At 43.1% G+C, this 72089-nt stretch overlaps 1 protein-coding gene across 2 annotated transcripts; it reads left to right on the forward strand.

Annotated features, from left to right (window-relative positions):
* Positions 1-3569: 3569 nt before the first annotated feature.
* On the forward strand, positions 3570-45609 carry syt13 (synaptotagmin XIII). 2 transcript variants are annotated; one of them, XM_059975444.1, is made up of 6 exons: positions 3570-3975; positions 23353-23575; positions 25667-25801; positions 27901-28211; positions 33814-33931; positions 41145-45609. In XM_059975444.1, the coding sequence occupies exons 1-6, from the start codon at positions 3796-3798 to the stop codon at positions 41447-41449; spliced, it is 1272 nt and encodes a 423-aa protein (XP_059831427.1). In that variant the 5' UTR covers positions 3570-3795; the 3' UTR covers positions 41450-45609. The 2 variants fall into 2 exon arrangements, with proteins under 2 accessions (XP_059831427.1, XP_059831428.1); XM_059975445.1 differs by lacking the exon at positions 3570-3975 and adding an exon at positions 22636-22641.
* The last annotated feature ends 26480 nt before the right edge of the window (positions 45610-72089 follow it).

The following is a 72089-nucleotide window of genomic DNA, read 5'->3' on the forward strand; positions in this document are numbered from 1 at the left end:
TGATTATTTTGGTTGCTTTACTGCGGGAACAAGAAGTGTAAACAGAGTCATTCCATGGAGGGAAGGCCTGTTCCTATGATGTGCTGAGCTGTGTCCAGAACTCTCTGCAGTTTCTTTCACCATTACAAGCTGTGATGCATCTAGATATGATGTTTTTGATATGTAACCCTCGTGTTCGACCAGCATGCGTCTGTCTAGGGGAAGATGGCCTCTGGCCCAGCCAAACTGAGAAATCTTGTATGTGTGGATGCTGCGTGATGTGTTGCTGGGTTACAAATCCAAACCTCAAAATATCAGACAGTACACTGTATGCAATTAAACTATTAAACTTTATACATCTTAATCTGACTGTAGGGTTAGTAAAGAAAATAAAAAGAAAAAGGGCCCATTTTAATGAAACTGTCTAATGTGCACATTGGAGCTCATGGTTCCATCCATTCATTCCCCATCGAACTCCTCCAAGCGTCACTGACCCTCAGACCCTCAGACCCTCATTCCGAGTTCACTCCGTCCAGCAGTCCACCAACTCTCTACACTCGCGTCTTCCCTCTTCATCTCTCACCGACAAAAGACCATGAAATCCCTGCTCCCAGACCCACAAGAATGAACAACATGCCTCTCATTGGATGGTGCACATTCCAAAGCCCCCGTTATCTCCAGTCATAACTCAAACACTTCTGCTACAGAGAAACCATTACATTAACAGTGAAACATTACAGAGAGGCCATTACATTAGCAGTGAACATTACAGAGAGGCCATTACATTAGCAGTAAAACATTACAGAGAGGCCATTACATTAGCAGTGAAACTTTACAGTGTGTTACAGTGTTACTTTACAGTGTGTTCACTGATTAAAAACTGGTGAGGGTCAAAGGAACAAATCAAATGTTTTCAGCCTCCTCTTTCTAGGACAAGAGAGCACGACTTCAGGATTGAAGGACATCCATTTAGAACTGAGAAGTAGAGAAATTACTTTAGTCAAAGGGTGGTAAATCTGTGGAATTTATTGCCACGAGCAGAAGTGGAGGCCAAGTCATTGGGTGTATTTAAAGCTGAGATAGATAGGTCCTTGATTAGCCAGGGCATCAAAGGGTATGGGGTGAAGACAGGGGAGTGGGGATGACTGGAAGAATTGGATCAGCCCATGATCGAATAGCAGAACAGACTCGATGGGCCAAATAGCCTACTTCTGCTGCTATATCTTACAGTCTTATGGTCTCCTAACGAAGTAGAGATACTAACACACTTTCTTGTCCTTGGTATTTACATGGTTGATCTGGGACAAGGTCAAGAGTCCCTCTTATCATACTAGGGCGGGGGTTAGCAACCCGCGGCTCCGGAGCCACATGCGACTCTTTCATCTCTGTGCTGCGGCTCCCTGTGGCTTTGGAAAATAAATGGTCAGTATTTAATTAAAATGTATTTTATGTTAGTTTGTTAGTTTTTGAAATGTAATTCTAAATTTGAAGATTATGGTGATCTTGTACAATCTAAATAAGACGTTGTGGCAACCCATTTCCTGGCACATTGGAACCGGCTCACAATTAGCCAGCGTTCAGGCTAAGGGAGATAGCCTACGGGGGTTTGTGAGTAAGTGTCTTTTGCAGCATCCGCGCCCATGGGGGGCGGGTTGAGGGAGGCTTGAAAGCAAGGCTGTTTAGTTCGAATAAAGCTATCTTTGACTGCAGTTTACTGACTGCGTGTAGCACACCGCTACAACGTGTTTTTATCGCTGGCTGTCCAGAGGGGAGGTGCTGAAACGCTTTGTCGCGTGTCTGGAAGAAGTGAAAACTTTTCTGGGCAGCAAAGGGCCCACCTTTCCTGAGCTGGAACAGCCAGAGTGGCTGGAAAAGCTACACTTCATGGTAGACATGACAGCGCACCTGAACACGCTGAACACAGCTCTTCAGGGGAAAGGACGTACAGCCCTGCACATGTTGGAGGATGTTTTGGCATTCGAGCGCAAGTTGACAGTGCTTGCCAGAGATTTACAGAAAGGCACATTGTCTCACTTCCCCAATTTGAGAGAGTTCAAACAAGCTCACGACATGATAAATTCGGAGTATTTACATTCTGCAATCATCGCAATGCAAGCATCGTTTGGGAAACACTTCTGTGAGTTCAGAGAGGAAAAAAACACATTATCCTTCCCGGTCACTCCCCTAAGCATTGATCTATCCCTACTGAATACAACTGCATTGGCAGGTGTGAGTCAACCTGACCAAGTATGATAAATATTTTAATTGCCTATTGTTTTACATATATTCATATTTTTTCATTGTTCAGTGAAATAGTCCTTTTATTTTTCAGGTTGACAGCTGGCTGACGTTATTTTTGGTTTACTGCTGGCGGCAAATTTAAGTTTGGCGTTTTTCATAAATACAAGAAGGACTCAAATAGACATTGAGTATTTTACTTAAAAGTAACCTTCAACCCAACGTCTTTTTTTCGGAGTTCAAAATGTTTTTGTTGCATGCAGAAATGTAATTTCGTTTTCTCTGCAGGAGTTCATCAATTTCATAAATGCAACGCTTTATAGTTTGTTTATACATAGCATAAAGGCAAAAAAATGTTGTATGCAGAGTTATTTCATTTTAAATGTCAAACGGGTTTTGCGGCTCCCAGTGTTTTCTTTTCTGTGGGAAACGGGTCCAAATGGCTCTTTCAGTGGTAAAGGTTGCCGACCCCTGAGGGGACCATTCAATAGATGATCAGTGTAGGAGAGGTTGGTAGGGAGAAGTGAGGAGAAGGATCGGTGGATGGATTGGATGAGGGATTTTGGGGCAGCTGATGGAATGGTCTGAATGTGAGTCAATGGGGGAGAGGTCTAGTTCAGGTTGGGGAGTATATTTGCACCATAGGACTCGTATGCAGCACATCATTTGGCACAACTGTGGTCAAGATGTGTAAATGAGCACTCTGTTCAGTGCCACCCCTCCCCCCCCCCAGTTTATTTGCAGAATCCACATAAGAATCCAGAAGTGTGCTGCTGGTGCTTAAACGACTGGGTTGCATTTACTAGTGAGTGTTTTGATAAAACTCCATCAAGCAGGTGCTGTAGCTTTGAATTTCTAGCTCAGGATCTGCTTACTTTGCTGCGTGTGTTGCTGGGACTAAACCAAACATGTTACTTAATAGTCATTTTCCTTCCCATTCCCTTCCAACATACTGGAGAAGTTAGGAAATAAATTTACAACCTTGCGAATCTTCCTTTACTTCTACCACTGGGGCATAGGAGTTTACCAAATTATTCAGCATTGGAATAAAAAAGATTCAGCTGCCCAGGAAGGAGTTAATAAACAATACTCATCATCTGCACTTTTGTAGTTTGTTCTTTTCTGCTAGTTTTCTCTTCCCACCTAAATTAATAGATCAACAAACATATTCTTTATATCTTACAATTTATTGAAAATGTGAAAATTACTTGCCATTTAGTAGTGCTTCTTTTTGTCAGTAAATTCATTGTTCTCTGCCTAGCCCTAGCCGGTCTCCCCAGTTAACTTTTTAATATTACTTCACAGGCTCCACCTCCCCGCTGACATCAATGCTCTTCCTGTTCCGACTGAAATCAGCCTTAGATCTACACTAAGTGCTGCTGCCTCCATCTCTATTCTACTGCTACTAAAAACTCCAGACTGGCTGTCCCCTAGGGCTCTTCCATCATGTGTTAACTATCTGCTTGAGGACGTAACTTCCAGTATAAGTTCTGCGTTTGAAGTGTTTGCAGAAGCCAAAGAATTTTGTCTTGAAAGGTCGATGTTCACTACAGCTGTTCCTGGTCCACCTTGGTGATAATGCTTCTATTGATAGTTCTTGGGGCCACTCTTGGGGTAACTGGCGGTGTTGTTGCTACCTGTGCAATGGCATTCCTATGGTGCCGTTTTAAAAAGCAGAGAGGGTCCTACAAAAATCTGGAGAACAAGTGTCTGGAAAGCACAGCAAAGGAGAGAAGTATCCTGCACACGACACAACAGGTAAGCAAGAGAGTTTACTGCCCGTGGCCTTTTGCTGTGCATTCAGCAGTTTGCAGGGAATCTGAAGAAAGTAGAAACTGGAGGATTAATAGGTTTGCCCAGAGAATTGAGTAATTTTTGAAAATATTTGTGCTAGTCTCTTAAGGCTATCTGTGCAACGAACAAAAGATACACATTAATCAGGGGTGTTTGACAGACAGAATGCTGCATATAGTTTCTCACTCCTGCTCAGTAACTCTAAGCACCCCTGGGAGAAGGTAATGTAGAGGTTTAAAGTGATGGCTGGATTTTTGATAGAGTCCTGGACGTGCCAGCTCAATAAGTTAAAGACATATAGTTTCTTTGTTAAAGTGTCACAAGCAACATTAAAGTCAAAGAACTAAAGAGGAGTTGCAGAATGTGCAACTCATACCTCGCTATGACTTCCAAACCTACCAGACTCTCAGTCATGCCTTAACCCTTAACAGTGCCCAGACCCTGAACATTCCTATAACCTTCAGTGAATTCATGTCTGACCAGCAAAGATAAGAGTATCCGTTGGAGATTGGTGGTACTATATTCAAAAGTGTTTATTAGTAAAATAAGCAAAACAATACCAATAATGCAAATATACATATAACACAGGTTAGCAATAATAAACCTAAAAGTGTAGGAATAATAATCAATAATAAACGAGCTCTATCAATGTCTAGGGGTAAATGAATTGTCATAGAAGAGTATAAAGTTCAGTTCAGTTCATGCGTGCTGAGGTAATTATGGTTGTTATGTGGTAATTGTTGGAGAGAAAGAGAGAGCGAGCAAGATTAGGCAGCTGCAGCAGGCAAACCTTCTATGGCTTTCTTAATCCATCGTGTCGTTGTGGTGGTCATTCAGCTATGACCCCTCCATCCTTCAGCCAGACCATTCTTCTGTGGTGGACTCATCACTCTGGCATGAGTGGATACACACACAAGTCCCCACCGGCCCTGCCATTACACTGAGAGCTTTACTGACCGATCTCCTGATTCGTCCTCTGAAGCCCCCACCTTCCCAACACTCAGTCAGTGTCCACTGATGTGTCTAAAGGGTGTCCCTGTAGTGAAAGGTAAACAATCCAGGAAGAGCCAAAATACAATAAATCAACAGTCCCTCTCTCTTATCTGTAGCAAATGTTCTTGCCTGTGTTTTGTCTCTCTCTCTCATGAGCAGCATAGCAACAGCAATAGTTCATGGTTCTCGGGGGGGGGGATGGTTAACTCTGCACCCCATTGTCCATCAGGTCTGTTCATCACTCATAACACCCCCATCCTTACAGAAAGGTGAAAATTAACTAATAAAGCATATTACAGAGTTTAACAAAATACGGAAGTGGTCTTAACTACAAGAATAATACAGATACACATTCAAATTAACATCTGGATAAACAATCAGCAATTACATTCTCACTCCCCTTTACATGTTGTATTTTAATATCGAATTCCTGTAACAACAGACTCCAACTTAATAACCACCTATTTTTATTCTTCATATTAGCCAAAAATACTAATGGGTTGCATTCTTAGCTTAGATGTATATTACAAAGTGTGAACCAATACATGTGTGATTTTAATGTAGTACATTACAGAAGTTTGTGCAAATACTAATCTCCATTTTACTTTTAAACTTAACATTTAAACAGTCAATCTTCCATGCTGTTTTTATTTTTCACATGCTTTGTTAAAAAAAAAGTCCAATTTCAGCGAACCCAGATCCTGTTATTCAAAGTGGCATTTGGTCAACCTTTGCCTCTTTTCCACTTAACCCTCACGTGGTTAGCTTGCTCACCAGCTTGGAATAGGCCTTCACAGACTCCTTTCTTATCACCAATGTTTACCAAATTAAGCCCATTTTCTGAACTTCCACACCACTCATTAATTTTAAGCAAGTCATTAATTTTATCTTCAGGATCTTTAATTCTGTTAATTTCCAGTTTACCATCTGCAGGTGATCCCTCTTGCTCAAAAGAACACTTCAAGATTTGCCTCTCCAAATCACATACTTAAACAACATCATCGAGTTGTTTATCCTTAAATTCCAAAACAAACTGTAATTGACTAGCAGGCACCTTGTTAACAAACCATTGTTCCTTCAGCATGGCCAATGCTTCGAAAACCAAACCAGACTTTAAATTTTCCTTATTCAAAAGTTTAGGAGCAATACTTTTTCCTTTTCCTTCAATAATATTCACATCACCAGCTTTCATCTCCTCACTAACTTTTAACACACCTAACACAAACAACTGAGAATTCTTGCTTTCCACTGGTGCCAAGGTTAACCCTTTCTTCACTGAACCAAGTCTATCTGACCCAAAAGGATTGCATTCCTTTTCAACTAAATCAGATACCTCAGACTTTTCCTGAGCTTCAACACTAGGCTCAGTACCCTGCACATCCACATCCTTCACAACCTGAACACAAGCAAACAGGACATCTGCCTCTCCTAGGCTTTCAATACCAGTCCCTTTTTCAAATTCAAAGTTCCCCTGATCCTCCCAGTTACTCTCTGGGCAACTCACATCCGGAGTAAACTCAACCTTGTGGGTTAAAGCAACCTCGTCTGCTAACCCAGCAGACTCCCTCAAGGTAGTGACATCCTTTTCATCTAGGACAGCACTTACATCGTTGGGAACACATTTAAATTCTTCAACTGCAAACAGCTCTGTCAAGCCAGACAGATCATCCGTGTCCAACGCTGGATCTTCTAACTGCCTCATCTGTTTCTCATCTTTACTCTGTGCCTCTATAATCTCCTTCCTCACTCCTAAATGTCCACCTACGGGTATCTTACGGGCAAGGTTCAAAATTCCGTTCCTTGACAACACTAAATCCACTTCATCTCCCTTACTGTCCTTAGCTCCACTATCCTCCATTTTACCACCCTCTAACCCCTCTTGGTACAGGGTCGGAAAAAACGTCTCCGCTAAATCAACACTGGACTCATTTAAACTTGTTCCTGTCTCAGCCGCCTTTCTAGACATGCTGCAAGTTATTGCGTATACGGGATAAATCTTGGAATCTATGGGCGGGTCCTCAGCACTCACAGGCTTGCTTGTCAGCTTCACTGCTGAATACACATCCCCAGTATCTCTCCAGATCCGCACTGGAACTGGGGTTTCCCCCTCCTTCACAGACCGTCCGTTCCGACATAAACTTCTCACACCCCTCTTGGGCTCTGTCTAACTTTGCCTTCCTCATCGATCTGTCGACCGGCTCAATGCAACCAGTCGGGATTGCTGTTTTCCCTTTTCCTGTCTCCTTCTTCGGAGCCATGCTCTTAGAAGCGATATGACCAGCTTTCCCACAGTTATAACACGTAAAGCTGGGAACCTTCCTGCTAGCCTGCTTTTCCTCCTCTTGACCTTTTCCACTAGTTCCCAGCTTATTCTCTGCCTTAGCCGGTGGGCTTTCTCTGCTGTCCCTACTGCCTCTCTGGTAACTCTTATTTGGGGGAAACTTTGTCTTGTGGGTTAAGGCATACTCATCTGCTAACTTGGCAGTCGCAGACAGAGTCACGGTCTCCTTCTCATCCAGTACGCCTTCATACTTTCAGGGACACAACTTTTAAATTGCTCTATCAGCATTAACTGTAGCAGTTTGTCATCATCTCCAACGACCCCTTTTGAGGCACACCAATGTTTACAATACATTTGCATCTCACGGGCAAACTCTAAGTACGTGCGGTTCCAGGGCTTTCTCAAGTTCCAGAACTTCTGCTGGTATGCCTCTGGCACCAACTCGTAACTCATCAAGACAGCCCTTTCTACTTCCTCATAATTCCTAGATTCTTCTATGGACAATGCCGAATACACTTGCTGAGCCTTCCCCCTAAGTACGCTCTGTACCAGAACAGCCCATTTTCTCTTAGGCCAGTTCTGATTCACAGCCACTTTCTCAAAATGGAGGAAGAACTTATCGACATCCATCTCCTCGAATGGAGGTACCAACTGGATCTCCTGACCAATCTTGAACCCCTCATTTGGGTCTGCTGCCCAGTCTCTTCCCTGCGATGCCTTTAACCTCTCCATTTCCTGCTCATGCTGCCTCTCTTTCTCTCTTTCCTCCCTCTGTTTATCAGCTTCTGCTCTCTGCCTTTCAGCTTCTTCCTTCTCCCTTTCAGCCTCCTCTCTCCGCCTTGCAGCCACCTCCCTCTCTCTCTGTGCCTCTAGCTGCCTTATCCAGAGTTCATGCTCCCTCTTCTTTTCCTCCTCAGCCAACCTTAATTGTTCTATCTGTAACTGAACCTCATCCTCGGCTGGTTTCCTCTCAGGGAACAGGTCCAATGCCTCCAATGGAAACACACCTTGGGATACATAATACTCAGCTATTGCTCTCTGTATTTCCAACTTTCTCATTGCCGGTTTCACCACTGAGAGATTCAATCGTCTCGCAACACTCACCAATTCCAACTTTCTGGCATCCTCTAATGCCCTTGTAGATGGTTCTTCTAAAAATTTGTCAATTTCCATCTCTTCTGGTTTCCCAACTGGTTATCTGCACAACCAGATCAGATAAGGGACTTTTATCCCAATTCACTGGCCCCCCAATTTGGTAATAAAATCCCGGATGAGCCCCCAATTTGTGGCGTACCCCGTAACTGGGTGTCTGACCAGCAAAGATAGAAGTATCCATTGGAGTCTGGTGGTACTATATTCAAAAGTGTTTATTAGTGAAATAAGCAAAACAATACCAATAATGCAAATATACATATAACACAGGTTAGCAATAATAAACCTAAAAGTGTAGGAATAATAATCAACAATAATAAACAAGCTCTATCGATGTCTAGGGGTAAATGAATTGTCATAGAAGAGTATAAAGTTCAGTTCAGTTCATGCGTGCTGAGGTAATTATGGTTGTTATGTGGTAATCATTGGAGAGAGAGAGCGAGATTAGGCAGCTACAGCAGGCATCCTTCTATGGCTTTCTTAATCCATCATGTCGTTGTGGTGGTCAGTCAGCTATGACCCCTCCATCCTTCAGCCAGACTGTTCTTCTGTGGTGGACTCGTCACTCTGGCATGAGTGGACACACACACACACACACAAGTCCCCACCGGCCCTGCTGTTACACTGAGAGCTTTACTGACCGATCTCCTGATTCGGTCTCCAAAGCCCCCACCTTCCCAACATTCAATCAGGGTCCACTGGCGTGTCTGGAGGGTGTCTCTCCAGACCTGTCTTTTATCCCTACTAACAGGGTCTCAGCTATCCATCAACTCTGAATGACAGTGTCCATCAAATCAGACCACTCCTGCTGTCTCCTGAGGAATGTTAATGAGCAAAATAGTGTCCTTGTAGCAAAAAGTAAACAATCCAGGAAGAGCCAAAATACAATAACTCTGCACCCCATTGTCCATCAGATCTGTTCATCACTCATAACACAACAAAGATGTCACTCCCAGTAACCATTATTAAGTATTTATCCAGACATATAAGTACAGTGACAACTGGTGATCTTAGTGGCCAAAGATTGCTATAGAATGTGAGAGAACTTCCAAAGAGAAGGGATAGAATATTAAACATCCGGAGGTATGGAAGTTAAGGAATAACAAAGATAATATGATAATTGAAATGGCTTTACCTTACCTTCAAAAAATTGCAGTAAGACACAACAAAGCTTCAGAAAAATTACTAATTGTTGCAATTTGCTAAAAAGCACATTCATTTATGGCAGGTGGGTGCAGAACATCTTAAAATATATTTTCTGCACTATATTAATCATTTAAATTATGCTACTAAGTCATGTCTAGGGAATATTTTATCTGAGTGGTTAGTGGGTGGATTGCTTCTCATTGCGCTAAACCAGGAACCTGGATGACATTCAGCTCATATGGGAGAATGGGGAGGATACAGATGGGCTCTACAGGGAGGTGTCACTCCTAAGTTACTGGAGGCAGGGAGCTAGGAGACTGTAAGGAGAGGAAAACAATCCAGATAGACAGTGCAGAGTACCTCTGTGGCTATTCCCCTCAATAATACGTACAACACTTTGCATACTGCTGGGGGAATGACCTACCAGGGAAAAGCAGCCGCCAGGGCTTTGGCACTGAATCTGGATCTGTGGCTCAGAAGGGAGGGGTGACACAAAGAGTATAGTTGTGATAGGGGAGTCAATTGTTAGGGGGCACATAGAAGATTCTGCAGATGTGAAATAGATACCTGAATAGTATGTTGCCTCCCAAGTGCCAGGGTCAGGGACATCTCAGATTGAGTCCATAGCATTCTGAAGGGGGATGGTGAAAAGCTAAAAGTAGTGGTACTTAGTGGTGTCAACAATAAAGATGGGAAAAGGGATGAGGTCTTGAAGAGAGAATATAGGGAGCTGGGTAGGAAATTGAAAAGCAGAACGTCAAAGGTGGTAATCTCATGGTTGCTTCATGTGCCACGTGCTAGTGAGGGTAAGAACAGGATTATTTGGCAGATGAATGCATGGCTGAAGAACTGGTGGTAGGAGCAGGGTTGCAGATTTCTGGATCATTAGAATCTCTTCTGAGGAAGATATAACCTGTACAAAAAGGATGGGTTAGAGCGAGGGGGGGGGGGGCAAGATATCCTCACGGAAAGGTTTGCTAGAGCTGTTGGGAGGGTTTAAACTAATTTGGCAGAGGATGGGAACTGGAGTGATAGGGCAGAGGATGGTGCAGTTGATATACTGTACAAGCAGATGCAGGGTGTAATGAAATTGTGAGGAAGAACAGGCAAATCATCAGGCAAAATTGCCTTCAGCAGGATGGATTGAAGAGTGTCTTTAGATTAAATGGGGGGTGGGGGTTGGTTCAACAGTTTGGAAAAGTGAGGAGAAAATAAAGGGAAGGAGAGTGCAGGAGAAGTTACAAAGTCCCCAGAATAAAAAGGCAAAGTTTAGAAAGGGATAACGATTTAACTTCTAGTAAAATGGAAACAAAATCAAAAAGGACTGAAAAAGGTGCTATATTTGAATGCACACAATATATGGAATAAGGTAGATGATATTGTAGTGCAGTTAGAAACTGCAGGTATGACATTGTGGGCATCACTGACTTGCAGCTGAAAGAAAGTCCCGGTTGGGAGCTTAACCTCCAAGGATACATCCTGTATTGAAAGGATAGGCGGGTAGGCAGAGAGGGTGGAGTGGTTCTGCTGGTAAAAAGTGAAATCCAATCCTGAGAAAGAAGTGACATAGGATCAGAAGATGTTGAATCCTTGTAGGTAGAGTTAAGAAACTGCTAGTATAAAAAGACCCTGATAGGAGTTATATACAGCCCTCCAAACAATAGACAAGATGTGGGATACAAATTACAATGGGAGATTTAAAAAAGGTATATAATAAGGGCAATGTTACGATAGTTATGGGGAATTTCAATGTGCAGGTAGATTGGGAAATCAGGTTGGTGCTGTATTCCAAGAGAGGGAATTTCTAGAATGCCTTTGAGATGGCTTTTTAGAGCAGCTCGTGGTTGAGCCCAGTAGGGAAAAGGGCAATTCTGGATTGGGTGTAGTGTAATGAGCCAGATTTGATTAGGGAGCTTAAGATAAAGGAACACTTAGAAGATCATGATCATAATATGATACAATTCACCCTGCAGTTTGAGAGGGTGAAGCTAAAATTAGATGTATCAGTACTTCATTGGAGTAAAGGGAATTACAGACGGAGGATATAAGAGCTGGCCAAAGTTGATTGTAGGCGAACATTAGCAGGGATGATGGCAGAACAGCAATGGCTGGAGTTTCAGGGAGCAGTTCAGAAGGTGTAGGATAGATTCGTTGCAAAGAAAAGGAAGTATTCCAAAGGAAGAATGAGGCAACCATGGGTGACAAGGGAAGCCAAAGACAACATAGATGCAAAAGAGAGGGCATACAACATAACAGAAATTAGTGGGTTGCTAGAGGCTTGGGAAGCTTTTCTAAAGCAACAGAAAGCAGCTAAAAACAATAAGGAGTGAAAAGATGAAAAATGAAGGTGAGTTAGCCAATAATATGAAAAGTGACACCAAAAGTTTTTTCAGATATAAAGAATAAAAGAGAGGCAAGAGTGATTATTGGACCACTGGTAAATGATACTAGAGAGGTAATAACGGAGGACAAAGAATTGGTGGTTGAACTTAATTTTTTTGCATTATTCACTGTGGAAGATACCATCAATATGACAGAAATTTGGGGCAGAAGTGCGTGTAGTTATTGTCACTAAGGAGAATGTGCTTGGGAAGCTGAAATGTCTGAAGGCAGGTAAATCACCTGGACCAGATGGGCTACACCCCAGGGTTCTGAAAGAGGTAACTGAAGAGATTGTGGAGGCATTCGTAGTGATCTTCCAAGAATAACTAGATTCTGGAATGGTTCAGCAGGACTGGGATAGTGCAAATGTCACTCCACTCTTATAAAAGAGAGGGAGACTAAAGACATGATATTATAGGCCAATCAGGCTCTCGTCAATGGTTAGTAAGGAGTGGGAGTCCATTATTAAGCATGAGGATTTGGGGTACTTGGAGGTACATGATTAAATAGGCTGAAGTCGGCAAGGTTTTTGTAAGGGGAAATTTTGTCTGACAGATCTGTTGAAAATCTTGGAGGAAATAACAGGCAGGATAGTCAAAGGAGAGTCAGTAGATGTTGTCTACTTAGATTTTCAGAAAGCCTTTGACAAGGTGCCACACATGAGGCTACAAAACAGGAGCCTGGGATATTACAAGAAAACTACTAACAAGGATAACATATATTAAAGAGAAAATCACTGTAATTTTCTTTATATTCTTAGTGTCATTTGATCAATATATTCAGTCATGTTAACACATGCTTTAAAAATACTATTGTCATTTGTGCCCCCCCCCTCCAAGGAATACATCCCTTCATTGTTTGAGGGTCTTCCTCACCAGACTTAGCCGCTCAACGTCCAGTAGCAGAAGGACCCCAGACCGTTGCTTTTCCCCAAGGTGCCTTTGCATTGTCTGCACCATGCTTCATTCATGCGATCCATAAACTGTGTACCTAGACCCCATACTAATATCTTCAGAACCAGGTCTCACAATACAATACAGTTGCACCCAAGCCACATAGACTGGTGCAAACATGAATCTATGCAAATAGTGCTGTCTCCATATCCGTGTGCTAATATCCCCAGCTTTTTGGTTCCAGGCTATGCCTCTGGGTCTCTATCTTCATCAATGTCATTAGATGCAAATATGCTTGTATGATTCATGAGGATATGCTTGTAAGGTTCTTTGGTTCTCTCCAAGCAGGTGTTCTCATTTCCAAGCAGGTGAAATCTGTCACATACAAGATTATGAGCAATTATCTCTCCAACATTTACTATTATGAGCCAATTTAATGGTTGTCACTGCAAATTCTGCAAATTCTAAGGAACTTAATATTTGTGAAACTTCTGATTGCCTCAACTTAGTGTATAATGGTGAAATTTGCCTCGAAGCATAAACTGGCTGAACGCAGATCTAATTTATTGGACCAAAGGCTTAAGCCACACTGGGGAGTTATGCTTCAGGTTCTTATTAGGAGCCAAAGTCTGATGTCTTCTCTGTGCTCAATATCAACATCAGAGGCAGTCACTAATGAATACAACCATTTCCAGGACAAACAACTCCCACAAACTAAATGTCCTGCCACTGCCATTCAAGTATTTTGACATGAACAGCAAAATAAATTGGAGTGAAGCACAGTGGACAGCTGATTAGTTATTATCCACATTCCCCAAATATCAAAAGGTGAAATTATCCTCATTAGACCATAAGATATAGGAGCAGAATTTGGCCAATCGGCCCATCTGGTCTGCTATATCATTCAATCATGGCTGATTATTATCCCTCTCAACCGCATTTTCCTGACCTTTGCCCTGTAACCTTTTAGAACCTGTTTAGTCAAGGACCTACCAACCTCTGCTTTAAATTGTTACATATCCCGTAACTGGATAACTTACCAGCAAAGATAGAGAGGTCTGTTGAAGTCTGATGTTACTATTGATGTTACTATTTTCAAACGTTTTTATTTATAAAGGGGCACAAAATTAAGGTTAATACAAACATTCAGATAATGCACATCATCAATACTCAATCTAAAGTGCAGGTATAGTAATAATCATCATTAAGAAGTGAGCTCTGCTGATGTCTAGGGGTTAATATATTGTCCGTTGGAAATATAAAAGTCACTCAGAAGGCTGCAGGCTTCAGCCTTTTGGGAATCGCTGGGTTTCACATGGGGCGACCGAGAGAGAGAGATTGGGGAGAAGAGGGAAAACTTGTTGGGTCTTTATGAAGCTTCCGTGGAATCGGGGGAGCGTTGGTTCCCTCTCCCCGTTGTTAGTTAAAAACGGTTTTCCGTGATTCCAGCCACAAATTCCAATCCCGGAATCTAACGCACGTGGCTTCCTTCAAAATGGCTTCCCGCTACGGCGGGATCACTCTCCCGTGTCTTCTTGATGCGTCTGAAGGGGCGGTCAGGGGATATTTATGTGGAGTTCTGCATAGATATGTTCCAATGAGACAGGGAAGTTATGTACAGGAACAGGAACAGGTACAGGAACCGTGGTGTACAAAGGCTGTAACAAATCCAATCAAGAAGAAAAGGAAAGCTTACAAAACGTTCAGAGAGCTAGGTAATGTTAGAGAGCTAGAAGATTATAAGGCTAACAGGAAGGAGCTTAAGAAGGAAATTAGGAGAGCCAGAAGGGGCAATGAGAAGGCCTTGGTGGGCAGGATTAAGGAAAACCCCAAGGCATTCTACAAGTGTGTAAAGAGCAAGAGGATAAGACGTGAAAGAATAGGACCAATCAAGTGTGACAGTGGGAAAGTGTGTATGGAACCAGAGGAAATAGCAGAGGTACTTTATGAATACTTTGCTTCAGTATTCACTATGGAAAAAGATCTTAGTGATTGCAGTGATGAATTGCAGCAGACTGAAAAGCTTGAGCATGTAAATATTAAGAAAGAGGGTGTGCTGGAGCTTTTGGAAAGAATCGAGTTGGATATGTCACTGGGACCAGATGAGATGTACCCCAGGCTACTCTGGGAGGTGAGGGAGGAGATTGCTGAGCATCTGCAATGATCTTTACAACATCAATGGGAAAGGGAGAGGTTCCAGAGGACTGGAGGGTTGCGGATGTTGTTCTCTTATTCAAGAAAGGGAGGAGAGATAGCCCAGGAAATTATAGACCAGTGAGTCTGACTTCAGTAGTTGGAAATTTGATGGAGAAGATCCTGAGAGGCAGGATTTATGAGCATTTGAAGAAGTATAATATGATTAGGAATAGTCAGCATGGCTTTGTCAAAGGCAGGTCGTGCCTTACAAACCTGTTTGAATTTTTTGAGGATGTGACTAAACACATTGATGAAGGAAGAGCAGTGGATGTTGTGTTTATGGACTTCAGCACAAGCATTTGATAAGGTACCCCTTGCAAGGCTTATTGAGAAAGTAAGGAGGCATGGGATCCAAGGGGACATTGCTTTGTTGATCCAGAACTGGCTTGCCCACAGAAGGCAAAGAATGGTTGTAGATGGGTCATATTCTGCAAGGAGGCCAGTGACCAGTGGTGTGCCTCAGGGATCTGTTCGTGGACTCTTCGTGAGTTTTATAAATGATCTGGATGAGGAAGTGGAGGGATGGGTTAGTAAGTTTGCTGATGACACAAAGGTTGGAGGTGTTGTGGATAGTGTGGAGGGCTGTCAGAGGTTACAGTGGAACATTGATAGGATGCAAAACTGGGCTGAGAAGTGGCAGATGGAGTTCAACCCTGATAAGTGTGAGGTGGTTCATTTTGGTAGGTCAAATATGATGGCAGAATATAGTATTAATGGTAAGACTCTTGGTAGTGTGGAGGATCAGAGGGATCTTGGGGTCTGAGTCCATAGGACGTCCAAAGCAGCTGCGCAGGTTGACTCTGTGGTTGAGAAGGCATACAGTGTATTGGCCTTCATTAATCGTGGAATTGAATTTAGGAGCCGAGAGGTAATGTTGCACTATATAGGACTCTGGTCAGACCCCACTTGGAGAACCATACTCTGTTCTGGTTGTTTCACAACAGGAAGGATGTGGAAACCATAGAAAGGGTGCAGAGGAGATTTACAAGGATGTTGCCTGGATTGGGGAGCATGCCTTATGAAAACAGGTTGAGTGAAATTGGTCTTTTCTCCTTGGAGCGATGGAGGATGAGAGGTGACCTGATAGAGGTGTATAAGATGATGAGAGGCATTGATCGTGTGGATAGTCAGAGGCTTTTCTCCAGGGCTGAAATGTTTGCCACAAGAGGACACAGGTTTAAGGTGCAGGGGGAGTAGGTACAGAGGAGATGTCATGGGTAAGTTTTTACCCATGGGCTGCCAGCAACGGTAGTGGAGGCGGATACGATAGAGTCTTTTAAGAGACTTTTGGATAGGTACATGGAGCTTGGGAAAATAGAGGGCTATGGGTAACCCTAGTAATTTCTAAGGTAGGGACATGTTCGGCCCAACTTTGTGGGCTGAAGGGCCTGTATTGTGCTGTAGGTTTTCTATGTTTTTTAAGGATACAACTTACAGTCATCATTGGACATCTGCAATGTAGTTAGATGTTCATTACATTGATAGTTGCTTTTCTTTGTACATAAATGGTCAGGAAGCATAACCAGCTGAAGAACCAGCTATAGGTTTCCAGTGTTCCTCACACAGCTAACAGAAAGTGTTTTCTTAAGCATTTAGCTGTTGAGATACTTGGACAATGGGTATCTCTGTTGCAGTACACTTGGCAGCAATGGAGATGTTATTGTTGGCCGTGTCTAGTTACTCTGAGCGTTGCAGAGAGAGTTAAGTAGATATGGTTAGTATAAGTGAAATGGTGATGATGTGGCAGATAGAATATAATATTCAGCACTCCAGAGCAGTGGTGGGGGGAGCTGGTGTGGTCAAAAGCACACTTCTTTGGCGTCAGGAGTGGGATTAGAAATTAATGGCAAGATTGAAGAGCTGTGACATCAGTAGGAACACCTTAAGACCCAAGGATAAATCGAGGGACCTAGCAGTCTGCCTCTCTTGCATCCCCAGGCTGGTCTCCCAAAGACAGGACACTGACCTGGAGGAAAACCCGGAATCAGAGCATCATGCCTTCCTGAGGAACTCTGATAGGGTCAGTGTACCCAGGGGACATGGCAAGGTGCATCTTCCACCTCCCTCGTGGCATGCACCAGGGAACCCAAGACTCCACAGCCATGGGAGGACGGGCAACATGGCAGGCACCACTGACAAACCAGAGCAAGAGGAAGACCAATGGGCCTCAGCAGTTAACGCTAGAAGGTCCAACCTGAAGTTCCCCAGGTACAATGGTGCCAGCCACCTGGAGTCTTAACCTGTGCAAGTCAAACTTGCTGCATGGCACAATGGGTGGAGCCGTACCAAGATGGCAGGGCACCTTGCCCTGGTGCTGGAGGGGGATGCCTAGCGGGCCCTCCTTGATCTCATGCCAGCTGAGCAGCGTGATTTAGGGTTAGGGTCGGTGTACAGCTGACCATTTTGGGGTCATGAAAACATTGGGCAAGCTGTGCAAGCGCCTCTATTGGCCTGGGTACAGGCAGGACGTGGAGCTGTCCATGTATTGCTGCGACGCCTGCACGTCCCAGAAGCGGCTGAGCTGCCCATCTAGAGTGCCAATGTAGTATCGTCTGGTGGGGGCGCCAGAATGGATCTACTGTCCCTCCCGGAAGAAGGGACTATCCCCCAAGCTCGGAGCCACTGGAGGAGTGTTGTGGTTGCCTGAGCTGCACTGGGACCAGCTGGCACTGTATCAGCCTTTGGCTACCACCGACCCAGTGAGTGTCCTGCCTCTTGCCTCACATGAGGGGGGGGGAGATGGGCTACAGACACCGACAGTGCCCCAGGCGGTGGCGTCGACCACCACTGGGACTTCTGGACTTTGTTGTGGATCCCACAGGTGGGTGCAGTGTACCACTCCAGCATTCCTCGTGGCCAGCACTATTTATTTTCTTGATTTAAAATGTTTTCATTGGATTATGGAGGGATGTTCAGGTTATTTTATTGTTAACCTTTTAGCTAGGATTATAGAAGTTATTTGCACATGTGTTTGTGGGTTCATCCTGACTGTAGCCAGAGTATGTGACCATCACCTCCCCATTTGTATGTGACTGAGTGGTTCTTAGTGCCCGGTCTGTTTTGTGCTTGTTGCAATAAAACCTGGAGTTGAGTTAAATGAGCTTCTCTCGGCTGTCATCATAGACCAATCGCTCGCCACAATATGGAAAATATCAGGTTATTCATCTTGGGAGAAAAAAATTGAAAAGCAAAATAGTTTTACGGTGTTGAGAGATTGTAAGACGTTAGCATTCAAAGGAACCAAGGTGCACTGAAAACTAATGTGAGGGTAAAGCTGGAAGTCAAAAAGGCAAATGATACGCTGGGCTTTACTGCAGAAGAATTATAATACAAAAGTAAAGTTGTCTTACTGCAAATATATACAAGGTTGTGGTGAGGCAATGCCTCAAATATTGTGTGCAGTTCTAGTCCTCCTACCTAGGGAAGGATACAAACAGAGTACAGTGAAGGTTCACCACAGAGTTTGGGATAAGGGTTTGAGGAGAGACTAATGAGCCTGGACAATACACTCTAGTGTTTGGAAGAATAACAAGTGTTCCTCATTAAGACATAGAAAGTTGTTACAGAAATCAAGGTAGATGCAGGATTGATATTCCCCTGGTTGGGGTGTCTTGACCTGAGAGTTAAACTAGGACAGACTTCCAAAACTGAGATACAAAGAGGACAGTAGTGAAACTTTGGAATTCTCCAAGGAGCCAGTGGAAGCCCAGTCCCTGAGTAAGTATTCAGATCAATAGACTTGGATCTTTAAGAGAATCGCAAGACACAGATGAAGTTCAGAAAGCATTGTTGAGATAGAAGGTTAGCCATGATCTTACTGAATTCAGTTGGTGGGCTGAATGAGAGACACCTGCTACTATTTCTATGTGCTTGCTAACCAGACAAGGTCCTGTTTTACCACTTCATTCTGAGTGAAAACAACTCAAAGACTATTTGAAATATAATTTCCCCAGTTTCACTCTATGTCATGGATGGCCTGAATGGCCTTTGCGGATAATTTTAGCAGTCATTTAAGGATTCAAGAATTGTGAAATCTAATTCCTTGGCAACTATCTACCTACTACTACATACCCTAACTGCCTCCCACTCTCCTCACTCATCATAGGTACTACCTCTACCACACACACACACTCATCATGAATGCTCTTGTCTGATCCTACCACTGTGGGTGCTCTCCTTACTCAGTTATGATACTACCTCCTGTCCTTACCAACTGCTTTCAGGGAAAAATACCATTAGTGAATTCTGTTCCTCCACCTTCTTTTCCCTTTACTGTATTTTATCCACTGTAAGTCCTCCCACATCACTTCTCCCATCTTTACCTCATGCTGGTTCCTCCCACATCACTTCTCCTCATCTTTGCCCACTGTGGCCTCTCCTGCCAGACTCCAGTTGGCACCTATATTGTGTTCTCATTACTCTGCCTTTACTGCCCATAGAAACACAGAAACATAAAAGCCTACAACACAATACAGGCCCTTTGGTCCACAAAGCTGTGTTGAACCTGTCCTTACTTAAGAAATTACCAAGGGTTACCCATAGCCCTCTATTTTTCTCAGCTCCATGTACCTATCCAGGAGTCTCTTCAAAGACCCTATCATATCCACCTCCGCCACTGTCGCTGGCAGCCCATTCCATGCACTCACCACTCTCTGTGTAAAAAACTTATCCCTGACATCTCCTCTGTACCTACTTCCAAGCAGCTTAAAACCGTGCCCTCTATTGTGAGTCATATCAGACCTGGGAAACAGCTTCTGACGATCCATATGATCAATGCCTCTCATCATCTTATACACCTCCCTCAGGTCACCTCTCACCTCTCATCCTCCGTCGCTCCAAGGAGAAAAGGCTGAATTCACTCAACCTATTCTCACATGGCATGCTCCCAATCCAGACAACAGCCTTGTAAATCTCCTCTGCACCGTTTCTATGGTTTCCACATCCTTCCTGTAGTGAGACGACCAGAACTGAGCACAGCACTGCAAATGGGGTCTGAACAGGGTCCTATATTGCTGCAACATTACCTCTCAGCTCCTAAACTCAATCCCAATATTGATAAGGGCCAATGAATCATATACCTTCTTAACCACAGAGTCAACCTGTGTCGCAGCTTTAAGTGTCCTATGGACTCAGACCCCAAGATCCCTCTGATCCTCCACACTGCCAAGAATCTTATCATTAATACTATATTCTGCCATCATATTTGACCTACCAAAATGAACCACTTCACACTTATCTGAGTTGAATTCCATCTATCACTTCTCAGCCTAGTTTTGCATCCTATCAATGTCCCGCTGTAACCTCTGACAGCCCTCCACACTATCCACAACACCCCCAACCTTTGTGTCATCAGCAAATTTAATAACCCATTCCTCCACTTCCTTATCCAGATCATTTATAAAAATCACGAAGAGTAGGGATCCCAGAACAGATCCCTGAGGCACACCACTGGTCACCGACCTCCATGCAGAATATGACCTGTCTACAACCACTCTTTGCCTTCTGTTGGCAAGCCAATTCTGGATCCACAAAGTAAGGTCTCCTTGGATCCCATGCCTCCTTTCTTTCTCAGTAAGTTTTGCATGGAACTTATCAAATGCCTTGCTGAAATCCACACATACTACATCTCCTGCACTTCCTTCATCAATGTGTTTAGTCACATCCTCAAAAAATTCAGTCAGGCTCATAAGGCACGACCTACCTTTGACAAAACCATGCCGACTATCTTTAATCATATTATGCCTCTCCAAATGTTCATAAATCCTGCCTCTCAGGATCTTTTCCATCAAATTACCAACCACTGAAGTAAGACTCACTGGTCTATAACTTCCTGGGTATCTCTACTTCCTTTCTTGAATAAGGGAACAACATCTGCAACCTTTCAATCCTCCAGAACCTCTCCCGTCTCCATTGATGATGCAAAGATCATCGCCAGAGGCTCAGCAATCTCTTCCCTCGCTTCCCACAGTAGCCTGGGGTACCTCTCGTCTGATCCCGGTGACATCCAACTTGAAGCTTTCCAAAAGCTCCAGCACATCCTTTTTCTTAATATCTATATGCTCAAGCTTTTCAGTCTGCTGTAAGTCATCCCTACAATTACCAAGATCCTTTTCCGAAGTGAATAATGAAGCAAGTTATGCATTAAGTACCTCTGCTGTCTCCTCTGGTTCCAGACACACTTTTCCACTGTCACACTTGAGTGGTCCTATTCTGTCACATCTTATCCTCTTACTCTTCGCATACTTGTAGAATGCCTTGGAGTTTTCCTTAATCCTGTCTGCCAAGACCTTCTCGTGGCCCTTTCTGGCTCTCCTAATTTCTTTCTTAAGCACCTTCCTGCTAGCCTTATAATCTTCTAGATCTCTATCATGACTGAGTTTTTTGAGCCTTTCGTAAGCTTTTCTTTTCTTCTTGACTAGATTTACAACAGCCTTTGTACACCATGGTTCCTGTACCCTACCATCCTATCCCTCTCTCATTGAAATGTACCTATGCAAAACTCCACGCAAATATCCCCTGAACATTTGCCATATTTCTTCCGTACATTTCCCTGAGAACGTCTGTTTCCAATTTATGCTTCCAAGTTCCTGCCTGATAGCCTCTTATTTCCTCTTACTCCAATTAAACACTGTCCTAACTTGTCTGTTCCTATCCCTCTCCAGTGCTATGGTAAAGGAGATAGAATTATGATCACTATCTCCAAAATGCTCTCCCACTGAGAGACCTGACACCTGACCAGGTTCATTTCCCAATACCAGATCAAGTACAGTCTCTCCTCTTGTAGGCTTATCCACATATTGTGTCAAAAAACCTTCCTGAACACACCTAACAAACTCCATCCCTTCTAAACCCCTGGCTCTAGGGAGATGCCAATTGATATTTGTGAAATTAATATCTCCTACCACGACAACTCTGTTATTATTACACCTTTCCAGGATCTGTTTCCCTATCTGCTCCTCGATATCCCTTTTACTATTGGGTGGCCTATAAAAAACAAACAGTAAAGTTATTGACCCCTTCCTGTTCCTAACCTCCACCCACAGAGACTCCGTAGACAATCCCTCCATGACATCCACCTTTACTGCAGCCGTGACACTATCTCTGATCAACAGTGCCACTCCCCCACCTCTTTTGCCGCCCTCCCTGTCCTTTCTGAAACGTCTAAAATCCGGCACTTGAAGTAACCAATCCTGTCCCTGAGCCATCCAAGTCTCTGTAATGGCTATCACATCATAGCTCCAAGTACTGATCCACACTCTCAGCTTATCTGATTCGTTCACAATACTCCTTGTGTTAAAATAGACATATCTCAAATCATCGGTCTGAGCACACCCCTGCCTGTCCTCCCTCTCTCACTGTCTACAAGCTTTCTCTATTTGTGAGCCAACCGCCTCTTCCTCCATCTCTTCAGTTCTGTTCCCACCCCCCGGTAATTCTAGTTTAAACTCTCCCCAGTAGCCTGAACAAATCTCCCCACCAAGATATTGGTCCCCTCGGATTCAAGAGCAACCCACCCTTTTTGTACAAGTCACATTTGCCCCAAAGGAGGTCCCAATGATCCAGAAATGTACGCCAGATGAAGTAGCGGTAAGTAGAATGCTGTTACACTCAGGTCTTCTGAGTTTGAGTTCAATTCCGATAGTGAGTGTATATGTCAACCTCGTGATAGCTGGGTTTCCTCTGGGTGCTCAGTTTCCTTCCACAGTCCAAAGAGTTACTGCTTAGTAGGTTAATTGGTCATTGTAAATTGTTCTGTGATTAGGCTGGGGTTAAATAGGTGCGGCTGATTGGGGCCAAAAGGACCTATTCCGTGTTGTATCTCTAAATAAAGAGTAATTTACATTTCCCCCTCCTTTCATTACAGGTGTACATTACCAGATATTTTTCCTGACAGTGAACAGTTTCTCTCAACCCTTCTGCCTTCCTTCCTCGCAACCTTACCTGATGTGAACAGTTACTGCACTGATTTACTCCATCATTCTTGGCTGAAACTCTATGACCTTCCCAGTTACTGCTTTATCCAATTTCCCGTGGTTCTCATCCTGAATCTGGTGGCCCATCGCTCTGCAGTCAGTGGTTCCCCATTCTGCATCAAATTGTTTTACACCCTATACAGTGGAATTATGAGCAGAATAGAGAAAGGAGAGAGACTTTAAAAAAAGGTCGGCAAAGAATTGCCTGAAGAAAAATCATGAATATGTGACCTAATATCCAAATATCACAGTGTATCAGAGCTATAAATTTAGTGCCTTCTAAAAGGACCCAAATAAAACTCATGGTGTTCATTTGCTGTCACAGTTTAGAGTGAAGAAGACAATGGAGACAATCCAGCCAAGGACCAGGTTAGCAACAACTAAAATCTATGGCCCCAAACCAATGAAAACCTTCCCAAAGTTCATCAATTACACAGACTGTACCATAGAAAGGATGGATGAATGTCTGCCAGCTAAAGCAGAGAAGACCAACATCTCCAGTTTAATGGTGAATTCATCTGAAGATCTGTTTGTTTTTTCCAGGAATGGTAAGGAAGCAGGTGAAACGGTCCATATTTTAACACATTACAATGATCAAAAACACATGGCCCTTGATGGTTATGGTGAGGACTACAAAAACAATCTGTTTGCTGCACTGTAGCAAACATAGAGCCACCCTATCCATGGTTAAAGGTGTATACAGCTATGACACGAAGTTCCAATAAGTTCTGGGGTATGGAATAAGTGGATGAAACATTTTTTAGAAACTGGAGCAATTACATGTGCAGCTTTTAAATATTATGTATTATGTGAGTCATTATTCCACCAACTCCCTTTTTGAAAATTAAGATTGTTCAATGTGGCATGGTGCCCGTGTTCTGGCTTGCTTGGTAAGTCCAGAAAAGCTGCATTTCAGTAATTACTCTCTCTTCCACCTTCATTCTTCTCCATTTCCCCTTTCTGGCTCCCATCTTATCACTTCCCTTCTCCTCACCTGCTCATCACCTCCCTCTGGTACCCCTTCTCCTTCCCTTTCTCCCATGGTCCAATCTCCTCTCCTATCAGATTCCTCCTTCTTCAGCCCTTTAACTTTTCCACCTGTCACCTTCTGGCTTCTTCTCCTTTCCAGCCCTGATGAAAGGGTTTCAGCCTGAAACGTCGACTGCTTAATCCTCTCCATAGATGCTGCCATACCTACTGAGTTCCTCTAGCATTTTGTGTGTTGCTTCGGATTTCTAGTGCCTGTAAAAGAGCTATGATAAGATGGAGTTCAGTAGAGAGAGATGATAATGCAAGAAACAGGGGAGGTTAAGCAACATTTGGGTCTTGAGTTGTGTGAACTACTGAATAACTATCTAAAATGCAAAACTGTATTAAATCTACAATGTTGTTAATGTGGTTAGTTGAGGGATGAAAGGTTATTCCTCCAACATACATTGAGCTTCTGCGCAGCAGAGTGCCGGAGAAATCACAACATGTAGGACTAACAAGAAAAACAACTGATAGCTCAGGGTAACATTTGTAAACATAATAGAGATGTTTCATAAAGCAGACCTTCATCTACGCATGGCCTCCTTAATTTCGAGGACACCAAGTGATGAGTTGTAAATAGTTTACTAAATCCAAAGATGTACAAGGAAATTGTTGTTGCACCTGGAAAGAGTAGTTATGAGTCTCTATAAAGATGAGGATGAGGTAAAAGAGCAGGCTTTCATCTCCTTCACTTGAATAGGAAGGCATCTTGTTAAGGGATGTGTGTTTGGGAGAGATTGCAAAGTAAAGGATGTGCGGAGGGAACTAACTCTTTGGAATGTAGACAGGTTAAAGAATTATAATGGAGTTGTGGAATTTGCAAAGGATGAGCACTTGAATTTGTGAAACTAATCAATGGGAAGTTAGAGTAGATAAGATAATCAGTTTTCTAGGAGGGTGGTTTATGAGTATGGGCAGAAGTGCAAGAAAGGTTTGATATTGCTTCACTGTGTATCAGTTATAACAATGACAGGTGAAGAGAGTGTGTAGGGAAAAGAGGTTAAATTAGACCTATTAGTGAAAGAGCCTTTGGTGTTCAGGGTATGAGATTAAAACATTAACCAGTATACTTTTGGCTTCAGTAAACCTTCCAATTACATGGCTAGAGAAGCAATCAGACCAATCAGTTTAAATAGTTTCTTAAGGGGTATTTTTCTACCTTTGTGAATCTTGAATCTTCTGATAATTAGGGCAATTTTTTTTTTCAAAAATTGTGTTGTCTACTCAAATGAAACCATCTAATATTTTAAGATTCTTCAGATATAACTGTGAATCTTTAGGTCAATTTAGGTCAGGTCAGAAGGATAGAACAATGTATTTTACATAATAGAAAAAATACTGCAAATGTAAGAAATCTGAAAAGAAAAGAGATATTGGAAATCTTAAGCAGGTTAGGCAACATAAAGCACTTCACGTGATATTGAAGCCTGATCAGTTCTTATAAGATTACAATTCCATTTGTAGGAACTCACAAGATAAAGCAATATTTGGAGGTAATTTCATGTGGAAAAGCTGCTGCTAGTGGGAAGATCTGTGATTTAGACCTTCAGCTCATGGTTTGCTAAAGTCAGAGCTAATGACTATTCCTTCCTTCTGTTTAACATCAGCTCCTGGTGATGCTGTATCTCTGTCAGATGACATGCAGTGTGAAATGTCTGAGGATTCGAATGAAGATGTGAAACTGCATTATGGAATTCAGTACAACCGCTATAAGTCAGAACTTTATCTCACCATTATTGAAGGTAAAGTTGGTTCAGTATCTTTAAGAGTGCAGTGCAAAGGAGGTTGGTTGTGTTAATGAAGGTTCAGTGCAAAGGAGGAGATTGGCATTAAAGATATAAGTAATAATGATTTGATTTCAATTTAATTTATTGCATAGGCAATCATTCCCAGGGTATAAATGCCTTGAAAATTAGCCTTTATTTGTAAGAGCCATGCTTTATTCTATCACTACTCATGTTAAGGTTCTTACAATGATGCAATAACATGCACTAACATGACCTAACCCTTAGGCTCAGGAGGCTCATCACCCAACCTGTCAGAAAAGTTGTAACACATCTTTAGATAATCATGATCATACATTGGAATCTATTTAGTCCCCTACACCCATAAATTATAATATAATAGATACTTCCCTAATTTCTCTAATTCTTTCCCCTTCTTTAGATTTTGCTCTCCTAGTCAGTATCAATGCACAACAGAGTAGTATCTGATCCCCTTCCTTTCACTGTGGCTGAGAAAAGGTCCTGGCCATTCAAAGTTCCAAGTAAATTTATTATCAAAGTACATACCACCCTGAGAAAGATAATGGCATCAGGTTTGTCCATGGTAAATTTCAATTATTCCTTCCACACAGAGTTTAATGGTGAAGAGCTAATCCAAGATAATTTCCTATGAAAAATATATTTTTGGCTAATATTTCAGAGTAGATGTGATGAAGCCTCAAAATGCAGTGAATGTGGTGTTTGTGATTTCTCATTAGGGAATAGAAATATTATAAGTACTTAGGCAACATTTCCTATTCCACCTCAAATTCAGCTACATGCAAAAATCACAATCTCCCATTCTTTCCCCCAACCTCATTTCCCAATACTACAGTTTCTGGTTTCTTTAGCTTCCAACCTCTGATATTCCCAATGTAGTGAAGAACCATTGAACCAAATACCTCCACCCACAATACTTTGTGGTGGTTAAGAGTAGCCCAGCGACGACTTTTCCTTTCGATTTCTCACAGCGTTCTGCAGAAAGGAAAGCAAGAAATAGGGACAGGTGATCTCTTACATCCTTCAGATTTCCAAAGTGCTGTTCAGACCGTAATATACTCTTGAAATTGAACCACTAATTCGATGGCAAGCACAGTTATCAATTGTGTGCATCAAGTTACCATGAACAGCACCAGCCAAAAAGCCATTTGGTCCAAGCCTAGCCTGTGGTGCTTTTTAACATGAGTGTGGTAAACTATGTATACCTGTCTGGACAAGCCTCTCTGCTGACTGTTCCTGTGGCTCCTCCCACAGACCCCTGTATAAAGGCAATTGGGGCACTGCTCCTCCCTCAGTCTTCGAGATTCGTGCTCCCTTTTGCTGTTAATAAAAGCCTATCGTTCACTTCCAGTCTCCGAGAGTTATTAATGGTGCATCAATGAGTCACCTAATCTTGATCCTATTCCCCATTTGCAATGCCTTGTAAAAACATTTATGTAGCAGAGAATGTATTTCCTAACCACTCTGTGTGAAGAAATCTGTTGTAACCTTCCTGTTAAACATATTTTTTAATTATTTTGACGTTGAGCCTTAGAATTACAGTGCCACACACCAGCAGAGCATCACTTTTAATCTCTATAATCTCTATAATCCTTCACAATCTGGAAGGTTTCTGTTAAGATATCATAAATTGTCATCCTAAAGTTCCAAGTCTCCTATTTAATATACTCTACCACAGTACAGTGATTGCAATCGAGTCCTCTTTGGGACCGGATGCAAAAGAGTTGAAATTCATGTTGGGTATCTCAATGACAACACTGGTATTCTAATATCTTCTGGCAGTGGAGAAAACCTTTTGAATTTTGGACTTTCCTACTTAGAGTTGCTAAACTGCCTAGTGTCATTTTTAATTTTTTAAAAATTAGATTTTTTTTAAAATTCTAAATTTGTGAGAGCTCTGTTGTGGTAGTGACTACATTAGCTGATATCCTCCAAAGATATTTTCAGGGTTGAAAACCCTCCATTAACTATTTCTTGGGTCCTTATTTATTAAACCATCAGTTGTTAGACATTGAATAATATTACTGCCAAGGCCCTGCATTCAGCCTTGTTTGAATCTTGTTTTTATTGTGTTCCAGCCCAAAACACAGGCATGGTGGAAAACATGAACCGCAGTGACAGTTACGTGGTAGCTGCCTTAATCACGACACTTGGGAAGGCTGAGGCCGAGACCTCTATCCAGGCAAAGACCCTGCACCCGGTTTGGCAAGAGACTCTGACATTCCCAGTTTTAGAGGAACACATGCGGGAGGGAACTTTAACTGTGGCTGTCTACAGCTGTGATAAGTATTCCAGGCAGGACTGTGTGGGGGAAGCTCAGCTCAAGCTGTGTGATGTGGCAGTAGAAGAAAGGACTGAGTGCTGGATCAGACTGACAGCCCCTCTAAAGGTATCTTTCTTCCTCCTCCCCAGTACAACCTGCTCACTGATGTTGCTAAGTGCTGGAACCTTTGGGATGATAAGCATCTCTGCAAAGCAGTGCAGCATCTGAGTCATTAATGGAGCAACTGCCTGTAGGATGTGAAAATATCTTGGTTTGATTATTAGAACTTTTTTTTAAAAGGAAAGTGTATGCTTTGGAATTGACCAATGTTTCAAAATGAGAGTTAGAAACGTGTTGCTTGTTGCTAATGGAAAATGTACAGTATATCAACTGTACTTCGAAAAGAATTAATTTACAGTGTGGATGCTTTGCACCAAGAGTTCCAGTGTTTAGAACCAGTAACAATGAAAATGGTCACACAATGCTGGTGGAACACAGCAGGCCAGGCAGCATCTATAGGAAGAAGTACAGTCAACATTTTGGGCTGAGACCCTTCGTCAGGAACCTGGCACGAAACGTCGACTGTACTTCTTCCTTTAGATGCTGCCTGGCCTGCTGCATTCCTGATGCACCATCAATAACTCTCAGAGACGTGAGGTGAGATAGGCTTTTATTAGCTGGAAGAAAGCACCGTCAGCAGCAAGAGACCACCACACAACATCCTGGAGACTGAGGGGGGAGCAGTGCCTCCAATCGCCTTTATACAGGGGTCTGTGGGAGGAGCCACAGGAGCAGTCAGCAGGGGGGGCATGTCCAGACAGGTACATGTAGTTCACCACAGTTCCACCAGCATTTTGTGTGTGTTGCTTGAACTTCCAGCATTTGCAGATTTCCTCCTGTTTGCGACAATGAAAACGGTGATATATTTCCCTCTCCCTGACCAAGGAGAAATGGCAGTGCCTCCATTTCCTAAGGAGATTGAAATAAGCACAATTGACAGTGTCCTGTCAAGTTTCATCTCCATCTGGTATCTGGTATGGAAGCAGATGAGCATCAGACCAGTAGTCCCTACAAAGGACTGTTAGAATAGCTGAGAGGATCATAGGGGCCTCCCTACCATCCATCGAGGACATTTAGCAGGAGTGTTGTGTGTGCATTGATGTCTTTAGGCTGAGGTGACTGCCCTCCAACACTGGTGTTTGTAGTCTTGGACTGTCTTCCAACACTGGTGTCTCTAGGCTGAGGTGACCAATCTCCAACAACTCCTTTCTCACCAGAGACCACAGCCCCAACCCCCTTCTGTTCCCGTCACTGTCCTGGGCACAGTATTTCCCTGGGTTGGGAATTCACTGCCTGGCTGTTGAAATGTGCAGTTTTAATTATTCATCTAAAGAGAAGAAGTCTACTGTGATGGCACTTGTTTAGATTCTAACATATCCTTTTGATGTCTTCATAACAGTAATAGACAAGATAAATACGGAGCAATGGATTTGTAACATGTTATTCCCTTTGTCGCAAATAGGACTGATGGAAATCTAGTTAGGTTTGTTCACAGAACAGTATGGTACATGAACAGGCCATGTGGCCCACGGTGTTGTGCCGAAGGAGCTAAAAAGCAAATCAAAAGCATCCAAACGCTATCCGTCCTACCTACACCATGTCCATATCCTGCATCTTCTTACATCCATGTGCCTATCCAACCGGCTTTTAAAAGCCTCCAATGTATTTGCCTCTACCACCATACCAGGCTCACCCTCTCACCCTGCACCTCCCCTCTACCACCATACCAGGCTCACCCTCTCACCCTGCACCTCCCCTCTGCCACCATACCAGGCTCACCCTCTCACCCTGCACCTCCCCTTTACCACCATACCAGGCTCACCCTCTCACCCTGCACCTCCCCTTTACCACCATACCAGGCTCACCCTCTCACCCTGCACCTCCCCTTTACCACCATACCAGGCTCACCCTCTCACCCTGCACCTCCCCTCTACCACCATACCAGGCTCACCCTCTCACCCTGCACCTCCCCTCTACCACCATACCAGGCTCACCCTCTCACCCTGCACCTCCCCTCTGCCACCATACCAGGCTCACCCTCTCACCCTGCACCTCCCCTTTACCACCATACCAGGCTCACCCTCTCACCCTGCACCTCCCCTCTACCACCATACCAGGCTCACCCTCTCACCCTGCACCTCCCCTCTGCCACCATACCAGGCTCACCCTCTCACCCTGCACCTCCCCTTTACCACCATACCAGGCTCACCCTCTCACCCTGCACCTCCCCTTTACCACCATACCAGGCTCACCCTCTCACCCTGCACCTCCCCTCTGACACCATACCAGGCTCACCCTCTCACCCTGCACCTCCCCTCTGCCACCATACCAGGCTCACCCTCTCACCCTGCACCTCCCCTTTACCACCATACCAGGCTCACCCTCTCACCCTGCACCTCCCCTCTGCCACCATATCAGGCTCACCCTCTCACCCTGCACCTCCCCTTTACCACCATACCAGGCTCACCCTCTCACCCTGCACCTCCCCTCTGACACCATACCAGGCTCACCCTCTCACCCTGCACCTCCCCTTTACCACCATACCAGGCTCACCCTCTCACCCTGCACCTCCCCTCTGCCACCATACCAGGCTCACCCTCTCACCCTGCACCTCCCCTCTACCACCATACCAGGCTCACCCTCTCACCCTGCACCTCCCCTTTACCACCATACCAGGCTCACCCTCTCACCTTGCAGCTCCCCTCTACCACCATACCAGGCTCACCCTCTCACCCTGCATCTCCTCTTTACCACCATACCAGGCTCACCCTCTCACCCTGCACCTCCCCTCTACCACCATACCAGGCTCACCCTCTCACCCTGCACCTCCCCTTTACCACCATACCAGGCTCACCCTCTCACCCTGCACCTCCCCTCTGCCACCATACCAGGCTCACCCTCTCACCCTGCACCTCCCCTCTACCACCATACCAGGCTCACCCTCTCACCCTGCACCTCCCCTCTGACACCATACCAGGCTCACCCTCTCACCCTGCACCTCCCCTCTGCCACCATACCAGGCTCACCCTCTCACCCTGCACCTCCCCTCTGCCACCATACCAGGCTCACCCTCTCACCCTGCACCTCCCCTTTACCACCATACCAGGCTCACCCTCTCACCCTGCACCTCCCCTTTACCACCATACCAGGCTCACCCTCTCACCTTGCAGCTCCCCTCTACCACCATACCAGGCTCACCCTCTCACCCTGCACCTCCCCTTTACCACCATACCAGGCTCACCCTCTCACCCTGCACCTCCCCTCTGCCACCATACCAGGCTCACCCTCTCACCCTGCACCTCCCCTCTGCCACCATACCAGGCTCACCCTCTCACCCTGCACCTCCCCTCTACCACCATACCAGGCTCACCCTCTCACCCTGCACCTCCCCTTTACCACCATACCAGGCTCACCCTCTCACCCTGCACCTCCCCTTTACCACCATACCAGGCTCACCCTCTCACCCTGCACCTCCCCTCTACCACCATACCAGGCTCACCCTCTCACCCTGCACCTCCCCTCTGCCACCATACCAGGCTCACCCTCTCACCCTGCACCTCCCCTTTACCACCATACCAGGCTCACCCTCTCACCTTGCAGCTCCCCTCTACCACCATACCAGGCTCACCCTCTCACCCTGCACCTCCCCTCTGCCACCATACCAGGCTCACCCTCTCATCCTGCACCTCCCCTCTACCACCATACCAGGCTCACCCTCTCACCCTGCACCTCCCCTTTACCACCATACCAGGCTCACCCTCTCACCCTGCACCTCCCCTCTGCCACCATACCAGGCTCACCCTCTCACCCTGCACCTCCCCTCTGCCACCATACCAGGCTCACCCTCTCACCCTGCACCTCCCCTCTGCCACCATACCAGGCTCACCCTCTCACCCTGCACCTCCCCTTTACCACCATACCAGGCTCACCCTCTCACCCTGCACCTCCCCTTTACCACCATACCAGGCTCACCCTCTCACCCTGCACCTCCCCTTTACCACCATACCAGGCTCACCCTCTCACCCTGCACCTCCCCTCTACCACCATACCAGGCTCACCCTCTCACCCTGCACCTCCCCTCTGCCACCATACCAGGCTCACCCTCTCACCCTGCACCTCCCCTTTACCACCATACCAGGCTCACCCTCTCACCCTGCACCTCCCCTCTACCACCATACCAGGCTCACCCTCTCACCCTGCACCTCCCCTCTGACACCATACCAGGCTCACCCTCTCACCCTGCACCTCCCCTTTACCACCATACCAGGCTCACCCTCTCACCCTGCACCTCCCCTCTGCCACCATACCAGGCTCACCCTCTCACCCTGCAGCTCCCCTCTACCACCATACCAGGCTCACCCTCTCACCCTGCACCTCCCCTTTACCACCATACCAGGCTCACCCTCTCACCCTGCACCTCCCCTCTGACACCATACCAGGCTCACCCTCTCACCCTGCACCTCCCCTTTACCACCATACCAGGCTCACCCTCTCACCCTGCACCTCCCCTTTACCACCATACCAGGCTCACCCTCTCACCCTGCACCTCCCCTCTGCCACCATACCAGGCTCACCCTCTCACCCTGCACCTCCCCTCTGCCACCATACCAGACTCACCCTCTCACCCTGCACCTCCCCTCTGACACCATACCAGGCTCACCCTCTCACCCTGCACCTCCCCTCTGCCACCATACCAGGCTCACCCTCTCACCCTGCAGCTCCCCTCTGCCACCATACCAGGCTCACCCTCTCACCCTGCACCTCCCCTTTACCACCATACCAGGCTCACCCTCTCACCCTGCACCTCCCCTCTGCCACCATACCAGGCTCACCCTCTCACCCTGCACCTCCCCTTTACCACCATACCAGGCTCACCCTCTCACCCTGCACCTCCCCTTTACCACCATACCAGGCTCACCCTCTCACCCTGCACCTCCCCTTTACCACCATACCAGGCTCACCCTCTCACCCTGCACCTCCCCTTTACCACCATACCAGGCTCACCCTCTCACCCTTCACCTCCCCTTTACCACCATACCAGGCTCACCCTCTCACCCTGCACCTCCCCTCTGCCACCATACCAGGCTCACCCTCTCACCCTGCACCTCCCCTCTGCCACCATACCAGGCTCACCCTCTCACCCTGCACCTCCCCTCTGCCACCATACCAGGCTCACCCTCTCACCCTGCACCTCCCCTTTACCACCATACCAGGCTCACCCTCTCACCCTGCACCTCCCCTCTACCACCATACCAGGCTCACCCTCTCACCCTGCACCTCCCCTCTACCACCATACCAGGCTCACCCTCTCACCCTGCACCTCCCCTTTACCACCATACCAGGCTCACCCTCTCACCCTGCACCTCCCCTCTACCACCATACCAGGCTCACCCTCTCACCCTGCACCTCCCCTTTACCACCATACCAGGCTCACCCTCTCACCCTGCACCTCCCCTTTACCACCATACCAGGCTCACCCTCTCACCCTGCACCTCCCCTCTGCCACTATACCAGGCTCACCCTCTCACCCTGCACCTCCCCTCTGCCACCATACCAGGCTCACCCTCTCACCCTGCACCTCCCCTCTGCCACCATACCAGGCAGTGTATTCCAGGCATCCACAACTCTCTAAGTAAAAAACTCACCCCAGTATGTTCATGTCTTTCAGAATTCATCGCATGGTGAGATCTTGCTTTCCATCAACTTCCTTCCAGCTGCTAACCGTCTGATTGTCATCATTATGAAGGCACAGCACTTAAATGCCAACAAGCTGAAAGATCTGATAGGTAAAGGAACCGTCTCTGTCTCAATGTGCATATTCTTTATTTTATCTTTAAATCAATTACTCTTGCTCTTGTGTTCACAAGAGGTGATTAAGGTTAAGGTGATTAAGGTGAAGAGCAGGGGGAACTCAGTAGGTCTGGCAGTATCTATGGAAATAGAAAAAACAGTCAACATTTCGGGTGAAGACTTCTTCAGGGCTGAAAAAGAAGGGCAAAAAAACACCCTTTTCACCATCTTCCCTCTTACTCTTCAGTTCTGAAGAAGGGTTTTGACCCGAAACACCGACTGTTTTTTTCATTTCCATAGATGCTGCCTGGGCTGCTGAGTTCCCTCAGCATTTTGTGTGTGTTGCTTTGGATTTCCAGCATCAGCAGACTTTCTCATGTTTATGACTGAATGATAAACAGGCCAAGTTCTCCCATTCCCCACTTGCAAACCTGACAATTTGCAACTAAGTTTTCAGTAAAGTTTGCAGGTGTTTTATAAACTCAGTTGCTTCACCATTTGATCACAAATGATGACCCCAAATATGGTGTAATAGTGAGCAGAAATTACTTTACCTCCCAAAACTCTAGTTTATTATTTCCACAACTAAGAATTCACAGAAGCTACTCTGCTAGCTTCTGCCAGATCAGAGCAATGAGCAGCTCCTTGGGACCAGGAGCATAAGCAGCAGCTCTAACTTTTAATGTAACTGAGCTGGGGATTCATCCTACTTTGAAAACTTTTACAGAAAGTAATGACTGAGTGGTGCAGCTGTTTTATTAAAACTGTGATTTAACTATCTCTTATCTGTCAGTAATGTTTTTCCAATTAACCAACAGGGCCTTGTTTAAAAATAAGCCCTAATCTCTACAAATAAACTAGATAAACTGGCACATTAAAACTCAATTATTTCCACCCAGGAGCAGTATATATTCAGGGCAGTCTGCATAGCAATTAAAGTCCCATTGTTTTGAAAAATTAAAATGAAACTAGATTTGATCAGAAGTACAGTTACACATAGCTTTAAGGTTTAGCTACAGAAAGTAGAAAAGCCGTGTAAAAGGGCAATATTATGATGGCCATGGGGGCTTTCAATATTCAGAGAGTTTGGGGAAAATCAGGTTGGTGCTGGATTTCTAGATAAGGAATTTGCAGAATGCCTACAAAATGGCTTATTTGAGCAGTTTGTGGCTGAGCACACTCAAAAAAAAAAGGCAGTTCTGGATTTGGTGTTGTGTAATGAACCAGATTTGATTAGGGAGCTTAAGGCAATGGAACCCTGAGGAGTCAGTGATCATAATATGATAGAATTCACCCTGCAGTTTGAGAGGAAGAAACTAAATTCAGATGTATCAGCATTACGGTGAAGTAAAAGGAACCACAGGGGTATCAAAGAGGAGATGGCCAAAGTGATTGGAAGGGTACTAGCAGGGATGATGGCAGAAGAGCAATGACTGGAGATTCTGGGAGGTGGTCGGAAGGATCATGATCGATTCATCCTAAAAAATAAGTATTCTAGAGGGAGGATGACACAACCTTAGCTGACAAGAAAGTCAAAGAGAGCATACAAGCAAAAGAGAGGGAATATAATATAGCACAAATTATTGGGAAGCTAGCAGATTGGGAGGCTTTAAAAACCAACAGAAGGAATTATAAAACATTAAGGAGAGAAAAAAATGAAATATGGAAGTAAGCTAGCCAATAATATAAAAGGATATCAAAAGTCTTTTTCATATATATAAAGAGGTAGAGAGGTGAGAGTGGATAGCGAACTCCTGGAAAATGATGCTGAAGAGTTGTTATAGTCAAGGGAATTATGGACAAAGTCAGTATTTTCCATCAGTCTTCACTGTGGAAGACACCAGAAGTCTGCCAGAAATTTGGGAGTGTCAGGAAGCAGAAGTGACTGTAGCTGCTATTACTAAGGAAAGGGTGCTTGAGAAACTGAAAGGTCTGAAAGTAGATAAGTCACCTTAATCAGATGGACTACACCCCAGGTTTTGAAAGGTAGCTGGAAAGATTGTGGAGGGATTGTAATGATCTTTCAGAGAATCACTAGATTCTGGAATGGTTCCAGAGGCCTGGAAAATTGCTAATGTCACTCCACTCTTTAAGAAGGGAGGGAGGTAAAGGACAGGAAATTAAAGGCCAGTTAGCCTGACTTCAGTGGTTGGGAAGATGTTTGAGTCCATTATTAAGGTTGAAGTTTTGGACTACTTGGAGGCACTTGATATGATTGGCCAAAGTCAGCATTGTTCCCTGAAGGGAAAATCTTGCCCAACAAATCTGTTGGAATTCTTTGAGGAAATAACAGGTAAGGTAGACAAAGGAGATTCAGTGGATCTTGTTTACTTGGGTTTTCAGAAGGCCTTTGACAAAGTGTCACACATGAAGCTGTTAAACAAGGTAAGAGTCCGTGGTGTTACTGTAAAGATATTTGCATGGATAGAAGATTGGCTGACTGGCAGAATGTAAAGAGTGGGAATAAAGGCCTTTACTGGTTGGCTGGCAGTGATTAGTAGTGATCCACAGGGTTTGACATTCTTTTCATGTTATACGTTAATGATTTGAGTGATGGAATTGATTGCTTTGTGGCCAAGCTTGTAGAAGATACAAAGACAAGTAGAAGGGCAGGTAGTGTTGAAGAAGCAGGGTGTCTGCAAAAGAACTTAGACAGATTAGGAGAATGGCCAAAAAAGTAACAGATAGAATACAGTGTAGGGAAGTGTATAGAAAGAATAACAATTGTAAATGGGTAGCAAATGCAGAAATCAGAGGTGCAAAGCAATTTAGGATTCTTATACAGCATTCCCCAAAGGTTGACTTGCAGGCTGAGTCAGAAGGCAAATGTAATGTTAGCATTCATCTCGAAAGAACTAGAATACGAAAGCAAGGATGTAATACATTGGCCAGAGTGTTGTGAACAGTATTAGGTATTAACAGTATCTAAAAAATGCTGAGTTGGCATTGTAGAGGTTCCAGAGGAGTTTCACAAGAATGATCCTGGGAATGAAAAGGTTAATGTATGAGGAGCATTTGATGGCTCTCGTCCTGTACTCACTGGAGTTAGAAGAATGAAGGAGGGGGGGATCTCATTTAAACCTATTGAATATTGAAAGGCCTAGAATGGACATGGAGAGGATGTTTCACATAGTGAGGGAGTCTAGGACCTGCGGGCACAGCCTTAGAATACAAGGATGACCTTTTAGAACAAAGATGAGGAGGAATTACTTTTAGAGGAGGTAGGTGAATCTGTAGAATTCATTGCCACAGATGGCTGTGGAGATCAAGTCATTGGTATATTGATGAGTTGATGAGTTCTTGAATATAAGGGCATCAAAGAGTATGGGGAGAAGGCAGCAGAAAGGGATTGAAAGAGATAATAAATCACCCATCATGGAATTGCAAAAAGACTTGATGGGCTGAATGGCCTAATTATGCTCCTATCTTATGGTCTTTTGGTTTTAACTATGCTCAGTATTTAAGAATATAATCCAGGCCAATCCTCACTGTAAATTGAGGCATTTCTCCATTGTCAGATGCCCTGGGTATCATATGCAATGCTATTTTGATTTGTTCATGATGGATATTAATAGTAAAAGAATATCTTTTTGGAAAGCTGAGGATAAAGAGTTAAAGGATAGTTCTTGGAAAGGTGATGCTTCTTGATTAGTAAGGGCATCAAGATTTATGGGGAGAAGGCAAGAGACTGGGGTTGAGGGAGATAATAAATCAGCCATGATGGAATGGTGGAGCAGACTTCATGTTCCAAATGACCTAATACTACTCCTATTTCCACCGTACTTAAATAGACTAAGGCGTTTTCTACAATTAAGTACATCCTGTGAGTGATGTATGTCGTCAGCCATAGCTCTGAGAGCATTTTTCCATTTTCTGCCTGTAGAGACAGGTTCACTGTCAGATTTAATCCATCTAGATTAAGATTCCATCAGCTCCGCACCACTTGTGGACCTTGGCCAATTTAGAGGTTTGCTTCTGTGACATTTTATTCTCTATGATTTATCTTGAGTACAATATTCAGTTAGCTTTAAATAATAATTTGGTTGGGCACTCAAGATTTGTTTGTTGTTTTCAACTAACACTGCTAATGTAAGAGAAATACAGTGGATTCTGGTTCACTGAGCCATCGGTTAATCAGGGTAGCCACTTATTTGGGATAAAGAACAAAATCTAATTGAGAAAATTGCTGGGAAGCCCTTTGTTTATTTGGGACACAATGCCGCTTAATTGGGACAGGAGACTGCTCCTGAACAGTTTTTAACTAGTGTCAGTTGCATGTACTTGTGTGGTCGTTAGACGCTACACTGTGCTTAGAGCAGTTTTAAATAGCCTCAGTTGTGCGTGTTTGTGTTCAAAAAGCAGTGATTTTTGTCATTAATAGTTGGCAAGAAATCAGCAGTAAGATTATTCAGAACTACTTTGCTCACTGCAAGTTCAAGTATTCAGGTCTGGAGAGGGCAGAAACAGTTGAAAATGAAAATGAAATGATTTCACTACTTCAATAACAAACAAGAGAAAGTCTGCAGACGCTGGGAATCCAGAGCAACACACACAAAATGCTGGAGGAACTCAGAAGGCCTGGCAGCATCTAAGGAAAAGAGTACAGTCAATGTTTCGGGCCGAGATCTGTCAGCAGGACTGGAGAAAAAAGATGAGAAGTCCATTTCTGGCCATTTCAGATGATTTTCACCTATCACGTTGTGTTTCTTCCTGTCCTGCCCCCACCTTCTTACTCAGTCTCCTCATTTTTTCTCCAGTCCTGTTGAAAGGTCTTGGCCCAAAATGTTGACTGTATTCTTTTCCATAGATGCTGCCTGGTCTGCTGAGTTCCTCCAGCATTTTGTGTGTGTCACTACTTCAATAAGTTAGGAACTATCTATTGGTAAATTTTTTGAAGGTATCAACAATCATCTTGAATGTTACAATGAAAATGAAGATTTAGAGGATGCAATCAACTAAAACATTGTATGAAGGCAGTCCATGATCTGCACCAGGTGTCTGCAATGATTTTGCTCATTTACATTCAATCTAAAGAACCTGGCAGTGAACACTAGATGAATTCCTCCGTCGATAACTATTAGTAACTAATATGCAGTTTTATAGTACTGTAATATTATTGATAGTATTCTAATCTGTTCTGGATTTCATACTTAATTTAAATACCTAATTTGTTACTCAGTAGATGAGTAGTTTTTTTTATATACCTTCTACAAAAGGTAGTAGATTCGGCCCAGTACATCACAGGTAAAGACCTAAAAACTATTGAGAACATCTCTACATGAAACACGGTCATAGGAAAGCAGCATCCATCATCAGGGATCCCCACCACCCAGGTCATACTCCCTTCTTGCTGCTGCCATCAGATATAAGCTACAGAGCCTCAGGACTCGCACCATCAGGTTGAAAAACAGTCACTACCCCTCAACCATCAGGCTCTCGAATAAAAGGGGATAACTACACACACTTTTCCTACAACTGATGATCTCGCTTTAAAGATTCTTTATCTCATTATCTCAATGTTCCCATTATTTGCAGAATTTTTTGTCTTCAGTGCTCTGGTTGATCTTTCATTGATCCTGCTATAATTATTGCTCTGCAGATTTGCTTGAGTATGCTTGCAATAAAATGAATCTCAGTGTGGTATATGGTGACATATATATACTTTGATAATAAAGTTTGCTTTGAACTTTTAAAATAATTATCATGAAACTAGCTAATTGGGCCAAAATGTAGAGATCTCAATGTATCTCAATTTACCAGAATCCACTGTATTAGTCACCTTGCATGTAGCCAGGTAGTACAAGCAGCAATTTAATAATCACAGAGTAGTATAGGGTGGAAACAGGTCATTTGGGCACATCTAGTCAGTGCAAACAATGGTGCCCATCATAGCCAGTCCCATTAGCCTGCATTTGGCCAGTATCTATCTAAACTTTTTCTATCCATCTATTTATTCACATATCCCTTAAATGTCATTATTGTATCCACCTCAAATGCTTTCTCTGCAGCTCATTTCACATAACGCACCATCCTCTATGTGAAGAAATTGCTCTTCAGGACTCTTTAAAAACGTTCCCCCACTCACCTTAAATCTATTCCCTCCAGTTTTTAGTTCCTTTTCCCTGGGAAAAGACTAAATGCAATCACACTATCTATGCCCCTGATGATTTTATTCACCTCCATGAAATCATCCCTCAATCTACTGTGCTTCAAGGAATAAAATCCAAGTTTGCTCATTCTCTCCCTCAAGTCCTCAGGTACTGGCAACATATTTGTAAACCTTGGCACACATTCCAGCTTAGTGATATCTTTCTATAACCAGGCAACCAAAACTGTACAAGATACTCCAACTGTGGTTTCACCAATGTATCGTACAGCTGCAACTTAACATCCCAACTCTTACAGGCAATGTGCTAACTCATCAAACGCTTTCAGCAAAGTAGGTTCCTCTGCTCTGCAACACTTTCCAGGACCCTACCCGACACTGTATGTCCTATCCCAGTTTAACTTCCAAAAATGCAACAACTCAATTGAATGCTGTTTGCTAATCTTTGCCCCACTTACACAGCTGATCAAGATTTCCTTGTAATATTGTGATAACAATCTACAACACCACCTATTTTAATATTATCTGAATATGCCTTGTACATTGTGACCCAATAATGTTGGTCAAGAGATAAATATTAGCCATACATTTATTCAGACTAAATTATTGGTATTTTCTTTTTTTTAAACAAAAGTTTTCAGAAAATAATCTGCCAGGCGAAAACAGGGCTGGTGCCCCTCCTTCTTCCCTTTCTCCCACGGTCCACTCTCCTCTCCTAACATATTCCTTCTTGTCCAGCCCTTTACCTTTCCTACCCACCTGACTTCATCTATCACCTTCCCCTCCCCCAACCTTTTATTCTGGTGTCTTCCTGCTTCCTTTCCAGTCCTGAAGAAGGGTCACGTACCAAAACATCAACTGTTTATTCATTTCAATAAATGCTGCCTGACCTGCTGAATTTCTCCAGTATTTTGTGTGTGTTGCTCTGGATTTCCAGCATCTGCAGAATCCCTTGTATTTATTATTACAGAAGATTTGTGTGTATTCTAAGGAATAACATTAAAAATGTATCATTTTGAGTGCCAGATTAAGGCTATTAGTGCCTATTTAGAGGATATGTTACCACACTTGTGCTCTAATCATCTATGATTTGGTTCTTTTAGATATGTCAGTCAAGCTCACTCTCATGCACCAATCCTTGAAGCTGAAGAGAAAACATACAAGACATGTTAAGCACAAGATTAACCCAGTGTGGAATGAGATGATAATGTTTGAGTGTCCTTATGAAATGCTCTGCGAAGCCAGTCTTGAACTGGAATTATTGAATCAAAACTGTACTGGGAAAAATCATCTCCTTGGAAAATGTAACCTCGGTATGAACTACACTGACTTAGAGTTAGGTCACTGGCAGGAAATGCTGGCCAACCCCAAGAAACAGATTGCAATGTGGCATAAACTGCATGAATAATCACCCTCTCTCTGTCACATTCACTGGCAAAGTTCAAGCTTCTGCAGATTTATTTTCAAAGCTTCCTGCACTCGTTGATGCCATGGCCGATGTTCAGTTTTCCATAAACTATATAAATCGCAGGGCTGACATAGTGGGAAAGGTTTAAACAAACAGCTGAGGTGTGTACCGAGCCCTGCAGTTTGGGGCTTACTTCTTATTGTGGCTTCTTTTGTAGAATGGTTGCACTGAACACAGTTAAATTTTTTTCATGGATCTGTTTGCAGCCCAATTAACTGTCCACCAAAGGCGCTCATGAGGCCCACTTCAGTGTTAAAGACGGATGCCAGTCTGTGCTCTACCCCCTTATGAGTATCTCCATTCAATTTCCCTCACTCTATTTCATCAGCTTCTCTCCCTGCCGCCCCTCCCTCCCTCAACTAAAAGAGGGAGGTCCCTGTAACCTGTTCTAGATTCCAAACAGTTCTTATCTCATCTGATCAGTGTACTCACCCTCATTTTCTTGTTAATCCCTGTAACCCTCAACTCTCCTTTTGACTGAAATTCTAATTCAGCTTTGAATATGCTTAATAACTCAATCACATCTTCCCAACTTCCTGCTTTCTAATTGCCCTCACCATCTTCTGATCAGCACCTGGATCTTCTTTCCTTCACTTCTCTCAGTTACTGCCTTCCACTGTCCCTTCCAATTATCCTCACCTGTCTCTTTCATTCATGACCTATTCTCTTCCAGGAATTAGCAAGGACCGTTATCAGCAAAAGAGTGGGTCAACATTGAATGCCTCTTCAACTCTGAGCTGCCTGAGGATGCCTAGTAACCGAGTGTAAACTTCCAGCCATGTGGAAATGAAGATGGAGTCTCGCCTGCATGATGTGGTGTCGTACTTTGCCACATTTCAACTGTTGGTCTAACAGAAATCAATTTCGAATCATTGAAGTGGAAATATTAATGTGATGATGGGTTTATTAATCCATTATTTGTGGTATCTCATCATCATCACCTAACTGATTTTATTGAGGTTCAATCATTTTAACTGAGAAGCCACAATATGGTCTTGACATAGCTGCACAAGAAATGTTCTCAGATATCATTGTTCAAGTTCCTGCTTTTAATTAATTGCTAAAAAGAAGAAGCAGACAGTTCTAAATGGAAAATAATTCCTCAATATTTTTTACCTCAACATTGGATATGATGTTAAATTTCAACTCTCTCAGATAATTGAACTCAAGAGCACATTAACTTTTTATGCTTCAGCTGATTGGGACAAAGGGTCATGTCTGTTTATCCTGAAATTATATCCACTTAATCACCATGTTCCTGTGTTTAACAAACTCATTGGATATCTGCCATTGAGTGTTCAGAATAGTATTTTCAGCTAAAGGAAGGCACAAAACAGCATTAAACAGTGCATTTTGCAAGCAGGAGTGTTAAAAAATGGGGATATTTACTGACTAAATTGTAAGCTCAAAATGGTAACACAACATGATTGCAGCAACAAGAGACTTTACTCTGTATTGACTATTTTAATCAACATTTACTTCAAGTCTTTTGAATCTTTAACCATTTGGACTCAAATGACCAGCCAAAAGTTTTACTTAAAGATGTGGAAGAGCAAAAGCATTCATATGTCCAGATACATTTATCATTCAATGCTAATATACAGATACAAAAGTATTTCAGTAAAAACAATGGAATGTCAATCTATTCAAAAGAGATGGAATTTTTAAAAAATTAAATACCATATCAATCCCTGTCTGTCTAGAATACTGCACACAGCTTTGGGCTAAAAATTATAACTTTAAAGTGATACAATGGTTTAAAATATTAAATTATAAAGATGCATAAACAAGGTTTGCTTACTTGTGAATTTAGAAATGTGACAACTTATCAAAATGATTAAAGGATTTGGTAGGGTTGACATCAATAAACTATTGGCTCTTTTTGTGAGAACTGTGACGTGATTATATAACCTGAAATTGGAACTGGGGTATTTGGAAATAAATCCTTACAGCAATTTGATTTCTGTCACCTGGTTCGGACATGGCCCAAGTGCAGAGTGAGAGACACTGAAGCAGGTCGATAGTTCACAGACTTTAATCCAAACAGTGTTAAAGGGAAAAGAAAACGGTAAAGGCTAGGCCAAACAGGGCAATTAACTAAAACTCTCAAATGGAAAATGAAGCCTACACTGCGGCTGAAAAGAACAACTAAGAATAAATACTACTAGTCTTCAGAGTCAGTTGACTTGACAGACCAATTTCTCAGGCGGGGTCGAATGCAAGCAGGCAACGAAGTGTTGTTGTGTCCATATCCAAGTCTCAACAAGTATGGGGTTAAATATTATCACAAAGAAATAATAATTAGCTGACACATGCATATTCACAAGCGCAATTGCCATATCTACTGCACTGTTGAATCTGTAGATATGACAGATTTCCATGCATTGGAGGCCTCAAAGTTGCTTTCCCCAATGGTCTGTCAAGTTATTTTTTTACATTTCTTGTTCAGTGAGGTTATAAAAGTAGATACATGTTGTTGAGGTGGAAGTACTAAATGATCCATTCATTTAGTTTTCATTAAATATACAGTGATGATTTTTGTATTCCCAGACAGTCATGGTGGTGTAATTGTTGTCCCATATTTTGCTAATTTTTAGTCAATGTCCAGGTTTCACAAGACAAAGTTTTCTTACACACTATCCTTTCTTGATACCATCACCAATTCATTAACTGACCTTTTGTTATTGATCAATTTATTCTATATTCTCAATATTTCTAATATTCAGCCTCTTACAATGCATTGGTTGAATTATTCCTTCAATATCATAGAATCATAGAGAGATACAGTATAGAAAAGGGTCCTTCAGCTCATTGAGTCCATACTGATCATCAACCAACTTATTTTTATACTAATTCTATAATTCTATTTGTTATTCTCCCCACATTCTCCTCAAATCCCTTCAGCTTCAGAGAATGTGCAAACTTCACATAGGTAATACACAAAATCAGGAACATGGATATTTACCATCTGTCCATGTTAAACCCTTCATTATGTTAACATTTTAACAGATGGACAGTAAAATTAGTCATGGTTAGTATCTCAGAATATTTGAAAGTAAATTTTCATGTAATTTCAAAACCAGACTGATTCTTTTCTTCCTGCTGTCTCTTCAGCTGACGTATAGACCATTACTTAGATACTCTGAATTCAATCTGTTGATTTATTCCCGTGATAAAGCTGTATCCAGAAATATTGCTCTTTGTTTCTCATGCCAAATAATTCTTGACCACTCAACAATAGTCTCTTTGAAATTCAATTTCACTGAGAATTTGAATATTGCTACATATGCGTGAAGCTCTCTCAATCACCTCTCTTAGGAGTGGTTGGGTGATCTTCACACATACTGTAAATAGAAGTAATGTGCTATCAACATACATTAGTGTCGCTCAAAATGGAAACTTGGTGGGGCAGGTCGACAGGTGTTTTGTCTTCATGCCTGAGGACTTCTTTGTCCGATGCAGTGAGGTTTTATTTTCCCTCAATCTTTGCTGGCTGTGCTCACTTCAAACCTAAATATCCAAACAGGCCATTAACTGCTTCATTCTAAATATTATGATTTTATTTCGACAAGGCAACAATTTCATTCAGAATGAATAAAAGATCTCTGACCAATCACTTGAAACATCTATGAAGCTTTAATGAGCTACGGCATGAAGCACTGACTTCATTGAGATGGGAATTAAATTTCCATTCAGTTTCAAGTACCTTTCAGAAATCAAGCGACCACAAACAAAGGTGACATTTATTGCCAAAGTGAAAAAAGTCAAAGTTCTTTATGACCTAAGTTAGATTTACCCTTGCCAGACAGGAAAACTGTTCAGACTGTAACTGATTATTATTTTCTTCAACAGGGAAATCAGCAATCTATTGCTAATCACTGGTATTCCCTTCTATCTTGAAAATAATTTATTTTTTAATTTTTACTTAGAGATACAACACAGTAACAGGCCCTTCCAGCCAACGAGCCCGTGCTGCCCAATTAACTTATTAACCTGTATAATTTTGGAATGTGGGGAAAAACTGGGGCACCCGTGGTTACGAGAATGTACAAATTCCTTACTGACATTGTTGGAAATGAACTCGGTTTACTAGTAGCATAGCGTCAACCAATAATATTTCCTATGAATAAAAACCTTTTAAAATATATTTTCTTTATTTAATGCATTGCCTATATTAAATGTTTTTTCTTAAATCTTATTTAAACAAGAATATCAAGGCATTTGAAAGAGCTACTATAATCCTTTGTAAAGCAAGCAGGGTGTGAAATTGTTTTTTGATAGTGATAAAGACCAGTTGTCTTATTTGCCTTTCATTATTTTCTGATATTTTAATAATCCATCTCTAATTATTTTTAAATCTTGAAATGCTTCAGTAGATATTTTCAAACTTTTAATACAGGTATTAAAATCCATTTTTCATACTTCTGTCCTTTCACAATCTAACCATAGCTGTGTGGTCCAGTGCTTCCAATCACACCATTTAGTACTCAGCCTATCTTGGTGTCACCAAAAACCTTGGATTTTGGGTTCCCTTCTTAGAATCGAAGCCAGTTGTGGATAGTTGCTCTCCTTGCATGATACCATGGACTGCATCTTGTAACCAGCCCATTATTCTGCTTTCTGAACAGACTGTCTTCTAAGAAATGAGAGAGTGTATCTTCAAGAAACAGGAAAAAAAGAACCAACAAAAAAAAAGCAGGTGGTGCATCAAGGATGGACATGTGAAAATATTTTGATATGAAGCTCTTAGTAATTTAATAACTGTAGCCCTAACTTCAGTCAAGAAACAGCAGCTGGACTTTCTGGGATGTACTGTGGAAAGAGAATCTCGAACATCTTGCAGTGACTGGAATAGTTGATGGAAGAAAATGTCACATGACATTCATGAGTTACATCAAGGGAGGGACAGGCAAACGTTTTGAAGAGACCATAAGATACAAGAGCTAAATTAGGCCATTTGGCCCATCTAGTCTTCTCCATCATTTCATCAAGGCTGATCCAATTTGCCTTTCAGCCCTGATTTCCTGCCTTCTCTCGGTATCCCGCATTCCCTCACCAATCAAGAATCTATCAACCTCTGCCTTAAATATACATAAAGACTTGGCCTCCACAGCTGCCTGTGGTAAAGAATGCCACAGATTCACCACTCTCAGGCTAATGAAATTCCTCCTCAACTCCATCCTAAAAGGATGCTCCTCTATTCTGAGGCTGTGTCCTCTGGTCTTAGACTCTCACACCATAGGAACCATCCTCTCCACATCCACTCTATCAAGGCCTTTCACCATTTGATAGGTTTCAATGAGATCACCCCTCATTCTTTTGAACTCTCGTGAATACAGGCCAAATGCTCTTCATATGACAAACTATTCAATCCTGGAATCATTTTCGTGAACTTCCTTTGAACCTTCTCCAGTTTCAACACATCCTTTCTAAGAGAAGAGGCCCAAAACTGCTCACAATACTCCAAGTGAAGCTTCACCAGTGCTTTATAAAGTCTCAACATTATATCCTTGCTTATATACTTTAGTCCTCTTGAAATGAATGCTACCACAGACTTAATCTGAAAATTAACCTTTAGGGAATCCTGCACAAGGACTCCCAAATCCCTTTGTGCCTTAGTTTTTACCTTTTCTCTCCATTTAGAAAATAGTTAGTTTTCATTTCTTCTAACAAAGTGCATGACCATAGACTTCACAACAATGTATTCCATCTGCCATTTCATTGCCCATTCTCATAATCTGTCAAAGTCCTTCTGTAGCCTCTCTACTTCCTCAAAACTATCTGCCCCTCCACCTATCTTCATATCATCTGCAAACTTTGCAACAAAGTCATCAATTCCATCATACAATTCACTGACATAGAACATAAAAAGATGCAGTCCCAACACAGATCCCTGTGGAACATCACTAGTTACCAGCCAACCAGAAAAGGCTCCCTTTATTCCCACTCTTTGCCTTCTGCCAATCAACCACAGGTTTATCCATGCTAGAATCTTTCCTGTTATACTGTGGGCTCATAGCTTGTTAAACAGCCTCATGTGCAGCACATTGTCAAAGGCTTTCTGAAAATCCAAGTACACAGCATCAACCGATTCTCCTTTATCTATCCGACCTGTTATTTCTTCAAAAAATTCCAACAGATTTGTCAGGCAAGATTTTCCCTTGAGGAGACCACGCTGACAACAACTTATTTTATCATATGCCTCCAAGTACCCTGAAACTTCATCTTTGATAATTGACTCCAACATCTTCCCAACTACTGAGGTCAGACTAACTAGCCTATTGTTTTCTTCCTTCGGCCTCTCTCCCAGTTAGTCTGACCTCAGTGGTTGGGAAGGTGTTGAAGTTGATTATTAAGAATGAGGTCTCAGGGTACTTGGAGACACTCATCTATCCCTTTCCACATAGACCATGCTGCACTTTGCATCATATACACTACCAACTTTGAAAGGTTTTATTATACTGTTTACATTTGAGGTCTGAATTGGTTTCATTAATGACTATAACTTTTGTGTTGATAATATGCACACTGGGAGTGATTTTGTACAGCACAGCTGAAAATGAGCAGCTTGCCTTTCCACCTGGTTATATTGTGGTTCTCTCATCCTGTATGTTTCCAGACTCTGCTGAGAAAATACAAACACTTCAGTCTGGTCATGCTGTTCTCCTTTGTTGCATCTTTTCTAACAAACCCTCTAGAGTTTTGCTATTCTCAGTGAGGTCCTAAATCATTACAAAGGACTCTGAACAATCTCATGATTCACGTTTTCCCCATAACAAGGCTGTAAAAACCGAGATGATTGCTGAAATTAGATCTAATCTGGAAGCTGCCTAGAAACTAAACTGTATTACAATGGTCCCTTTGATGTTATGGGACAAATTTAGCAAGAATTTGGATTACATTTCATAATTAGATTGTAGCATCTCGCAATCACTAAATTGCATTGTTCCTTGATCATGCTGTTCAGCAGTTTCAAATGAATGTCGAGTAAGCAGTTAGTGACTTTGATCTTTGTTGAAAAATCATAAGAAAAGGAGGTGGAGCCCATGCAGTCTCTCAAATCTGTGCCACGAATATGGATGATGATGTACCTCAACATCCTACTCCTGCCTTTATCTTTTGATTCCTCTGATATCCAGAGATCTATTGATCTCTGGTTTCAAAAGCAATTAGCCAAATTTAGTCCTAAATTACCTACCCTTTATTTTGAAACTACAACCTCTAGTTCCAGACTCATCGGAAATATCTTCACTGCATCTACTCTGACATGTCCTCCAAGGATTTTTCTTGTCTCAGTGAAGTTGCCTCTCATTCTTCTAAGAACTAGAGAATGGAGGCTATTCAAACTCTTCTCTATTCAAACTCTCCTCAGCTGACAAATCCAACATTCCTGGAACCAGCCCAGTGAATCTTTGTTGAAACTTCCCTCCAGTAATTACATGTTTACTTACATAGGAAGACAAAAATAGCACACAATATCGCTAAGGCCTGAATAATCTTAGTAGACATCCTTGTTCTTGTATTCAAATCCTCTTGCGGTGAAGGTCAACATACCATTTGACTTTTTAATTGCTCACTGCACCTGCATGTCAGTTTTCAGTAATTTATGTAAGCACACATGGGTTTCTTTGAACAGCAGCATTTCCCAGTCTCTTACCATGTAAAATAGCATTTGTTCTTTTTTTCTGCTGAACTGAATCACCTGACATCTTCCACATTATGCCCACCAGTTATGGTGCTGGCCACACACCAGCTTGTCTATAACCCTTTTCATCTTTGTCCCCGCTCATATTCGTACTTAGTTTCAAATTAACAGCAAATTTAGAAGTGCTGCCTATGGTGCCCTCAGCCAGGTCAATATTGATTGTTAACAGTTGAGGCTCATTCATTGTGGTTATTGACTAGTCACAAAATACCATCCTGAGAAGGACCCATTCATTCTTACTCTTCATTTGTTAACCACTCCTTATTCCACACAAGTGAATTGATCTCAAGTTGAATCAATAATTGCTCTCTCTTCATTGAAACTTTAATTCTGAATGTTAGCAAGAAACAATTCTTATTGAAAGAGAAAGTGTTTACAGATTTCTTTAGATATATTTCACTTGTTCTTCTTTCACATGGTAATGCTACAGTCAGGTGTGATTGCTAGTGGCAGATATGTGACACCTTGTCCGATAAAAGTGGAGGAGAAATGTTATTGAGTGCTTTGTGTAATTCAGGTGAGACATGGTGTAATGGATGAATAGCTGGAGGTATAAAAATTGGTACAGCACAGTAGTGTATTGGTTAGCAGAACACTTTACAGTGCCTCAAGTTCAATTCCCACCATTGTCTGGAAGGAGTTTTATGTTTTCCCTGGTGACTGTGGGGGTTTCTTCCAGGTGCTGTAGTTTCTTCCCACATTCCAAAGACATACCAGTTGGTAGTTTAATTGGCCATTGTAAATTGTCCTGTGATTAGGCTAAGGCTAAGGTTAAATTGGGGGTTGCTGGGTGGTGCGGGTCGAAGGGCCAAAAGAGCCTATTCCATGCTGTATCTCAATAAATAGACAAACAAACAAATATAGTGTGTGTGTGTGTGTGAGTGTTGAAATCCTGATAACATGAGAGGGAGCAGCAAGACAACATGGCCAGATTGGAGTCATGATTGATTATGGTGATTTTTAACTGAGAGACTCAGGTGAGCCAGAGACCCATTCTGACCATCATATTCCCTAACCTCAACCAGTTTGATCACTGGTCTCACTGTCAATTCACTCAACCCACAGTGTAGTCTTTACACTAGCATAGAGCATTTTGTGAGATCACTTCTTCTGAGAGACTAATAAACTGCAATTACCAGTGCTTAACATAAGATTTCTAGATCTGGAGACAATGTTGAGGACTCCCAGAGCCCATTTCTTTCCGACCATATCCCTGATGGAACAGAACAATTGTACCATTTTATGGATATTGCTGAAGCATTGGCCAGTAGCTATACAACTGGTCTGTGCATTATTTCTCCCAACTTAGACACCAAGATTTACAAATTCCAAAGAAAATGTGCCATGCAGTTCAAGATTTGCTTAAACCACAGCAGAGCAATATTGTACCCATTTCAGAATGTCTTTAGTGCTTGCTGGCAAATTCTGACTGTTTGACAGGATCTTTATTATTGCTTACTTATTTATTAGAAGAATAGAATACAGCACAGGAAGAGGCCATTCGGCCCACAATGTTGCACCAAACCAGCTATAAAGCAAATCAAAAGCACCCAGACACTAATGTCTCCAACCTCCACCATGTCCATATCCCTCCAACCTCCTTACATCCATGTGCCTACCCAAATATCTCTTAAAAGCCTTTAGTGTATTTGCCTCAGCCACCATACCAGGTAGCACATTCCAGGCATCCACCACCCTCTGACTAAAAAACTTACCCCTCACATCCCCTTGAACCTACTCCCTCTCTCCTTCAATGGGTATTAGGCATCTCAACCCTGGGGAAGAAATACTCTCTGTTCACCCTGTCTATGCCTCTCACAATCTTATAAACCTCTGTCAGATCTCCCCTCAGCCTCTGATGCTCCAGAGAAAACAACCCAAGTTTATCTCGCCTCTCGTGATAGCATGTGCCCTCTAAACCAGGCAGCATCCTGGTAAACCTCTCCAAAGCCTCAACATCCTTCCTGGATGACCAGAACTCTATGCAATACTCCAGATGTGGCCAATCCAGAGTTTTATTACGTTGTGATATAACCTCCCGACTTTTGAACTCAGTGCCTCAACTAAGTACTGCATTCCATAAGCCTTCTTAACCCATTATTGCGGACCTATGAACTTGGAATCCAAGATCTCTCTGCTCAGCAACACTGTTGAGGATCTTGCCCTTAACAGTGTAGTGTCTCCTTGCATTGGCCCTACTGAGGTGCAACAGCTCACATTAATCTGGATTAAGCTCCATCTGCCATTTCTCAGTCCATATCCACAACTGACTTATATTGGCTGTGTTCTTTGCAGTCTTCCTCACTCTCCACAGTTCCATTAATCCTGGCGTCATCCATAAACTTACTAACCTGCCCATCTACTTTTTCATCCAGGTCATTTATATGAGGCCCCCGCAGAGTTTTTTTCTCTTTTGAATTTGCACAGTTTGATGTCTTTTGCAAATTGATTGTTTGTTTGCTCTGTTTGGTACAGTCTTTCATTGATTCTATTATGGTTGTTGAATATATTGAGTATGCCCACAAGAAAATGAAATCAGGGTTGTATATTGTGACATATATAGTATGAACTTTAATAATAAACTTACTTTGAACTTTGTATTGGTAGCATTTTTCCAATAGAAAGTTCTAATATATCACATTAATTATAGTGCAAAATCCAAAATGTCCCAGGATGCTTTTCAACTTCACTCATCTGAAAAACATCAGTTTTTAAAATAATTCACAGAACAAGTAACTTGCACTAATCCAGATTGCATTTAAAACATTCACTATTCAAACTATATCTTTTGTCTCTTTGACATCCATGACCTCATAAACAGAACTATTCCAAACCTAACATACAAGACAGAGCCAGGTTCTTCAAAGAGAGGCAAAAGAAAATCTTCAATTGATCCAACGAGAATGACCAAGAGCTTGGTCAAACAGGCTAGTTTCCAGGAGGCTGCTACTAGGAGTAAGCACAGAGAGCCAAGGGGGTTGAGGGAAGTTGCAGGTGGTGTTTCCCGGCCAGCAGAATAGGAAGGATAATTTGGAAATTTGTACAAGGTTACAAAAATAAGAAAAGCTATGATCAGAAGATTGAGTTACAATAACTAGAGGTACTGAAGGATGAAAAGCCAGTATCTGAAAGAGAATGAGCGACAAGCAATCAAGGTTTGGTGTGGGGTAGAACAGTTGAATTCCAGATGAGCTGGATTATGGAGGATGCAGGCTGGTGAGAGAGCTGGTCATAATAGCAAGACTAATCAAATCTGGAATAATAAAGGATTTGCAAGTGCTTTATCAGTATATGACTGAGGAAGGAGCAAACACAGCAGAGGTGGAAGTACATGGCCATTGTGATGGAGGGAAATTAACTTGGATGCTGAGCTCGAGGTTTATCAAGGATGCAGATACTGACACAGTAGCTGTAAGGTAACTGTCGTTCAGCAACTAATGGCATCCTCATTCCTCCCAAATGGAGCTGTGGCTCACTCAAGACTGAGAGTCAGTCAATTATTTTGACAACAAAACTATTGACGGAGGCAGTGGCAATGCTACCAGCACATATAGGGAAAGTTGACCCAATGCCGGTGGATGATGTTCCCAAGAGGAAGTAAGAGGCACGGGGAAAAGGTGTCCGAGGACAGGGAATGTCAGATCACTCATGCAACTTAGCAGCAGAACCCATTGCTTCAGATACTCTGACTGCTCTTCCCTATGTAAAGGTGAAATTCAAAGGATGAGGATGCACAATTAATTACAGATTTTTAAATATTCCTGATAATAGGTGGTGGGCTTCGTAGTCTGTAATTTACTGCTTTCCCCTTTTCACCTTTCTTAAGTAGTTGAGTGAAAAGGTTAATTCTCCACTAAGAAGAATGGTACTCAAATCATGAATTTTTGGAATATTATAGTTAGCTCATGTCCAGTGTTATCAACAGAATAATTTATAGACCTAAAAGGGAGCATGTCTGCTCCCAGAGAAATTTCACTTTACAGTGCAATTATATCTTTTAAAATTATTGTTTTGTGTGTGATAATTTTAGTGAGTTTCTGCTTGAATCAATATTGGCTTTATTAGAATAAGCAGGATAAAACTCTTCCTTTTACGTAAATACTGATGCAAAATAAAGCAATGTAATTTTGGGTTTCTTTGCAAATACTATCACTGTTCATTTTCAAGAGAACCACATTGTTCTTGACCATCCTAATTCTTCTAATATAACTGTATCATTTTGATTCTGATGTCCATGGCGGGGTTCTTCCCATACACCATTCCTGTAGCTATTTGTGGTCGGCATTTTTGTCTCTACCGTTTACCAGGACTTTCATGAGTTACTATCTTTTTCAGTGCTTATTATTTTGCCTTTATTATGTTCCTTACCCTTTTAGACATCTTTAGCCATTCTGTCTTGGCTGGAAGAGCTTCTGCTGCTCATAACATTCTCATTAGTGTGGGCACTTCCTCGCCCTCCTACATTCGCTATGACACATGACAGACCTTTGTCCCTGCCACTACTTTGGCACAACTAGGATGCAAGGTCATGTAGTGGTTAGCACAATGCTTTACAGTGCAGGTGATCAGAGGTCAATCCCAGTGTTGCCTGTAAGCAGTTTGTATGTTCTACCTGTGACTGCGTGCGTTTCCTCCGTGTGCTCCCACAGTCCATAGATGTACCAGTGGGTAGGTTAATTGGTCATTGTAAATCAAGTGGGGGTTTGCTGGGTGGTGCAGCTCGAAAGGCCTATTCTACGGAGTATTGCAATAAATAAATACCTTATTCTGCGACATCTCAACATGTTTAGCTACTAGAGGGTTAAAGGTATGACACCACTCTATCACTTGACCACTAAACCACTTTAACAAAGGGTTAAACCAATATTAAAATTGCTAATAGCCTTGGTAAGTGTTTTTATCCTCACGCGTGGTCATATATTTTAAGCTCCATACCGCTTTTAAAATTGCTTCTCATTTTCAAAAAAGACATTAAGTGCAGCTTGACCATTACTTCCTATACTTCTGAGAGGTTCCTAACATCGGAGCCACATCAGATAAATTAATCTGATTTGGCAAAATCACATCAGGATGCTTCCCCTTGAATGGGCAATAACGAATGATACACCACTAACTGATTTAAGGCACATTTAAAAACATTAATGTTTCAGTGAATTAATCAATGAGCTGTATAACTTACATCACAATCAATAAATGTCTTTGATTTTTCCATGTAATATGTGCCATTGATGGCAATATATTCCTTTGATAGTGAAATTATTGATCCACAACATCTGTAGGACAGCATCAAAACCAATAATGCTCTTCAAGTGCCACTTTATTATTAGAGATTTTTCATTTTCTATATCCATTTGTAGCCATGAAATATTAAGCACTGCTTTATATCTGGTATTCAATCCTTACTGGAAAGTAATGCTAAGTACAATCATTTCCCAGATAATGCCATGATTTATTTATAAGCAAATTTCCAGAACAGCAAACACGGAATCATCGAAAATTTGAGCTACAAAGTTCAAAGTAAATTTATTATCAAACTGCATGCATGTCACCAGGTACAACCTGAGATTTATTTTCCTGCAGGCATACTCAGTGAAACTACGGAACAGAACTGTATCAGGATCAATTGAAGACCAACCAGAGTGCAAAAGACAACAAACTGTGCAAATGCAATAAATAAATAGCAATAAATAACGAGAACATGAGTTAATGAGATAAAGGGCCCTTAAAGTGAGAGCATTGACTGTGGGAACTTCTCGAAGATGGGGCAAATGAGTGTAGTTACCCCCTTTTATTCAAGAGCCTGGCAGTTTTAGGGTCCACAACTGTTCTTGAACCTGCTGCACTCTCTAAAATTGGTAGAAAATGCCAAAAGAAACAACATCCAATTTTTAATCAGATTAGCAAAAAACAGAAAAAACAAGTTTGAAGTTAATGAGAAAGGGGAAGAGACTGAGATGTCGAGAAGGGAAGAGAAGGACTCTTATTGGGTGAAGATAAGGAAGGAATTAAATAAAAGAGTGGGGGTAATGCTAGCTAAAAACGATTCAAGCAATTAAGTGATAGATTCCCTTGGGGTATTGCATATGGAAGGAAGCCAAAGGCAGAGGTTCATCGGTTCATCAATTACTCTCTGGATAACATTGTGTATGATGATCCAAAAATACACTTATCTTCACTGGCCCCCTCCCCCCAGGAATTCAAGCCTATTTCAGAACACGCCAACATGCAGCTCCTGCCCTAACTCTGGAAGAGCCTGCAGCTTTCACGTTGGTTTTATTAGTCATCTAAGCACCTGCAGAACTAATGGAAGTGAATCATCTTGTCGTGAACCCTGCAGCTTGCCATAGAGTGTTGAGCGTCAATGGTTTTTGAGCACCTGCTTTGGCTAATTGTTATCTTACCTAGAGCTATTAAGCCCTTGTGCTTAATCTCGTCAAGTTAATTGTGACTGGCACATGTTTCCTGCTTTTAAGACGATTTAGAGAAGACTCTCATTCAGTGCCTTAGTGGAGTCAAAGTGTTGGAGAAAATTAATTGTCTCGTGGTGTCACTCAGTTATTTCTCCGAGGCTTTATTGGTATTCCTGTGTCCCTTTATCACCTCCTGGAGATCCTGCCATTCCTCCACTTCTGGGTCGAGTCGAGAGCCTGACATCCGCTGTTCCTGGGTCGAGTCGAGAGCCTGTCGTCCGCTGTTCCTGGGTCGAGTCGAGAGCCTGCCGTCCTCAGTTCCTGGGTCAACCTCTGTGACAGAGAAAGCCTGCCGCCTCCACCCCTGGGTCCTGTCCTTCGAGAGCACACCTTGACATACTTCAATCTTCAGGGTGACTAAGCTCAACTTTATCAATAGGAACATCACAACTCTCTGTAGTGAATAATAAATTCAGCAGTTTCAGATAATCTGCCATTCTAGGCTCATATGCCACCTTTTACTATTCAGCTTTGCTTCCCTCACCTAATTGTAATTCCAAAAAGAGCCTGACATTCAACCACAGCTAAGGCCATGGAGACATCTTATTCACTTTCCCTTGTTAGATGTCTTCCTTTGCCTTTACCTGTTCTAATGCTGCCCTGGTATTGTAGTTGCAAGACGGTTGAGTGAACACTGCTGACTGACAGTGATAGCCCCAGAGACTGACCTCGTGCAGTTCTGAGCCAAAACAGCTCAGTTCCTGAATACATATTTATGATGAGTGGCAGTAGTTTATTTTGTCTGACAGGCATGGAATTGAAGTAGAGTGGTCAGATATCAAATAACATCAATACTTGTGCTCTCTGTTAAGCTCCTGTCACTTAGAGCATAGAAGAGTACAGCACAGAGAAAGGAACTTTGACCTACAATAATCTGTGCTGAATATGACGCCAAATTAAACTAAATCTCTCCTGAGGCATATCCATATCTCTCCATTCCCTGTATATTCATCTGTCTATAAAGGTGTCTTAAGTGCCAGTCTGCCAGCATCCCTGGAAACCTGCCCTAGGCACCCTCCACTCTCTGCATAAAAAAATCTGTCCCACACATCTTACAAGATCATAAGACCCTATGAGATAGGAGCAGAATTACACCATTTGGTCCAGTGAGTCTGCTCTGCCATTCCATCATGGCTGACTTATTGCCCCTTTCAACCACCTCTCCCCCCATAATCTTGCTTTCTCCCCATAACCTTTGATGCCCTTATTAAAAAAGAACCTCGCAACCTCTGCTTTAACTGTACCCAATGACTTGGTCTCCACAGCTGTCTGTGGCAATGAATACCACCGATCCACCACCTTCTGGCTAAAGAAATTCCTCTTCATCTCTGTTCTAAAGGGATATCCTTTTACTGTGAGGTTTTTCCCTCTGATCCTAGACTCCTCCACTGTAGGAAACAATCTCTCCATATCCACTCTATCAAGGCCTTTCAATATTTCAAGGGTTTCTATGAGAACGCCCCCTCATACTTCTAAACTACAGCAGATACAGACCCAGAGTCATTGAACACCCCTCATACATTAATCCCAGGGCCATTCTTGTGAGCCACCTCTGGATCCTCTCCAATACTGGCACATCCTTTCTTAGATAAGGGGCTCTAAATTGCTCACAATATCCCAAGTACAGTCTGCCCAGTGCCTTATAAAGCCCAGGTGCCTTACTTATGCCAGACCAATACTTTACTTATCTGCTTTAAACTTTCCCCCTCTTACCTTAAATGCATGCCCTCTCATATTTGATATTTCTACCCTGGGACAACGATTCTGAATACATACCCTATCAATGCCTCTCACTTCTATCAAGTTTCCCCTCAGCCTCCTAAACTCCAGAGAAAACAACTCAAGTTTGTCCAACTTCTTATAGCTCCCACCCTCTAATCCAGGGAATGTCCTGGTAAACCTTTCCTGTACCCATTCCAAAGCCTCTACATCCTTCCTACAACCAGGTGACCAAAAATGAACACTATACTCCAAGTGCTACCTAACCAAAGTTGCATACAGCATATTGACTTCTTTACTTCCCTTCATGTTCCCTTTAAACTTTTCACCTTTCACCCTTAACCCATGACCTCTGGTTGTAGTCCTATCCAACCTCAGTGGAAAAAAACCTGCTTGTATTTACCCTATCTATACACCTCATAATTTTGTATACCTCTATCAAATCTCTTCTCAATCTTTTACATTCAAAGGAATAAAGTCCTAACCTATTCAATCTTTCCTCATAACTCAGGTCCTCCAGACCTGGCAACATCCTTGCAAATTTCCTCTGTACTCTGTCAACCTTACTTTCATCTTGCCTGTAAGTAGGTGACCAAAACGGCGCACAGTACTCCAAATTAGGCTTCACCAACCTCTTATACAACTTCAACATAACATCCCAATTCCTGAACTCAGTACTTTGATTTACAGAGGCCAATGAACCAAAAGCTTTCTTTACAACCATATCTACCTGTGACAACGAATTATGGAATATATTCCCAGATCGCGTTGCTCTAACATGCTCTTCAGTACCCTATCGTTCACTATGTAAGACCCACCCTGAGTGATCCTACCGAGGTGCAACACCTTGCACTTGTCTGCATTAAATTCCATCTCCATTTCGGCCCATTTTTCCAGCTGATCCAGATCCCACGATAGCTTTCCTCTCTGTCCACTGCAACCCCAATCTTGGTGTCACCTGCAAATTTGCTAATCTGGTTAACCACATTATCTGCTAGATCATTAATATAGATGATAAGCAACAGTGGGACTCCACTAGTCACAGGCCTCCAGTCAGAGAGGCAACCCTCTACTTCCACTCTCTGGCTTCTCCCACAAAGGCAATGTCTAATCCAACTTGCTACCTCATCCTGAAAGATGAGTGACTGAACCTTCTTGATCAACCTCCCATGCAGGACCTTGTCAAATGCTTTGCTAAAGTCCATCATCCACTGCCTTCTTTTCATCAACTTTCCTGGTAATTTCCTCGAAAAACTATAAGATTGCTTACTCATGATCTACCACACTTGAAGCTATGCTGACTATCCTTATTCAGTCCATGTCTATCCAGATACTTATATATCCGTTCCCTTAGAATACCTTCTAATAACTTTCCCACAACTGATGTGAGACTCACTGGCCTATAATTTCCTGGTTTATTTTTACAGCCTTTCTTAAACAATGGAACAACATTGGCTATCCTCCAATCCTCCAGTACCTCACCTGTCGCTAAGGATGATTTAAATATCTCTGCTAGGACACCGGCAATTTCTGAACTTGCCACCTGTAGAATCTGAGGGAACACCTTGTCAGGTCCTGGGGATTTACCACCCTGTTTTTCCTCAGGAGAGCAAACTCCTCTTCCTCTGTAGCCTGTATAGTGCCCATGAAGTGGGTGTTGCCTTGCCTCGCTTCAATAGACTCTGCCGTTTCCTAAGTAAATACAGATGCAAGATATGCATTTAAGATCTCCACCATCTCTTTTGGCTCCATGAATGGATTACCATTGTGATCTTTGAGAGGACCAGTTTTGTTCCTTGCAATCCTTTAGTTCTTAACATATCTGTAGAATCCCTTAGGATTAACAAATTTTATTTGTTCCTATCTGCTTACACCTGCTATGTATCTCCTTTTTGTTCTTAACCAGGGCCTCAATATCTCTTGAAAACCAAGGCTCCCTCCACTTGTTATCTTTACCTTTTATTCTGGCAGGCATACACAAGCTTTGTACTCTCAAATTTTCACTTTTGAAGGCTTCCCACTTTCCAAGGACACCTTTGCCAGAAAACAAGCTGTCCGAATCAACACTTGTCTGATCATCTCCGATTGCCCTTTCTCCTATTTAGAATCTGAACCTGCAGACTGGACCTATCATTTTCCATACTTACTTCAAAACAAATGACATGATAATCACTAGATACAAAGTGTTCCCCACACAAACTTACATCACCTGCTCTGTCTCATTCCCTAATCGCAGATCAAGTATTGCACTCTCCTGTTGGGACTTCAATGTGCTGATTAAGGAAACTTTCCTGAATGGATTTGACAGACTCAATCCCATCTAGCCCTTTTACAGTATGCGAGTCTCAGTTAATATGTAGAAAGTTAAAATAACCTATCATCACAATCTGTTTCCTGCAGCAGCCTGCGGTCTCTCTACAAAAGTGTTCCTCTGTCCCTTGGACTATTGGGAGGTCAATAATACAGCCCCATTAACATGGTCACACCTTTCTTATTCCTCATGTCCACTCATAAAGACTCACTAGACGAGTCCTCCAGTCTGTCCTGACTGAACACTGTCGTGACTAGTAATGCCACCTTGTCCCCTTTAATCCCTCCCGCTCTGTCACATCTAAAACATCAGAACCCCGGAATACTGAGCTGCCCCTCCTGCAACCAGGTTTCACTAATGGCTACAACCTCATAATTCCTGGTGTTGATCCACGTGCTGAGATCATCCACTTTTCCTATGAAACTTCTTGCATTGAAATATACACAGCGCAGGACATTAGTCACGTTTTGTCTGTGGCCTTACCGATATCTGTCTCCACAACCTCTCCACTAACTCTTCTAACACTCTGGATCTTATTTCCCTGCATCTGAACCCCAGCTTTCAGCACAAGCAAACCTTCCCAATTAGATATTAGTCCTCTTCCAGTTCAGGTACACACTATCTGGGAATCTCATTCTCACCCATAGAATCTGTTTTCTGTTGCCCTAACTAATGAATCCCCTCTCACCACAGCTCGTCTCTTCTCCCCCTTTCCCTCTGAGTCACAGAGCCAGAAGCCCAACCACTGTGCTTTCCTCTGCTCACTCATCCCTCCCCAACAGTATCCAAAGTGTTGCTGAGGGGGATGGCCAGAGGGGTATTGGCTCATTAACCCCTTTCCCCTTCCTGACTATTACCCAACTTACTGTGTCCTGCATCTTGGGTATAACTACCTCTCTATATGCCCCATCTATCATACCACCAGCCTCTCAAATGATCTGGAGTTCATTCAATTCCAGCTCCACCTCGTAGATGTAGTTGTGACCGACACTGGAGGTCTCCCTGTTCTCCCATATCTTGCAAGAGGAGCATTCCACTATCCTGCCCAGCATATCTACTGCCCTGAGTAAGTGTAAATAAGGCAGAAAAAAGCTCTGCCTAGACTTTCCTTTTGCCATCTCTGACTGAAACCTCTCATCCTCAAGAGCTAAAGCTTCGAAATCTCCGTTCTAACACTGTCCACTCCGACAATGGCCACTCCACTTACCCTTGCCTTAATTTAATTTGTTCTTGCTAATCAATCCCAAATGCTGATTGGCTGCTGCTCAAAGTTCCAAATAAAAAACTGCCTCAATTCTTTGCCTTTAAAGCAATAATGAGGTGGCCTACAGGATGGAAGTCATCTCTCCAACACAGTGGTGTCAAGAAAGCAACCTCTCCCTCAATGTCGCAAAAACAAAGGAGCTGGTTGTGGATTACAGGAGGAATGGAGACAGGGTAACCCCTAGTGACATCAATGAATCTGGGGTTGAGAGGGTGAACAGCTTTAAGTTCCTCGGCATACACGTCACCAAGGACCTCACGTGGTCTGTACACACCAGCTGTGTAGTGAAAAAGGCAGAACCCAGTTTGGAAGTTTGGTATGAGTCCCCAAATCCTAAGAACTTTTTACAGGGGCACAATTGAGAGCATCCTGACTGGCTGCATCGCTGCCTGGTATGGGAACTGAACTTCCCTCAATCGCAGGACTCTGCAGAGAGTGGTGCGGACAGCCCAGCGCATCTGTAGTTGTGAACTTCCCATGATTCAGGACATTTACAAAGACAGGTGTGTAAAAAGGGCCTGAATGATCATTGGGGACCTGAGTCACCCCAACCACAATCTACTCCAGCTGCTACCATCTGGGAAACGGTACCGCAGCATAAAAGTCAGGACCAACAGGTTCCAGGACAGCTTCTTCCACCAGGCCATCAGACTGATTAACTCACGCTGGTTTGAGTGTATTCTATGTTACATTGACTGTTCTATTTATTATAAATGATTATAAATTACTATGATTACACATTTAGATGGAGACATAACATAAAGATTTTTACTCCTCATGTATGTGAAGGATGTAAGAATTAAAGCCAATTCAATTTAAAAAAACTTAATCAGTGAACCTGAGTGAATTATGTCCTCATATCAAAATTATGTTTTCTTCCTTGCTTTCAGTAATTAACCAACAAGAACTAACTTCATCATCACAGGCCAAAATTTCATGGCCCCATTTTGACAATGAGTGTTGAGTAAAGTCAGTCCGTTTAAAGAGGATTTGCTTTGAGGTTGGAACTGATGCTGGGTGCCACTGAACAGGCCTCTGGAGATTATTAGAATACATTTGAGAGCTGATGCCCAGATTTTCAAATGCAACAATGGAGCCTCCATACAGAAAATGAGAAAGAGATAGAGGTCCTGTAAACAAATTGATGCACCATCAATAACTCACTCTGAGATGTAAAGGCGAGATATCGGCTTTTATTGACTGGAAGAAGGAACAAGCAGTGAGTGACCACTATACTACATCCTGGAGACTGAGGGCCGGGCTCAGGCCTCAATCACCTTTATACAGGGGTCTGTGGGAGGAGCCACAGGAGCAGTCAGCAGGGGGCGTGTCCAGACAGGTATATGCAGTTCGCCACACAAATCCTGTAAACAAAAAAGACCAATAAAGTTCTCCAGGAAAAGTCTAGACACAGATGTCAAGGCCAAAGCCTGCAAGTTGGTCTGTTTTTATGGAGGAAGAATAACTGGATAGAACAATATTCAATAGAATATTAAGGATAGAACTATCCACATATTTTGCATACAGGAATGGAAATTACCTGAAATTTCTTAATTTGACAGTGAAATGTGCCCATACAGAAGAAGCAGTATCTCTCAAGTATATTTTAAAATCAGTGGCAAAAGTTACAGAGAGATCAGAGTGGTGAATAAAAGCAGATTGCAGCTGGAAGCCCAGACACTCCTGCTCACTGAGTGCAGGTGGTCACCCAATCTGTGTCTAGTTTTGCCAATAAAGAGGACACTGCATTGTGAATACTAAATGCAGCACAAAGACCGGAAGAAGCTTTTGTTTTCATTTTGTTTTAGAAATACAGTGCAGAACAAGCCCTTCTGACCCAATGAGGTGCATCACCTTGCCACCCACATTTAACCCTAGCCTTAACACAAGACAATTTACAATGAACAATGAACTTATTCACTGCTGTGTCGTTGGACTGAGAGAGGAAACTGGAGTACAGGAAGGAAAAAGATTCACCTATTTGGTCTTTATCAGACCAAACACTTGATCTCTTTGCCCAGCCTGAGTGATATTAAGCCTTCAGAACTAATGAACACATACTCCCTCTTCTGGGCAATCACCATGCTTGTTTTATTTTTAAAGAACTCTTTATGCAATAAATACCGGATCAAGTTTGCACTGCCCTCACTAATACCCCCATGAGGGACCATGGGGAGCTTGCTAAAATGGCCGATAGTCTACACTCAGCCAGGCAGAGGTGCGTCGTTCCTGTCTCAGTGAGCCAGATCAGCAGAGCCTCCAGCAGATTCACACCTGCAGCTCCGAACCAGACATATGCTTTTACCATGCACTCTTCAGCAGGAACACCAAGAAGTGCTGACTGCCACGCAGCCTCAACGGTGCCTGCACATCGACACATCGTAGGTCGTTGATTCCAGCTTCCAGGGACAACTATTGTTCATTACAGTAAGTGACGTTGGCCGTGTGACATTGTGCTCAAGTGAGTGTGCTGCCAGCATTGCCCACTCGCTGGAGGCTGCTAACAGTAGCAGGGTCTAGACTTATGGGACACAATGTCTGACGTTCTGCTTCAGTGGACAACACTACACATGGGACTTTTTCTCGGTTAAAGTTGCTAGACCTCTGCCAGGCACAGATTCCCTGTGTGCCAGAAGACTGATAGCAGATCCTAAGAACTGCTGGCTTGTGAACGCAAAGGACTTTGGTAGTTACCCTGTACCCCCAGTAGGTTCCCCACAATGACTCCGTCTAGCACATGCACCATTCGCCTGCTGGGTGAATCCCCAAACCTCACCGAGCCCACATTTTCCACTACAGTCACAAAGCAGGGGATGAGCACCACATTTCCACAAGTGGCTCGCTGGTCCGCGCCTGTGCACGTAGACGGGACCCAGAAAAGCCGGCCAGCACGAAGGCTGAGTTTGCTAACGTGGAAATGCTTGGCATTGTACGCAGGGTGAACAGCCCTTGGGCTTCATCTCTCCACGTGGTCCCAGAGCCCGATGGTGGTTGCCATCCATGTGGTGATTACTGCCTCCTTAACGAGGCCACCACCCCCCATCATTACCCAGTCCCACATATTTGTGACTTTCTGGCACGTTTAGCCAGAAAGATAATACTTTCTAAAGTGGACTTGGTCAGGGGCTACCATTGGGTGGGTGCCTGTGTGTGCTGAGGATGTTCCTAAAACTGTTATTATAACCCCCGTTTGGCTTATTTGAGTTTCTGCACGTCATTTGGGTCGAAAAATGCAGCCCAGACTTTCCTGAGACTAATGACTACTGCTACTATGTCGACTCAGGCCGAGGGGGCTGGCGTCAGGCACGCTGATGGACTCTCCACTCCTCCCTCTCCCTCATCAAAGTGTTCAGTTCATTTACGTTATCTTCAAGGAGCGTGTTGACCACAGTCTTGGGAGGGCACCCGGGGTTCATCCACCTATGCTTAGGCACCCATGTGATGACTAGGCTGGCAGGTAGCTTAGGGTGGCATAGACAATGCCCCACTAGATGCAGTCTTCTTGCCTTGATTTTGAACTCTGTGTTAAAAGACTTTGATCTTTTTATTTTCTTGGGTGACATACTCCTCACCGGCACATCCAAAACTGAAGACTTAGCGCACACTTTTCAAGTGCTTATGCCAACGTGGGCTGATTACTAACCCCACTAAATGCCAGTTCAAGGTTGTCCACTATTGACTTTCTCAGCCACTGTATCTCCGCAGAAGGTGCAAGACCCCTGCTGTCACAAATCATTGTTACTACAGACTTTCCACTGTCCTGCACTACCAACAGACAGCAAAAGTTTTTAGGTATGGTGAATTTCTATCATCACCTGTCACCACAAGTTGCTGAGGTTATGCTCCCCTTGTTTAGCACCCTTAAAAGGCGATGCCGCTTATCACACGCTTGAGTAGTGACCAGAACATTTGACAACACCAGGTGAGCTCTTTCGAATATGACACTACTGGCACATCCACTCCCCTACGCAACGATAGCCATCATTACTAACGCCTCAGACTATGAAACATAGAAAACATACCGCACAATAAAGATCCTTCAGCCCACAAAGCTGTGCTGATCATGTCCCTACCTTAGAACTACCTAGGCTTTACCCATAGCCCTCTATTTTTCTAAGCTCCATGTAACCATCTAGGAGTCTTTTAAAATACCCTATCATTTCCACCTCCACTACTGTCACCGGCAGCCCATTCCACACACTCACCACTCTCTGTGTAAAAAAAACTTACCCCTGACATCTCCTCTGTACCTACTTCTAAGCACCTTAAAGCTGTGCCCTCTTGTGTTAGCCATTTCAGCCCTGGGGAAAAAACTCTGACTATCCACATGATCAATGCCTCTCATTATCTTATACACCTCTATCAGGTCACCTCTCGTCCTCTGTCACTCCAAGGAGAAAAGGCTGAGTTCACTCAACCTGTTCTCATAAGGCATGCTCCCCAATCCAGGCAACATCCTTGTAAATCTCCTCTACACCCTTTCTATGGTTTCCATATCCTTCCTATAGTGGTGAACAGAACTGAGCACAGTACTCCAAGTGGGATCTGACCAGGGTCCTATAATAGCTGCAACATTACCTCTCAGCTCCTAAATTCAATTCCACGATTGATGAAGGCCAATGCACTGTATGCCTTCTTAACCACAGATCCAACCTACGCAGCTGCTTTGAGCATCCTATGGACTTGGACCCCAAGATCCCACTGATCCTCCACACTGCCAAGAGTCTTACCATTAATACTATATTCTGCCATCATATTTGACCTACTGAAATGAACCACTTCACACTTATCTGGGTTAAACTCCATCTGCCACTTCGCAGCCCAGTTTTGCATCCTATCAATGTCGCGTTGTAGCCTCTGACAGCCCTCCACACTATCCACAACACCCCCAACCTTTGTATCATCTGTGTTGTACTGCTGTGGGTACTGTGCACAGTTAGTTGGAGACATGTCATTTGCTTGCTTCGGTCATCATCTCTGCCCCCCACCCCCACCGCAAGGAAATACAGCACGTTAGACAGCGAGCTTCTCGGTCTCTATCTGGCCTTCCACCATATTCGATTTCTACTGAAGGTTCAGTATTTCAGAGCATTTGTTGAACACAGACCCCTTGTGCATGCGATGACTGAAGAGTCACACCCTTGGTCTGCACAGCAGCAATGCCACCTGGTCTACATTTCGGAATTCACCACTGACATACAGCACATTGAAGGGAATAATGATGCTGGGGCTGACTGCCTCTCACGACCTGCCCAGAGTGCCATACACATCAAGCCAACCAAGCTACAGAGGTCCAGGCTTACAGGACAGGAGCCATGGGCCTGCAGTTAGCTAGCATCAAGTTCTGGGATGCAAGAGTTTCTCTCTGAGCAATGTCTACTGGTCACCCTTGCCCTTAGTGCCTGAAAACTGGAGATGCAGAGCTTTAAATCTATTCACAGCCTCTCGCATCCAGGTGGGAAGACTCCACAGAAACTGGTTGCTATCAAGTTTGTGTGATGCGGCCTTAAGAAAGAATATGGGAGACTGGAGGGCAGCCTGTGTTGTGTGCCAGTGGGCAAAAAGTAACCATCACGTTTGGGCACCATCAGCACTTTTCGCGATCCCCCAACAATGGTTTTACCATGTCAATGTGGACCTTGTTGATCCTCTTCCCCACCCCCCCCCCCACTGTTTCATGCATCATGGTGGACCGTATCACCAGGTGGCCAGAGGTCATCCCTCCAGCATTGACAACAGTTGCAGACATGGCTCATGTGTTCATCAACATCTGGGTCGCTCGCTCCAGCACCCAGTCTGACATTTCTCCCGACCGCAGCCCCCAATTCATGTCACATGGCCCAGAACCCCACTTCGTACCACCCACAGCCCAATGGCCCCTGCAAACAGCTTAATAGTTCCTTAAAGGGTGCTCTGAGGGCCTCCCTGATGGATGAGTGTTGGTGTGATTGTCTCCAGTGGGTCCTGCCGGGGTTCAGAATGGCTGCAGAAGAGAACCTTCAGCCCTCCACAGCTGAGTTGGTATACGGGCAGCCATTCCAAGTGCCAGGTGATTTTATTCCTCATGCCACAACTGCCTGACCAGCATGTCAGCGTTGACCTGTGGTGAACTACATATACCTGTCTGGACACGCCCTTTGCTGACTGCTCCTGTGGCTCCTCCCACAGACCCCTGTATAAAGGCGATTGAGGCCTGAGCCCGGCCCTCAGTCTCCAGGATGTAGTATGGTGGTCACTCACTGCTGGATCCTTCTTCCAGTCAATAAAAGCCGATATCTCGACTTCACGTCTCAGAGAGAGTTATTGATGGTGCATCACTATCTCTCCCCGAGTCCTGATGAAGGGTCTTGGCCCAAAACATCGACTGTTTACTCTTTTCCAGAGAGTTCCTCCAGCATTTTGCATGTGTTGTTCTTGATTTCTAGCATCTGCAGATCTTCTTGTGTATGTTCTACCTCGCTGATTTTCACCCCTTCAACACCCCTTAAACCCCCTCACGATAGCCCATTCTGCATTTTGGAATGGGATGAAAAGACTTTTATCGTAGATAGGAAGGGTAAACCTGCATGTATTTCTGTAGATCACCTTAAAATGGCCCACCTGGATGGTTCCACTATCATACCCACACATTACAACATGACCACGTGCGCGTCGGCACACTCCTGGACAAGCCAGAGACATGGGCTGTTACCCCAACCAAGGCACATAGGATCTGAGCCAGGTCCAGGCAGGCTCACAATGCTGGTTTTGGTGAACTCTGGGGTGGGGGGAGGGCTTTGAAAGATAATGTAATGGGTGACAGATGATACATATTGTTCATTATAGAAACTGTTCTGCATAATTCACAAGTACCGTCACTGAGTTGCTGTGTTCACTGTAAGAGACAGTGTCTGATGTAATGGTGTCAGTTTAAGGTGACTGTTTTCAGAAGTAAAGGGCAGCAGCTTTTGTTGATCACATTAAAAGATGGTTGTCGCGTGTTTTATTCACAAAATCCTACAATGGTATTGATGTCAGGGCTGATAACGGGACATCCTCACATTGTAGATGACTTCCTCTGACACAAATGCCTAAATGCTGATTTGGTCTTGCTGCACGCAGATGTAAGCTGTTTTACTTGTGGAAGAGTTACAACTGGAAATGAACATTGCTCAAACATTACTGCCATGACAGTCTGTGGAGGCCAAGTCATTGGGTCTATTTAAGGCAGAGATAGACAGTTTCTTGATTAGCCAGGGCATCAAAGGGTATGGGGAGAAGGCAGGCAGGTGGGGATGACTGGAGGAATTGGATCAGCTCATGATTGAATGGTGGAGCAGACTTGATGGGCTGAATGGCCTACTTCTGTTCCTATATCTTACGGTCTTATTATCATTCAACAAGCATCCAGACTTGCGACCTCACAGAACATAGAATAGTACACCACTGAATTAGGAGCCTTCAGCCCAAAATGCCTTTGCTGGCCGCGATACTAATTCAATCTAATCACGTCTGGCAGTACATGGTCTGTATCTCTCCATTGCTTGCCTCTTCATGTGGCTGTCTGAACGCTCCTTAAACATTGCTATGACATCTGCTTCCACACCTCCCCTGGCAGCACCTTCCAGCTACTTGCTACTGTCCGTGTAAAAAAAACCTGTAAATCTCTTTTAAACTTTCCCCCTCTCACCTTAAAGCTGTGCTCTCTGGCATTTGATATTTCCACTCCTGAAAAAAGTCTCTAACTGTCTGCCCTGTCTCTGCCGTTCACACATTTATAAGCCTCTATCAGATCACCCTTCACTTCTTATACTCCAGGGAAAGCATTCCAAGTCTGTTCAACTTCTCCTTTGTGGTAATGCTCTCTAATCTTGATGAACCTCTTCTGCACCCTCTTGAAGGCTTTCAGATCCTTCCTGGACCCGAGGCGCCATGACACTGCAGCTCAGGGTGTTCTGGAGTTAGGAGTTCAATTCCGGCGGTGTCTGTAAGGAGATTGTACATTCTCGCCATGAACCGTGTGGCTTCCCGCTGGTGTTCCGGGTTCCTCCCACAATCCAAAGACATACCGATTGGTAGATTAATTGGTCATTATAAATTGTCCTGTGATCAGGCTAGGGATAAATATAATGGTTGCTGGGCAGTGCTAATTGTTAGGCCAGAAGGGCCTGTCTCTAAATAAATAAATTTAATTTACTTTAAAATATGGCAATCATAACTGCACACTGTACTCCATATCCAGCCTGAACAAAGTTTTATACAACCACAACGTAATTTTCTGACTTTTATACCCCAGTTTGTGAGGATGCGGTGTAATTTGCTACCTTGTTACAACTCAGTGCCAAGAAACAACAGACAGCACCCTGCATATTGAAGGAAGTATATTTATGAATCTTAACTATAGGGTTAGTAAAGAAAACCCCCCAAAAAGGGCCCATTATAATTAAACAGTCAAATGTGCACCAGTTGGAGCTCTATTCACTGATCCTCAATTGATCCCACAACCAAGTTCATCGAATCACGATCTCCCGTCCCGGTCGTATCCTACGACCGGTTCTGTCCAGCGTCTTCTCTCTCCATCTCACGCTGAACAAAAAGACCCAGTTTACATGCCAAGCATCCATTATCTCCAACCATAACCCAAACACTGCTTCTACAGAAAGACTATTATGTTAGCAGTGATACCTTTCCCAGGGGTGTTACATGAGATTTACACACATTGACTTCCGTTTAACCACTACGGATTGATGCCAAACTTGGTCAAATGCTGCCTTGATGTCAAGAACCGACATTCTCAGTTTACTTCTAAGCTTCATCTCTTTAGTCCATGTATGCTGCAAGCTTGGAAAGAGGTTTAGTGTCACCATGCTGGTGAAATTCAAAGCTGGTTATTGATGAAATCGTTACTGAGAAGTGTGTCATTTGATATCATTAATGAGGACAGTTTCTATCATTTTATTGCTGATTGAGAGCAGACTGAGTGGACAGTAATTAAACACATTAGATGAGTCCTGCCTTCTGTGAACAGATCATACCTGGACAATTTTCCACTTTAGCTTTGGTTGAACAGCAGGATGGGAGAGGCCATGTCATTAGGCACCAGCACTCCTTCATGCTGCTGCAGAGAGAAGACTGAGCCACAAGAGATTCCGCAGGTGCTGGAAATCTTGAGCACCACACACAAAATGCTGGAGGAATTCAGCATTTCCTCTTTATAAAGAAGATGCAGTGTTTCAGCTGTACAGGAACAGCTTTTTAACATTCAAAAGTAGTTATCTGGTTCATTTTTGAAGGGAATTTGCATCCAACACTGTTACAAACAAACTATTCCAAATTGAATGTATTTAGAACATGACATTCTTTTCATCATCTTACCCATGGAACTACTGTAAAACATTTTAACTCTAGGTTCTCTGGTCCTTCATACTTCCAATAATGAGATCAGTTTCATTTGACAGTATTTATACAGTCCAATACCATCAAATCTCCTCTCAATCTTTTCTACTCCAATGAGGACAACCTGAGATTCTCCAATAATGGAAATCACATCCCTAGAATCATTCTCATAAATCTTTGCTAAAACCACTCTGGCTTCACATCTTTCCCATGGTGCAGTGACCAAATTTCAATTCAGTACTCTCCCTGTGGCCTGACCAGCGTTTTGTTGTTTCAACATATGCTCTTCGTTCTTGCAATTCATGTCTTAATTTATAAAGCTCAGAATCCATGTGTTTTAATAATTGCCTTCTCAACCTCTCCTGCTGTATATACATCAGGTCTCTCCTATATCATTCTCAAAATTGACAACCATTTTAAACATCAGTTGCAGTGGACCTCATCTTTCTTTGCTTCTGAAGATGTTAATATACGCTTACAAAGAAAACTGACACAAACTTGCATGGTTACCAACGATAGTGTCCACTGAAAGACGGGATATCCCTTGGCCATCTACACAGAAATAATGACAACTTGTTTACCTTCAAAAAGAGGCACTGCCTCTAGCAGCCAGTTAGCCCTGATAGCTCAACATTGATACGAGGTATCACAAAAATAAATCCTCATCAGCACACTTGACAAATCATTCAGACAAATCAAGTAGATACATTATGGACTCACACACTAAATGCTGTGACTGAAGTCTCCACATCCAAGTCAGGATTGTCACACATATATTGTTCTTCCTGGTACTGGTCTGGGCTGGTAGATGTTAATCTGTGACTGGCTCCTGAATCACTACAGAGTTACAAAATGCATTGCAAAGCTATTTGAACAATTATCAAAGCACTGCACTGAGTCCAGGGCAATTTATCTGAGTCCTGAGGTATGAGATTTTGTGCTCATCAATAACCTTGACAGTTCATTCAGCATTACAACAAAAACAATGTTAAGCAGAGCTGATGGATAAACGCTTGACATTCAGTTGTGTGAGTAATGGAGCAATTGAAGACGTCAAACTGCTGAACATCACACTGTGCAAATGCCTACATTCAGATCACTGGTCACAAATTTAAATCTCAGCATTATTATGTGGTAAAACACTGAAAACAGAAACAATGAATCAACACGCACAACACACTGGAGGAACTCAGCAAGTCGGGCAGCATCTGTGGAAATAAGCAGTCAACGTTTCTGGCCGAGACCCTTCGCCAGGACTCAATGAATATTGGTCATTTGATTAAAATCATTTACAATCCTCTTGAGAAATGCATTTACGTACAGCATACTCAGATGAGAGTTGAATTTCACTATGAAAAAAGGCTAAAGATTGGTATACAATACAATGTAACCAGATACTTAATCTATCTATCTAATTGCTTTAATGCTTACATTACCTTTTTCTCTGGATAATTACTTGCATTTGATTTTCCAAAAGAGTCTTATCAAGGAAAGACCATACAATATGTACTTTCTCCAAGTTGTAAGTGGGAATCTGCCAATAACCAGTAAAAAGCAGATAACAATTACAATGTCACAGAATGGTACAGCACAACAACACCCCCTTCGGTTCACCATGGAGAATGGGAAATGGAATTCCTTTGTTCAAGGTGATAGGGATAATCCTGGGAATTAGTGAGCCATGCATTTTATGTCTGTGGCAGGCAAACTATTGGAGAACGTACTTAGCAACAGGA

This window comes from Hypanus sabinus, chromosome 7 (genome assembly GCF_030144855.1).
Source record: "Hypanus sabinus isolate sHypSab1 chromosome 7, sHypSab1.hap1, whole genome shotgun sequence".
Taxonomy (NCBI): Eukaryota; Metazoa; Chordata; class Chondrichthyes; order Myliobatiformes; family Dasyatidae; genus Hypanus; species Hypanus sabinus.

Coding starts and splice junctions, on each gene's coding strand:
- syt13 (XM_059975444.1), top strand. CDS start 3,796: ATGCTTCTATTGATAGTTCTTGGGGCCACTCTTGGGGTAACTGGCGGT. Junction 23,576..25,666: donor GTTTGTTTTTTCCAGGAATG/GTAAGGAAGCAG, acceptor GTTTAACATCAG/CTCCTGGTGATGCTGTATCT. Junction 28,212..33,813: donor GACTGACAGCCCCTCTAAAG/GTATCTTTCTTC, acceptor CATGTCTTTCAG/AATTCATCGCATGGTGAGAT.